This window comes from Juglans regia, chromosome 9 (genome assembly GCF_001411555.2).
Source record: "Juglans regia cultivar Chandler chromosome 9, Walnut 2.0, whole genome shotgun sequence".
Taxonomy (NCBI): domain Eukaryota; kingdom Viridiplantae; phylum Streptophyta; class Magnoliopsida; order Fagales; family Juglandaceae; genus Juglans; species Juglans regia.
Window position 1 is genome coordinate 21,045,316 of NC_049909.1, and position 71,380 is coordinate 21,116,695.

Sequence of the window (71,380 nt, forward strand, 5' to 3'; positions counted from 1 at the left end):
AAAATACCCCTAGATCTGAATTCTTATTTTAGAGAAAAGGTTTAGGGGATGAACATTGATTTCCCAAATATAACAAATCACTATTCATCCCTAAACTATTTTTTATTAATATTTTATTCTAATACATAAAATAAATTATTCTTCCAATCATCTATACTTTCTTTCATACTCATATTTATTTTAGTTTTAAATAATAATTTAATTAATTACAAAAATATAAAAAGTTAATTTTAAAAATATTATCATATCCACAAAAATTTTAAAAATAAATATTAAGTGTATGTATTGAATAGAGAAATATTATTTTAATAGAATAAGAAAATGATATGGAATGATATGTATGAGATTATTGATATATGAGTAAAACGTAAGAAAAAATTTTAGAAAATGTAATTTTTAGCTAAATTATAAGAAATTTTATGAGAAATGGAATGAGAATGCTCTTGAATAAAAATTTAAATTATTTTTTTGCTGGTACGATAATATTTTTAAAATTATTTTTTTATATTTTTGTAATTATTTAAATTATTTTTAAAATTATTATTTAAAACTATAACAAATATGAGCATGAGAGAGTGTTGTAGATAATTGAAAAAAAAATTATTTTATTTAGGAAGCCATTCTTCACATCTCAAAAATCTTTTCCTAAAATAGGAAACTGGATGGATAGGAGTTTTTGTCAAAAAGTTAAATTTTTTTTATTAAAATTTAGAGAATTAGGGGCTTGCATCCGGATGAGGACGTGCTCCATGGTACCGGCATGGAGTCTTGGTCTGGTGATCATGGTACCGGCATTTGCCTTTACGGCATCCTTTTTAGATGTTGTTTGGTGTCTTGGTCGTTAATCCTCGTAATAAATTTTGGTCCAAGTTTATTTTTTCGCTGTGATAATTAAATCCAATGGTATCCGTATCTCCTTATATAACATGGTTGTTTACAATTTCCAAAGCAAAAAAGCTGCATTAGCCAAAAGAAGGGAAGAAAACACAAAACAGACCGCTAGAGGAAGGGCTTGAACCTTCGACCTTGTGGTTAACAGCCACACGCTCTAACCAACTGAGCTACTCCAGCTTTATGTTTGCCGTTGCAATCAAATAATAATATAAACTAAAACAATCGTAGATTGTTGAAGTGGGCCAACTAAGAGAGAGTAAACACACATCTAGAGCTGTAATCAAGCCGACCCGAGCCGGGTTTTGACTTTCCGAGCTTGGCTCAACTCAAAATACTTGAGCTTGAGTTTAAGATTTATTTTTTATTCTTTAATTCGAGCTCGAGTTGATAAGCTAAACTCTTAATTCGAATTCGAGTTCGAGCTCGTCCCACAAACAAGTTCGAGTTTAGCCGAGCTCGAGCTCGAATTGTTTATTTTTTGAATAAGATTTAATAATTAATAAATTAAATAAATAACAAATAATAAATCTAATATTGAATTTATACAACTAACAAGTAGAACCTCTATTGAATTATAAAATTTTAAAATTTTTTTATAAATAATTAATATTTAACTAGTTGATATTTATTCAAAATAACAATATATTATATGCCTACATATATTATCAATACATACACTTAATATAATAGCATATATCTATTTCATATATGGTTTCCACATACTAGTATATGAAATTGTTAAATTTTATCAACTAATTATTATACAAATTATAAAATATACCTATGAAGTATATTCACTATATAGACATAAGTATATATATACACATAGGTGTATGTATATATTTATCAATATATGAATGAGTTTTAATTGAGTCGAGCGAACGAGTTGACTCGAGTATAAACGAGCAGGCCTTAACGAGTCTTAGTCGAGTCGAGTTGAGTTTTATCGGATATGTGTAATTTACAAATCGAGTGGGTATCTGCTTTCACGAACGAGTTTTTTTTTCACAAGTCGAGTTCGATTTGAATTTAACCAAGCGAGTACCGAGCAGACTATCGAACAGATTTATTCATTTACAGCCTTACACACAATACATTTCACAACAATATTGTAAGATAATGATATTTTTGTAAAATAATGTTACTTTTATATATAGAGTATTTTATAAAATTACTCATCATTTAACATATTATTGTAAAATGTGTTATGAAAAATATTGTGTATAATTTATTTTTCAAAAATAAAAGCGTTGACAGAGCACAGTAGAAAAATAGGAATATGCAATTTTTGTTAGAAGCTGTGGGCCTTTGACCGTGACAATCATGAAGCCCTTGAACATGAGAATCAATTTAGATCAAATTCATGTTCATTCCTTCATTTCATAACAACGCCCTTCCACTTGAATTCATGCCATGGAGGCACATAGGTAGATAAGACTCTTGATCTAGCTATATATAGTTTTGAGGATTTGGACATCTATCTGATCCGTTGGTTACGGCAGATGGTCATCGCTTTTAATAATTTGTTCCTAGGAATTATATATAATATGTACGTAGTTATATATACTAAATTAAGAAAAATATTTATTTGTTGTCAGTTTTTTCTTGTAAAAATGATTATTTTTTTATTAAAATAAATATATTCTCGTAAAAAATAATCATTTTTATAATAAATAATTCGTTTTACTTTGATATTCTGTGCAGAAATTAATTATGGAAAATCTGTTGGATAGGCGACTCATACACATGTGAATGGGGGGCCATGAGATGGTGGGAATAAGAACATTTCCAAATAATAATAAATAGCTAGCTAGGGGACGTTTTTGTAGGAGTTGTACGCTCACTATATCTAGGTTAACCCCAGCAGCTTAAATTACTGGGGAACCAATAATGGATCTACGATTAGCTATATTACATTATATATGCATCAGCATTAATATTGATAGAGATAGCTAGCTGGTACCCCACGGCCAGTTGTTGCATGTGCGATCAGCTGATGATCACCATGCTGCTAATGCTAGCTAATTTGTTTCATATATTTTCATTGATCATGTCGAACAAGGCGAAGAAAGAAGAAGACAAGACAGTACTACTAGAGCATGCATGCAACACTCGGAGACAAATAAACATCCTCTTCAGCTAGCTGGCTTTGTCAACGACTTACTTTCGCAAATTATCTAGCACCACCGTTATTAATTTGTGGTCACTACTAATTGTGCCGCCCTTGTGTAGCTTGTTCATGTGCTGATCTGAGGTGGTCATTGTTAATAATTTGTTACTTGCACTGATCATGAGGTACGTACTAATTTAATGTTCACGGTGTATTATTCTCATGTCAGCTGCTTCATGTTCTGCATGCATGCATATGCCCCTCATGTCTATATATATAAACAATATTATACTATTTTCTTTTCTCTTTAGTAAGATAAACAAGATACAAATAATGTATTAATCCATGGGATTTAATTCAGGACAATCACATTACATCGGATTAATGAACAAATTAATGCATATACATATATATCAGTCAAGTATCAGTTCTAATTCTTTTACATGAGTCACGTACATATATCGCTTTTGCATCTGATCTCGTACTTAATTGCATTGGTTCGTTTGACAGACATCTATATATACATCCAAGCATATAAATATATATATATATATATATATAGAGAGAGAGAGAGAGAGAGAGAGAAGCTGGTTTTTGTCTTGAGGTATGTTAGTACTGCACACGTGCGCACACGAGTATAATGCTATTACATTTTTATTTGGTTTGAAAAAGTAGGTTAAACTTTTGTTGGATTCATTGGCAATAACCCAAAAAACAAAAAAGCACCAACATAATCATATATAGATGTGCAACTTATTGGATACATCTTGAAAGTAATTGTCAATATCTTTCTTCGATTTGGTTCAATTAATAACGTCGATCGACAAGGACAAAATTAAAATAAATAATAATGAAAGCTTCTCCCATTTTAATTTGTTATAATGGCGCGCGTTGGTCCATACACTTAATTAACAAACTTCGAAACCATATTACTTCATTATTAGCTACATATATTATAAACTTGAGGTTGACTTATTTATTTTTCTCGTCAACGTGAGGTTGACGACATATGTTAATCCAATTTCCATATATGCGATCATGGTGGGGACAAGCTGACACTTGTATCACGTGTTAGACTTTTGCTTCACTTCTTTTCTTTTTTCCATTAAAAAAAAAAAAAAAAAACACCAACTATATATATATATATATATATATATTAACTTTTGACATATATTTACTCTTCGAATGCCTTAACCCTAGGCGAAGAACCGGCCCGATACGACGGAAACTTAACTTGCCGGCACACACAAGCACCAAACACATTTCTACACGTGGCAATCCAGCAAGGCATGAGCTTCTATGGCAAAAAAGCTGCGAGAAGAGGGGCCCTCTGAACGGGGGGTGGGGCCCACTCAAAAGAAACAGCATGCACCCAAATCGTGAGCCTAATGATCGTGGGCTAGCCCACGCCGGACCATGAGCCGCCACGTACTGATTCCCGAACATCATTCCGTTCGGTGGGGCCCGGTCTCCACCACCAGAGGTATAGAAACACACTCTACAGACACCGTTGGATAGACAGCAGCTCGGCCAAAGCTTTTTTTTTTTTTAATAATATTATGCATTTTAAATTTTCTTATTTTAGTTATGATAAATATGACTGCGACTTGATAAAATATAAGGTATAAAAAAATTATTATTTTTATAAAGAAGTATTTGGAGAGGTGTCTCAATCGTATTGTCTAAGGTCGGTTCTTTGGGGTCCAGCTCGTGAAAGCTGCCTTGAGGACAGAATAAAAAATAAGCGAACTAATTATATATAAATTATTAATATAAAATTGGGAACCAACCAATTACCAGCGAGGACTGCTGGTGCGCGTCTTTGATAAATAATAATACTTGGTAAATATTTTACTGCTCAAGAAGCTAAAAAAAGGCTGAGTTCAAGAACTGCACTGTTAATTAATAAAGTTCAAACTTTTTGTGGGGCTCGAAGGTGGGCAATTTTTTGGCCAACTCTTCTACAAAGATATTCAGAGATCAAGTTGTTGTTGGGAAATAACGATAACAATTAAAAAGTGAAAAAAAATACAAGTAATTAAATTATACGAAACGAAATTGTAATGTATTTTCTGTTGATGATTTTATTATCATGTTGATGAATCACAAAATATATTTTAGAGTGAAATTTTACTGTTTGAAATACTCAAGATATACTAAACTGTTCATTAAGCACAATTATAGTGTCACACGACGGAAATTTTAATTCTCATTTTTCTACATTATTCACTCGAGTGGAGTGTCGAACAAGACTCGAATAAACTCTTTGTCTGAGCTTCACTTGAGTCACTTGTCACATGAATATTGAGCAAACTTTTGTCTAGCTCTTTTTCTAACCGCAAACATTGCTAAAAAACTTTTTGGCCAAAACCTCTTTGAAAATACACAAAAAAAATCAAAACACATCCTTATCGGATCAAGTCATCAAATCAGGCTGACATACCAATAAAATCAGAATCCACAAACCCAACAGAAGTCTCTGCTTTTAAAGCAATTCTTGATTTGTGTATTAATAGATAAGTTCAATATAAATCAAGAGTATTTAGAAGATGAGAGTGGTTACTTATCATTCTTTTATTCGTATATAAAACATATTATTTATATCACTTACATGATAAAATTTGATTTGTAATATTAAAATTTATTTATTTTTCAAATCAAATTATGTCACGTAAGCATTTTATTAAATTTATTATCAACACTATTTTGTAAATAGAATTTTTCATAATTAGTTAATTAGTGATAACACCTAATTATATGACAACAGACAATTATATTTTGATAATAAATCCTTCATATTTAACAGTGTGGGAATTGAAATTTTATTATTTTGAATAAATTATTTATACAATTATAGAGTATGCAAATCTCACATTCTTCGTTTGAAAATAGTAAGAAAAGTCTAAGCTCATGCCAAAAAACTAACTTTTTTATGGTAGATTCATATTTTTCAAAAGAAATGTATGAGATTCACATGCACACTCTAAAACGATACGCAGCATTACCCTATTGTTCCTCTACGTTCTCTCTATTTAAAAAAGAAATCAAACCAAAACTTAGTAGGGAAAAATAAATAATATATAATAATTAATTGAGGCTCATCTAGAAGAAGGGATGTAACCTCATAATTATTGATCTGATCGTGTACAACACGCGGTTTACATTGTAGGAGGAGTAACTTTTGAATCTTGACGGGGATGAGGATGGATGTAGAGGTAGCTCAAGGTCACCACCAAAATATCACCCGTTGATGATTACATGTCATCATCACCATAATACACTAATGTCGATTAATTCTATAAGTCGCTTTTTGGTCGTGTCAAGTCCATTTTAAGTAGCCCAACTTATCCTCACCGTCGGATCTTCTTGCATTCATCGTCCTCTCTCTCTCGGCAGCGTCAAAGAACAGAACATTCTTTTCTGGTCTTTTTCAGTTGCTGGTGGGAGGTGCTGGAGGTTGTCACCTCTCTCTCTCTAAATTTCTGTCTTTCTCTGTCTACATTTCTCTCATTATCTTTCTTCCTTTCTTGAGCCACCTTAGCGCCTCCATTTTTTCGCGCAAAGCTTTTGCAGCAATCAAGCTCCCCTTGAAAGGTGAGGAGGGAGAAACTTTGAGAAGGATGGATCATTAGGGCATGTGTTTGTTTTGTTTGTGTTTGCTTCCTATTTAACCCTACCTCTTCTCTGTACTTGCATTCCACATACATCGATCTCCCCTTTTCCCTCACTTTCCTTAACTTTGGTTTTTTTTATTTCATGATATCCTCGGGATCTGCTCTCTCTCTCTCTCCCTCCGTGGATAGTTTTCATGTGGGTACAACAGTTGCGGTTCAGTTCAAATCCCGAGGGTCACTTCAATCCTATGAATCTTTCTTGTTTGCTATTTTCTTGTCCCCTTCCTGTCTGTGTTTCTTTGTCTGGTACTTCAGTTGGTTTGTAAAAGTTAAAAAAGGGTGACGAAAGAAATCTTAAAGTCTTTTGGCTTTAAGCTGATTGGTCGATACGAGGTTGGACACAACCAGATCGGAGGAGTTGTTACATTGGACAGAAAGTGCTGTAAAAGATTTTCAAGGTCGTGTGCGGTCCTTAGCTCTGCTTCTTCTTCTTGATCTTCTTCTTATTGCTAATTTTGGGTTTTCTTTTTGTTATTCATTCTGATCATTTATGTATCCCAACTTAACCGAAGGAGCATAATATTAAATGCTATAATTCATTCCAGAATTAATTGTATCTTTTTTACCATTCAGCTTTCTGTAGAATTCAGTTTTGAGATTACGCCTTGATCATATATGCATGATGCTAGTTGACACAAAAGCGTGCAGTACGTCTTTCTTATTTCTAGGTCTGAGTTGTTTTGCATTTAGATCTCGAGTTATGTATTCATGATTTTCGAACTCTAGAATTCTCTGATAGAGGTGACAACAATGTGGATTTACATGCTTCAAATTGTCCAAAACCCGATCGTACGTACGTAGCTAGAAGAATATATATTTTGGAGTCATGATCATATTGTTCGATCGGTTTTCTGCATTATTAATGTATAATTCATCTCATGATCTACTATGATACGTCCCTTGTTTCATAGGGTAAAGCTAAAGAAATTCTCAATGAAAATTCCTATGTCTGCATGAAACTGATCATGAACGTTTATTTATGAGTGGAATAAAGCTAAGGCCTGATCTATTCAATTAGCTATAGATCCACATGATGGGTAATTAGCAGTGGGGATGCATTAATTTTTTTCGGTGCTTGATGCATGCACTTCATCAATTTTTCTGTATCGATTCCTTTGCCAGCTTTTCCTCTCAGTGCAATTTTAGCTTCTCCTCTCCGCGGGTTTAGTACATTAAACAGTATTTATTATTATTAATTGTGTTTCTACGTACTAAGGCTGCTTCTAATTACTTAAATTTTGGAAGCGAACCCAATATCTTTTATAATATTAGAGCAGCTTCTTAATCTTCCTCCTTTTATATTCTTTTACAGTAGATCCGGTCGCGCGTATGCTAATAGCATTTGGCATAGAATTATTTGCAGGTCTGATCAAGTTCTTGGGAGAAATATGAATGCGTTTTCACATGTTCCTCCAGGCTTTAGATTCCACCCGACAGATGAAGAACTTGTTGATTATTATCTGAGGAAAAAGATGGCGTCTAAAAGGATTGATCTAGACGTCATCAGAGATGTTGATCTTTACAAAATTGAACCGTGGGATCTTCAAGGTATGTACTGCAATTATAGTTTAATATTTATTGACGGAGTTAAGATTTTGGAAAAAGACAGATCATAGCTAGGTTGTATATATTCTCATATCAGCCATGCATTCATATATATTGACCGTTTTTGCTAATTAATTTGGTACAGAACTATGCAAACTTGGAACTGACGATCAGAATGAATGGTATTTCTTTAGCCATAAAGATAAAAAGTATCCAACTGGGACTCGCACAAATAGAGCTACAAAAGCAGGATTCTGGAAAGCTACTGGAAGAGACAAGGCTATTTACTCTAGGCAAAGCTTGATTGGCATGAGAAAAACTTTAGTATTTTATCAAGGACGAGCCCCTAATGGCCAAAAGTCAGATTGGATCATGCATGAGTATCGACTTGAAACAAATGAAAATGGAACCTCTCAGGCAAGTCTTTCTATTTTTTTTTTTCTCTTACCTCAAGCTGAAACTGTTCTAACTATTTACGGTTTATAGGACCAATAGGGCTATTAATTCCTATCACATCCAAAGGGAACCTGAGTATGCATCTGGAGTCCTCAATATGCATAAAAAGAGAGAGGAAAAGGAAAACAAGTTGAAACATACTTTTATAAAAACAAATTCATGTTTTTTATATGTAAGATAGAGAAATATTTTAGTTACCAAGGATTACACAGCAGTAATTCTATAAATTGGCAAGGTTTAATGTGATTCGTCATTCTATAAAGTTTCCAATACGAGAATGATATGAAATGAACATATACCTAGTTGTGTGCATTATATAGATGTATGCATATATGAGGTAATTGAAAGATAATTATTAGTTCTTGATCTCTTCCCTTAATAAGGGAATATAAATAAGTTCTTACGCGATCAATGGTATTTTTCTTTTCCAACCAATAATATCCTTAATTTACATTATATCATATGATCTCAATGCCATATATCTAAGACCCACTATAACAGTATCCTTTCAGTTGCCTAGCTAGTAAAGGAAAAAGGTGCATATATACATCAATGTGTGGGTTTCAAAACCTCATGTACATGAGTTAAAAAACAATGAAATAAGCTAGGTTGCAACGGAAATATAGGCCTTGGAAATGATTGCAGAAAAATGCCATATATATCTGCATGATCGATCGTTACGGCATATATAAGAGGTTAAGAATCTTGGAGCTAGATTGCTTTGCTTCCACCATAATAGTAATACAACAACATGTCATAAATATAAATGCCTAGTTATACCTAACCATGGAGAAACTTTGATCAGTTCTGAAAAGTTAGAATATCAACAGTTGAATGTGATCAGGTGACTCCTGCACTCTACTTAATTGCTATATATTCATTCAATACCAATATCCACAATATCAGAAAATGAACTGCAGGTGATCAAATAACACTGTAACTTCCTCTCTAGTTTTAGTACTGCTTTCATAAACTTAAAAACCGGCTCATTTCACACGCATTTGTTTGCCAAACACTAACGCTCATTAATTTCCCCGAACCTGATTGTTTGTCTTCTAAATTGATGTAATTATGGTGATTGCACCAGGAAGAAGGATGGGTTGTATGCAGAGTGTTCAAGAAGCGAATGACAGCTATGAGGAAAGTGGGCGAGTATGAGTCCCTTTATAACTGGTACAATGAACAGGTCTCATTTGTGCCCGAACTTGATTCCCCAAGGCGAGTTTCTCACCCCTTTAATGCATCCTACGCCCATCACCACCACTATCATCACTGCAAGCAAGAGCCTGATCATCATGATCAGTTGCAATATAATATGCCTCATCATCATCATGATCATGCTTTCCTCCAGCTCCCTCACCTAGAAAGCCCTAAACTTCCACAGTACTCAGCCACCAGCGTAAGTTGTAACTCAAATATAGTTCCCTATGTTGGCTTTGATAGGAACAGTACTGGAAGTGCTTTGCAGTCCTCGAACCTCACGCAAGATCAAGAACAACAACACATGATGCAGATCAAAGCTGGAAATCAGCAGAACATGATCAATTCATTTTACTGTAATAACGAGCAAGCGGTGGAACAGGTGAGCACTGCAGATTGGCGTGTCCTTGACAAATTTGTTGCATCTCAGCTCAGCCATGATCATCTGGATTCTTCCAAGGACACGAATTATTCTAGTGCAGCTCATGTCTTTCATGTGGCTGAACATATGAACATGTTATCCGACAATTATCATGATCACTCCAAAAGACCAGAAATTACCGAGGAGTTTGCCTCCACATCTGCCTCCAGTTGCCAAATTGACCTGTGGAAGTGAAAACGTACGTACAAGATCACGTAGATGATGATGCATGCATACTAATCTCAATAGGGAGTACAGTTTGAAAAACGATCCTGCAGATATGTACATAATAAAACAAAACCGGTATTGCTTTAATTAGCTATTGGACTTTGGATCGGTGGCGCCCTAGCTTTGTGTTGAGTATTGATACAGGGCAACTAGCTAGGTACGTAGACCAGAGTACATATACCTACGACAAATAAAATATTAGTGCTTAATCTACGTGAACTTATGCTCGAGATCAGCTGCTGGATCGAACTATCTCCAATATCAGAGAATATTGAATATTGTAATTAATTTCCCTTAATACTACAAATATGAGCTTAATCTGCATGATCTGCATGGGAAGGTTTATTAATTTATATGTAACTCTTGCCTTGTTATGTAACCGGGCAAGCATCTTATAAATTTATGCAAGAAGTATTTATAATTTGCGATAGTTAATAATTAATTGATGGGGGAAAAAAAAAAAGTTCCGTCTTAATTTTATTCTTGGTCCATGCAGACAATTACGTACGTACATGACCTAGCTAAAATTAATCAGAAACCACAGAAAATTAATGTGAAAGGCGCTATGCATGAATTCAATTAATTTCCAGTCCTATTCAAGAATTAGTCCTCGATCTCAACTGTACGTCTTTTTTTTCGTAGATATTGTCTATTTTATAAAAAAAAAAAAAATCTTTTATTGTTGTATATTGCATCATTAGACTTTACATTATTGCAAATTAATATACCCCCGTCAATTATTGACGCAGTACTACAAGAAATATATTAAGGCAGCATTTTCCGATGATTTTATTTTTAACGTAACAAAATCACCGCTGATAATGCCATGAATTGCGACGATTACTACTCTCTCTCTCTCTCTCTCTCTCTCTCTCTATATATATAGATATATATATGTACGTCACTGCTATTTTACATCGCAAAATAAGCAGATGTGACTTATATATCAATATATATTATGTGCTATTTTAAAAGCTAGCTAGCTAGCAGTGAAATTCAAAACATGCAACTTAGAATTTAATGGTGCAAGTGACAAAATAAATTCAATTCTTGATATAAGTCACACACACACACACACACACACACACACACACACATATATATATATATGTGACTTATATCAATGTGTACGAGGGAATTTCAACTTTCATTAACATGACGACCTTTCCAAATTTTTTTAAATATCTAAAAACAATATTAATCAAACCAGCTCTCATAAAAATTTTAATTTATCTGAACAAACCTTTCAAAAAAAAATTTAATATCTAAACAAAATTTATTTATCCTAACAATTAAATTATCATTCTACCAACCCGCTTTCATTAAAAAGGTACCCAATACAATAACATTTTCAAGAAATCTAATATTGTATTTCCCGACAAATTAAGCAATATTATAGGATAATTTTTCTCTTTATTTTGTTTTTCTCAACCACTATATATAGGATATTGATCATTCACGCCCAGAAGAAAGACTTTCATGTTGTTCCAAAAGTACATCATTTACATGCATGTACAGAATGGAATATTGAAAAGTGTACATGTAGAGATCAATTTTCTCCGAATACACGCCTAACTAGTGACTATTTGGAGACCTTCAATCCATCGCTCGCGTGTATACACACACACACACACACACACACACACATGGCGCTAAAGATCATATTTGGTTAGGGAGTATTTATTTTGTGTGAAAATATCATCACTTGTCCAAAAATTTAAACTACTGATAAGAGATAATTAAATTTTATTAATTATATTTATGTCTTAATATTTTGGATTGGAATTATTGCCGTATATGTACCTGCTAATTAATGCTTCTGCTGGGAATGATGCATGCACTCGTGAAATTAATTATAAGGATGATCAGTTGCCTATGAAGAGTAGCGAACACAGAATTAAAATCCAGACACACGTACTAGAACAAAAAATAGTATAGTGGTTACTATGGTTTCACAGTTCCAATCAACTAATTAATTTCATGTTCATTCGCATGCATGTTGAAATTATATATAAATACGTAAACATTAATTAAATAACCCCCTAGAGATCAACATTGAAATTTTGAATTCAATCATACAGTACATCATGAGTAATTAATTACGATGTAGATTTCCGAAAGACTTTCTATCTTTTGCCCGGCCCAATGCATACCTGTGCCGGAGGTTAGCTGTAAAATTAAACCAAAAGCCATTGGCACGAAAATAGTACTGTTTCTCCCATAGGTTTGATACTTGAACTAAGTCAAAGCTAGCTACTCAGAGCTTATATACGGAGATATATAGATCTCAAACTTCAACCATGCATCCAGGATTTTACCGTACAGGAAAATATTTTGACGTAAATAGCATAACGAGAACAAAAAATGATCAGGTACGTACCCACCTCAGCTTTCAAGGATGAGCTACAGTTAGAGGGTGGAGGATATTGCCCGCATTTCACCGCACCTTAAGTATCGAGATAGATATGCATATATAGACATGTATATGTGAATAGATAGTACATATAATATATATATATATATATATGTGTGTGTGTGTGTGTTTGTCTCAGAACTTACCTGGGATTAAATAGCAACAGGAGGGCGATGAAAGTTCAAACCTGTTATAAATGTTGGAACTAATTATGAATAAGAAAAGGATATTGGTTGTATGAATGCTGAATACGGAGAATCTTCTTAATTACTTGGGTTGAAGTCAAGCATGAAAGTTCCTTTTTGCGCAATGAGAACTTCGCATGAGATCACATAACAATTGGACGCGCATGCTTTCCAGGACTCATAATGCATCAGCTGATCTTGCTTAGAGAGAGAGAGAATGCTTGAGAGGACTCCTCATGGAAAAAGGTGTTGAGGGTCATGAATGCTAGCTTCTTTCTCATCCAGTTTGACCCAATTATACTCTTTTCTCATTAGGGTTTTGTAAACTTTGTTCACAATGTTTCTTAGCTGTATCCTCGCACCACTTATGATATAAGGAATAATGTCAGATGGGTTCAATCAACGTCGTGTTTTGCACGTCTTTGAATTGGATTCACCTGCATATTTAAGCAAACACTAAAAATGAGGGGTCTTGGTGGTGGTCAGGGAGTCTCTGATCCTATCTCTTTAGTAGTTCATGCGTAAGCTTAGATGAATCAGAGAGTTCTTCGTATTTGGAGATCGACTTTTATACTAGACTTTGGTAGGGACAGCTCATCCCTGACTTTGTGGAACCTAGGTCATTTTCACTGTTCATTTGTCAGAATTCTTTAATATGGCGTGAATTCTAGGGCGGCTTCATTAATGCAGTGTGGAGTCCGGATAGTGGTGCCATTAATGAGGTGTGGCTCCCCGACTTCTCTTCCTCTCCTTTGCCTTTCTTAACTTCAATCTCTATGGCTCCCAAGAAGACTGTTCAACCCAAGATTCTCAGGGAACTAGACTAGCTCGAGGTTCACACCACGAGACAATTTTACATTGGACACAATTGGCATTCAAATGTGACCCCTAAGTTCTTATCGTCACTGGCTTCCACCTTTCATGTCCCGGAGAAGGTGATTTTTTAGGCTCCTAGACCTCGTGAGGGGGCTATCGACGATGAGGGTTATGCTTCGAAGGTTGCCTTCCCTAGCATGTTCTCTTGCAGGCTGAGGTTGCCCTTCCCTCATCCTTTTCGCGACCTACTAGATCGCCTCGCATTGACCCCTTCTCAACTCCACCTAAATGCTTAAAGGATCTTGATGTGTTGTTGCATTCTCTAGCGGCAAGCTTTGTCGGAATCAGACTCGAAGCACGTTGACCTTATTGGTCGCGAGTTTCTCCTGACCTATAACCTCATAAAGCATGAGGGAAATATTTACAGTTTCAGGGCGATGCACGCCCTCATTTCTTTGAAATCGCGTTATTGCAAAGTTAATTATTGGACTCCCAAGTTTTTCTTCATGTTTGACCGTGGGTGGGAATTTTCGGTTAGGCAGGTGAATCGCCGCGAGTTACTCGTTCGGACCATATGGAGGGTGGTTCCTGACGACAAAGTGGTACGGCCGAAGGCCTCTCCTGAGGAGCTATGTCGTATTGTGCTGGTCAAAGAATGGGTACAGAAACACCCATTCGATGTCCTCTCGAAGGCTCTCCTTAGAGAGGAAAACATAATGGTCTTTTTACCTCCTCTCAATCATACTGTTTTCGACGACCGCACCATTCCCATGCAACCCAAAGCCACATTTGCTTGGAAGCGTTCGGCAAGCCCTCCTCCCGCAGGCAAGGGGAAGAAAATTTGCATACGGGTTGCTAGGACCGACAACAGTCTAGTGTCCCCTCAATTTCCTTTGGGGCAATCATCAGTGCCGATTGAGGTACGATGTCCTCCACCATTTTCTTTGGGGCAATCATCGGTCCCTCGTGGGCTTGCTTTATATGCTGATGGGGGGAAAAACTCCTTACAAGTTCCATTTTGTGCCAGGAAAATGGGAGGAGAGAGTACATGTGGGTTCCCACTGCCATAGCCAAGCCCAAAACAAGCACTTTACCATGCGCATTGTTGCAGTATGTATTATGAATAATTAAGGGGTTCATTAGAATATGTTTACGGACTTATAAGATCATGTGCACTCCCATCTTTTGTTGTGAAGATCGAGTCGTAACTACTGCAGTATTAATTAGATAGAGGACACATTGAGCAGTGTTTGAAACGAGAGAGTGGAGATCATCTAATTTTACGGTCTTGCTGATCTTTATGCTCCCAATATTGGAATTATTTTCGAGAATTTGCGAACAGATCGAACAAGAAGAACCTTAACGCAAACTTTTAAGCACATGAAGATGAGACGTACTATATATGGTGTGCTTGAAGGCCTAGGGGCCTAGAAAATCCTTTTGCTTAGTTATTTTGCAATTTAATATATATCTTGGAACTTATCCCCACCCCAAAAAAAAAAAAATAATAAATAAATAAATTACTAGCTAGTCAGCATGCATGTGAGGCTTCCTAATTAGCTCTCCATATCCCAAAGGACCCAAACGAACGTCCACTGTTTCCGGAGTCTGGACTTCATGATGATCATAATTTTCTGATTATATTGTCTTCTTTGAAATTAATTTCTCAATTGGGCTTACGATGATGCCCAAGTAGATACTATATATCAACATGATATACCATCTACCCTATAATAATGGCTTAATTTGACACACAATCATTTTATTATTTTATTGTTTCCCTTGCTTGAACTAGATGACAGCTCAATTAGTTGAGGGGCTTGGAGGATACATATTCGATCCCCCTATATATTGAGAATTGTTGGGGGGGCAACCATGCATGCATATATAAAGGAGACAACAGAATATTTGCTTGTTGATTGATGTCTCACTTTTTGTGTTTAATTTGCGTGGTTGTGCTCGCTTGTCCACTTTGAAAAAGGAGAAGAAGTAAAGGATAAGCAACTTTTGATTCTTTTGTTTCTGCGATAGATCATGGCTCCATGTGAAACAAATATAAATTTTTGCGACAAGTCAAAGCCGCCGCAAAAAAACAATGATTTCGCACAAAATTTCATTGCAGATTCTCTCTCCGATGGTGATCATAGAGAGCAGGTTTTATATCCTATATTACTAACAATGCCAAATTAATGTAATCTATTCACAGGTACAGCTTGAAGGATTAGATGCCCTAAAGTATCAGAACCAGATAATGCCTACAATCTGGGGTGGGTCAATGTCTATACTGCACGACTTTAAAATTTGAAGATGGCTATATCTTTGGCCAGATTCTCAAGCGCTCCAACTTACATGGCCAGCCCTCCAAATTCGGCCAAGATATACAAGGAACCATTTGAGAATGGCGTGCAGGTCTAATGATGAGATGTTCAGTACATACTACACTTGCATGCCTTATCTGCCTTATTATTAGCTTTGATTACTGTAGTGGTAGGTACCAAAAAGTCTTTATTCAACTATCTATGCCAGAAAAACTGGCCACTTTATGTGCATATTCCCACTATTCCGCACAAACCAGGAGTCCCATTTAATTTGTGTAGTGTAATGAAGAAGTCAAAACATTTCTGAGGCTGGGAATTTGATCTTGAAAGTTGCTATTCGTAGAGTCTGGAAACAGGGCATCGAATACAAAGGAAATATGTTGGTATATGCAATGGTGCCTGGGGGAGAAGAATTTAAGGCTTGAATGTTGAACTGAATTGAATTAAGTTGAGTTGAATTAAGTTGAGATAATAAAATATTATTAGAATATTATTTTTTTAATATTGTTATTATTTTAAAATTTGAAAAAGTTAAATTGTTTATTATATTTTGTATTGGAATTTGAAAAAATTATAATGATGAATTGAGATGAATTTAATAACCAAACAAAGCCCGGTCATTTTTCCTAACGAATAATGGGGAATCAATTTAGTCATACAATCTAAAGGAGTTCAGATACTTGTGTTTCTTTACTTGTTATGGCCGATCCATCACTGCACTTTTCCACTTGACACCTTTAGGGACTGCACATGCTCAACCACAATGAAGCAATGAAAGAACGTCTAAAACATGCCAGCAATGTCCGCTTGCACATTGTTTCTCACCACTTCTCACTTCTCAAAACAGAGATGGTATTGGCAGATACAATCTACGGCAATCATAGAGCAGTTAAACAAAACTGTTCTGATTGTTTATACAACTAAATACATTCATCCCCCTGTTCCATATGACTTTTGTAGGTGTTGCATCCAGAGGTTACATTTTGCACTGAATTTTCAATATCCCATATGGATCTGTCTGCAACTAAGCTATTTAATTCCCTATCAAGATTGAGTCTTGATATTATTTTGCATCACAAAGACCACTTGCTTCATCACAGAAACCATCCCGGTCAAGCAGTTTCTGTGGTGGAGCACTTAACAGCGGAGAAGATGGGGTACCATAAGCATTGCGTCGACTGTTCCCACAACCTAAGCTTACTCTGGTGCTAACCCCTGTAATAGGATTTGTGCCAGTTGCATATTTGCAAAGAGCCTACACCATAAAATCCAAATATTTCTAAGTTAATTATGAAATACTAACCAAAAGGGTAAATTGATAGTTTGGATACTAATAAATTCCATCAAATATTTTGCAAGAAAACCAACAAATGACATTCACAAAAGAAAAATTCTACTTATCATTCCCTACACCACACACCAACATGTGATTTTTCATTTTTGTCCTTATATTTAAGCGCACACATATTGATGTGTAAACATGTGTGTTTAAATAAAATGACAAAAATCACAAATCATATATTGGTGTGTAGTGTGAGGATGATGAGTAGCATTTCTCTTCACAAAAGCTGCATAGCAACATCATCGACCAAAATGAATGAGACTGGCTGTTTTAGTCACTTTTACCTTTGTAAAAATTATTCAAAACAGTAAGCTGATATATATGCCACGTATTTGATATTCTGTGTTAATACTTTTCTTGGCCTTCTTGCTTAGATGATCAAGAGCAATCACAACAATATCAAGGTTCTCATATTACCAGCTTCAAGAACTAATAATTATGCCCATTATTTTGGAATTTGCAATATGTTTGAACTGTTTGATGCCTACTGTTTATTAATTAAAAGACTTCTACACATCCTCTAAAACATGAACTGAGAGATACTTTATTATATGCACTCTTTCAGCCTTCATCTTACTTTAGAAGCCCAATCAATTTCAAACTAATGTACAGATTCTTTCCAGCCACTCTGGCTACTTAATTAGAGGACTGAATGGTTTCATATACAGCATTCTCTTTGGGTAGAGATGTATAATTCAACAAGGTTAATCCACAACTATTCCTACTATCTTGACACGATCAGGGGAACCACATTATTTGATGGTTTTAATCTTCCCATCTACTTAATAGCAAGAAGAAAAATCCTAAACAGTATAGTGACATAGAACAACATAAGTTAGTGGGAAGAAAGCTAGAAATAGAACAAGATAACCTAATGCATAAGACATATATTACAAAACCTGCTTCTGTGGAAGGTCCAAGACAGCATCGCTGAAATCAGCACCTTCTACAAGTGCTCCCCCTAGGTCACTGCGGGTAAGCACCGATCTAACGAGCACGGCATTTGTGAGATTCGCTTCATTCAACACCTAAAGATGGAATCAAAATCCACAGATTTGCATGATTCATCAATATTTTCTGAATCAATCTACCGAATGTTGAAAACTAGTTTATCATGCTTTATTACCATGCGGTCCATCAATGTGTCACTCAAATCCGCACCTGTGAGTCATGACCAATGTAGAAAAAAAAAGTCAGCAAATGATCAGTAAAGCAAAAATAGAAAAAAAGCCCATAATATGGGCCTGGCCAGGCCCATGGACAGCCCAAGATTAAATAAAATCTTCTTCTACAAGTCATTTTTCCTGTATGTTTGAAGCTCTAAATTTGCATTTGCATGGTTCTGTTACTTCATGGTTCTATTTATCAATTCAAGAGTTTCTGTTTCCATATGTTTCATACCATTACTTGTTAAATGACAATGAGCTAGATTACCCGTAAAATTGGCTTTGTATGCCACAGCCTTCTCAAGATATGCACCATTGAATGTCGAACCACTAAAATCAGATTCCCTCATATCGGCAGATGTGAAATTGGCTCTTCTGTATGAGTCAATGAGAATCATTATAAACACGTGTTTACACTAAGAAATATTACTCATAAAATTACTGTCAGTTGGCCACCGAACAGACCACTTAGAACAAATTTAGGATGCCCTCTTCTTGTGTGAGACTGTTTATTTTCTCTATAATGATAACATTAATACAAGAGAAATATTTTAGGCACAAATAGATCATACAAAAGTAAACTCAAAAAGTGACGTGCCTTGATATGGTATGTTAAATTGTAAAATTACTTTTATCGTAAAGTAAATCTAGCAAATCATATAAAGTTATGTCAGTTTGTAAATTTACTTTTGTATATAATTCGTATCTCTTCTCTACATACTAAGGAAAAGATGGAATATGGGTATAGATTTCGTAAAGATGGAATATGGGTATGGATTTGGTAAAACTTGAACTTTTATTTCCTACATTTCTTTTCAAATTATAGGTGGGAAAAAAAAGATTGCAACTTTAATTACTCGACGCCTAAACCGTGACACTTTCTTCTGTTTTGAAAATGGGATATTGTTTCATAAAGAACCAAGAGTACGAAGAATTAAATAGATATAACTCCAGTTCATTTCGCAACAACTGGTTCTAGATTCTGCGCTACCTATTGCATTGCATTCGTAACGAAACGGAGATGGAAATTACCTGAAATTCTCATTCACATGTACTGCTTTCCTGCATGACAGCAAACAGTGAGTCTCAACTACAATCAGAACCCAAAAGTTTTGGCCAAATATACGTTCATCATCAAGGAAATGTACCTGAGATCAGCAGAACCAAACTGGGCCGCTGATCCTATCCCGAATTCGCCACGAGTATTTGCTTCAAACTTGTTGAGAACAGCAAGAGCAGACATGTTGGAGCTGAAGGTAATAATCGCAGCAGCCAGTGCGGTTGAAACCAGTTTGCTCCATTTCTTTGACTCTGATTTCGCAACCGAGTGCCTTGTTTCAGAGTAATCTTCCTTTTCAAGCAAAATTCAGTAAGCTATGAATTACATGTTGATAATGGTAACTCAATATCCTAGAGCCGATGGAGAATAAATATATTATATATTAATTGTACTCACCGTGAAAAGATTTTCTCTTCGAGTCTATCTGACTGACAATTACAAAAGGCTTTGCGAGAGATTGCAGAGTGGAAGGAACCTTTGAATTCGATGAAGAAATATTGCCGAGGGATTTTATGGATAGTGGGGAGATAGGGGAGAGTGCCATTTTCTTTTGTTCTGCGGAGACGCAAGAAACACAGATGAGGGAATACTGTGACGAAAAGGAGGGGATTCAGGTGAGATGTTCCTTTCCCCTTATCCACTTATTTTGCAAGCAGAGGATTGGTCGAGATGGGCACACGTACGTGTTTCTTTTGGCTTCGGTCTTTTAGGCCAGTTTGGCGGTTCTGTAGATGTTTAGATAAAGTTAAAATTAAATTGTGAATTGTAATATTTTGAGAATTTTATTAAAATGAATTTAATTTTTTTAAGTTAAAATGAGTTTAATTTTTTAAGTTAAAATGTATGAAATAAATTAAAATAAGTTTAATTTTTTATGAAAACTTGAAAAATAATAAATCTTATCAATAATTAGTTTGAGATGAGTTGAGCTTTGTCCAATAACTAAACATAATCTTACAAAATTATTAAATAGTTTTAAAAGTTGTTTAATGAAAAAACTAGGTTGTTAGTATTTCATATTAAACTACTTTTTATCTTAAATAAGTTAAAAAATATATATTTGAGAAAAAATATTGTTAAAAGTGTTTTTCCAGATAATGTAGAATGTAGTACTAATTTTAAAAAAATTGTCAATAGATGAAAATACCTATACAATTTTCAAACTTTAAAAAATATGGTCATAATTAAAAAAAAAATTAAATTATCGTCATTTCTATCTTAGAAAATATTTTTTTAATTTATTTATAAACACATGTAACATATTTGAAAGTGTTCATATGCATGGTTTTCAAACAATAAATAACTTTTCAATAATAAAACTTATGACTTGAACTATAAGTCTTAAAACCAAAATTTATATTTCTTTTATTAGAATCCTATACATGCACTTAATTTTTCGAGTTTTACAACATTGCATTGCCTATACCTCTTCATATTTTTCTGTAAGGGGATTTTCTCATCACTCATAAATTTACTAGGTGCTCGATCGAGAGTAATTGACTTCGTTTCGATACCTGGCCTCAGGATCCAAATTTGCCCATGAAAAAACTTACCTATAAGGGAAAGTAAGCAATAATGGCTGATGGGATGAACAACCTAATGCCTCTGGGCCGCATCCCACTCATGGAGACTCATACATGGCAGAACGGGAAAGACTGAGAACTTTTGATCTTTTGAATAAAGCGATGCAGAGGCACTGTAACGCCCCGGTCCCGCACGGGTCGGAGAGTTACTTCCTAGCACTTAAACTCACATTCCAACAATATAAAAAAAAAAAAAAAAACTCCAAATTCCCAATATCATTTATAAAATTTGATTCAATCTAATTTCCTCAATATAACCAATTTTCCAAATTGCCAAGTCATCACAACACAATAAAATTTCTTAATAAAATTCGACAATACTCATAAAAACTTCCTATGCTTGAACCACTAAACTTAAATCATCTCACCCAATGCCTCATAATCTTGATCTTCAGCTGAACCATCATAATATCTGAAAAATGTTGTGGAGATAAGAGGGTGAGTTATCAACAACTCAGTAAGCAGAGAGCATATACTAGCATGTAAACATGAGTATTTATAACATTTGATAAGCAGAACAAAACATTTACTTTCAGAATGCAGAAACAAAACTTTGTACAAAAGCATTAGAGTGAAATTCCCAGAAAAATAAACTTATTCCAAAAAAAAAATCCGTTGGCATTTCCAAACTGAAACATTATAATTAAATCATCTCTTAACATCACATCGGGACAATACTATGTTTAACCCCTGTGGTAGGGTTATAAACCACCATTATACCCGTGGCTGGGTCATATTCCATGTTTAACCCCCGTGGTAGGGTTATAAACCACCATTATACCCGTGGCTGGGCCGTATTCCATGTTTCACCCCGTGGTAGGGTTATAAACCACCATTATACCCGTGGCTAAGTCTTAATAGAAACAAAACAGAACATTATCAGAACAGATCACATTCAGAAACAGAATCAGAACTTCATGCCAAGGTTTTTCAGATGACACATCATATCAAAACAAAGTACTAAAAAGCTTCAGATCATTTCACGTGTTCGAAATAAACAGATACCAAAACATCTTCGTTTATTCAAAGCAAAAACTTTTAGACTTTCATATTCGCTCTTTTTGTATAGTTCAGAAACAGAATGCACAAAATTAGCTCATGTCTACACAAGTCATGACAGAAAATACTTTCTCTTATAGAATTCATGCATATGCAGAACAAACATCTGAGGTCGTTTTTATATTTCTTTTCAAACAAACATGCATATTTTCAAAGTCAACCTTATTTCATTTCTTTTATGCAAAACTAGTATATGAACACCGCTTACCTGGGCAACTTAGCTTTTCAGAAATTTCCTCAAAAATGTTGAGTCGACTATAAATCGTCACCTATAAAAATAATCACACAATTTTCGTAAGTTTTCAACCAATCACGAATTTTCATATTTAAACCTAAGCTTCTAAAATAATCTATCTTAATTTCTCAAAACTTAAAACCCTCATAATCCCAAAATATATCACTACTTTCAAAAAAAAAAATCACCAATATCCACCATGGCCAACGTTAAACTCAAAACACCAATATTTAAACCCGAAACCGCCAACAAATTTCAAAGCATAAATCAATCTCACACAAACAATTCCATCATCCAATCCAACCGACCCCCTTACTCCTTGGACTCAGTCCGGCACAACCAATAAATTCACAGTAAATATGAATTAGCGCAAAAATACATTTAAATCTCAAAAGTTCTTTGGAAAAAATACTTACAATGCTATAATATAATTTTTGAAAGATCACGGAGGTGCTAGAAGCGGCAACGCAGCAACAAAACAGTGCGAAATGCACTGTGACCGTGGGTCTCAAAAACTCACTTTTGAACGGGTGTAAGTGAAGACTCGAATTGATATGGTAGGGCTTAGGGATGTCGGTGAAGCTAGTGGTAGTGGTGGTTGGCCGTGGGTGGCGGCGTGGGCGGCGGTTTAAGGCCAAAATGCTCAAATCGGAGATGGAGATAGATGGGCTTCACCGGTGACAGATCGGAGCCAAGGATGGGTGCATTAGGTTGCTAGAAGGTCGATGATGATGTGGTGAGAAGATGGTGGCCGGAGGTGGTGCGACGGCGGCGCAGCGGCGCAAAGAGTGTGGCTTGGTGTGGTGCGTGGGGGCTAACGGCGGCGCGAGGAGGGCTGAAATTACAGGGAGGTGGTCGCCGGTCGAAGGGGAGGTGAGAGGGAGGGGCGGTGTCGGTCACTCCGGCGCACGGCGGCAGCTGGGAGAGACCAGGATGGAGAGAAGAGAGGGAGAGACGTGCGGCGCGCGGGAGAGGAGAGGAAAAAAGAAAAGAAAAAAAAAAGAAAAGAAAAAAAAAGGGAAAAGGGAAAAAGAAAAAAAAAAGAGGGAAAGAAATGAGATCCAATTCTCATATCTTGAGTCACAAAAAAGATCCAACGGAAACGATTTTAAAACAGCAAGTGAAATAAAATAATTCAAATGTAGTGATTAAAAATAAAATAAATAATTAAATCCAACAAGAAGTTAATTTAATATGAAAAGAAAATTAAATGCATAATAATAATTAATATTAAGGAAACATGTCAAATTTAATTTTCACAAATTAATAAAAATTATAAAAATAAACCCACTAAAATCTAAAAATTTAAAATAAGAGAATCAATTTTTAAATTAATAACAAATAATCCTTCAAATAAAAAAATACACTAAAAAAATACGGAGTATTACAGGCATAGAGCCTGAATATTGGCAGATGGTCAATAGAGCCTGCAAAATAAAGAGATCAGGAAGTCACACCGCATTAATGACGCCGTTGTAGAGTCACTTCGCATTTAAAGGACTACGACAAAAGGAACAATAAAAATGACATAGACTTCATTGGACAATCACGATTTGTCCTCCAGATTCCTTATATGAATAACAATTTCGAGATATAAAAAAATTCTTTAGACTCTCTTATTATTTACAAACTATCAAAATACTCTATTGATTTTAGTACTCTTACAGCTTTTCCTTTCTTCATTTTTAGAAACTTAACTTTAAAAATCTGAGTTGTTGAAACCTAATTCAATAGCATACAAAACATGACGCTTCCATTGATTTGATGGAAAACGTATATGCGGCCATATAATAACGCCATGTATCTAGCCACGCATGATATACGTAATCTCAGGAACATTAAAATAGATCCAAAATTACATTAAAGACCCCATTATAAAATTAAAATCAAGATATATGATGAAAATTTCAAAATAAAATAACTAAACCAAAAAATTTAATAAATATTAAATAAAAAATTTAAAATATTTAAAAACCTATTTTAGATTAATTTCTAGGCGTACAAAATTTTTAATTGTTAATATACTTTTAGCTTTTTCTGAGCTTTTATATTCATGATATTAAGATTTTATTATGATAAATGCTTATAAAGGAATTTCATTAAAATTAACTCGTAAATTGATATAGTTTGACATGATATATTAAATTATAAAATTATTTTTATTATAAAATAAAGATCAATTTGTAATTAAGTATATTTTAATTAAATTTCTTTTAGTTGTAGTACTGAAAGATAAGTGCTGCACTTTGTTTTCGATGATCTAGCTCTTCTCGCAGTACTTTGTTTTCGACAGCATGCATCTTCTTGTTGACTGCTTCAACTAGTCCATGCATATATGTTATAGAACTGGAGAGGAACCTTGCGGTCAGAGGAGAGGATTAGGCACCAGCATTTCATAATTAACTCATGGAAAATGCAAACGATGCTCCCCATAATTAAGGTCATATATATATATATATATATATATATATATATTGAAGTCTCCGAATCCTGATCTCTAGCATTTTGGTGAAGAGTAATATTTGTAAATTCTTCTGATCATCTCTCGTGATTTGATCAAATTGAGTTTGAAGTGATCATCAATAGTTTATAAATTAGTTGTGGGATATAAAAAATTAGCAGTACACGTACGTTAATATGTGCATGCATGGGATCAATATACAAACACACACACATATATATATATATATATATATATTATTAATAACTCAAAATATTAATTATAAGGTCGTAGGTTTATATGATGTTCTATGCGAACGATCTTGTCCATTTTCCGGAACATGGGACAAACCTTGACGATGGCAGCTTGCTGGTACGTAATTGATTGAATTATCATATTCAACCTTATATATATAATTAAGCTGCAATGTAAGCTCGCATCGAAATTCTGGGCATCAAATTCCACTTAATTTATACATGTAATAGAATATGTATTAAGCTTAATTCGAAGTTTAATACACTCGACAAATATCATGTTTTAATCATTCAGTACGTTTTAGATTTTGGCCTAGTGGACGGAATTAAAATATCAACATGAAACCTGCATGCATGCACATTAGAAAATCAAAACAAATAATTAATTAACATGCACACAAAGATAGTCGTTTTGATTCATGCGATGGAATTAAAGATATAATTTGTGATCAACAACTTTGACCTCAACATGGAATTGTTAATTGCCAAATAAGGCACATGCAGTAATTAATCTTACGCCAAAACGTTAATTACATGGCAATGCATGCAGCATGCAGTACTATTATCATGAATCAATCAACAATCAAAATAAACAGTACTGGTAAGATATTACGCCACGAGAGAAGAGTTTAAAATATCAATAATTAGTCAAACTATAGTTGATTAGCAGCTAAAACGACAATATTCATAAGGGATTAGATCTTCCACCATTAGGTTTTCCAAGACATCGAGTACTAGATCTCATGATGAACGTACGCGTGCAGAAGCTTTATTTCTTTAATAAGGAGAAACACCCACATTAGCTGAAGCTAAAAGCCCATGATCTTTAATAAGTACATCCTGATCTGCTTCCTACTCGAAACCAAAACACAGATCAGAACTGATCAACGATATATATATATATATATATATATATATTTAAGATTGGAATAATGTTTGGTACAAATTCTATGTAAATAGACAAATTTCGTAAAAATATTGGATAGATCCCATTAAAAAAGAAAAGTTTTTTTTTTTTTTTTTACACAGTGAATCGATCTATTGTTTTAGTAAACGACTGCACAGAACTTGTAATTGTAGCACTCACTGTATAAATCATTACTGCACATGCAATGGCAACAGATGAAGGTGCACTATAAGGCTAAGTACGTACCTGCTGGCGCATGTTTGTCTTCCTCATAGTCTGCTCAGGCATGAGACCAAAGTGAATGTGTGGAAAGTGGGCCCACTGATACAGAGAATTCAAAACTGGTTTGTGAAAGGACCCCACAAAGTTGATAACAATGAAAAAAATAATTGAGACCATAGCAAATATGGTAAAATAGAAAATGAATAAATGTTGCTGGGTGAGATTACATTCTTGGCAGCGGCACTGAAGGCTTCTCTATGGGATATTTCGGGATTTACTGACTTGATGCGTTGGATCTCGTCCCTGCAGAGTCACCGATGAACCATTGATCACATATTTCATCCAATTTAGCAAGTTTCAAACGGAATAAATATGTGCATAAAAATGGCGAGAGAGAAAGAAAGAGTCTTTGCGAAAGCTTGACATCATTACATACTTGATGAAGCGGTTGTAGGCGGAGGGAACTCTCTGTCTCTTTTCTGGAGCTGGACACATCAGAGATAAACACAGATACGTATACGTTGAGATGATCGCTTGAGAGACAACTTTGAATGAATTCCTTTTATTCTCTCTCTCTCTAGACTCTATATATATATATAGATATAGACACACATATATGATCCATATATAGTTCCACATATAGGAAAGACGTTCTAGCTAGCTAATTTTCTATGACTCGGGAGGAGAAAGCGGTCCATTTTATATTACAATGCATCTATATTTCCAGGAGCGAACACCCTCAATCTTATTCAACAAACAAAGACTTGGAAAAACCATCCTGCAGTTCATGTTTTATTCTTGTCAGCTAGAATAGCCAAGCAGCTTGAATATAATCCCGCAAAGGAGAATAAAAAGTTCATCACTTTTCCTACAATAATGTTTGAGTTTCTCGACAATATTGCGGCATTTAGGGTTTATATTAGAGAACTAGCCACCAACAAATTAACAGAAGTTTATTTTACTAAAAAAAGCATCCAATATGGAGGTTTAAAGCTGGAATGGCAGGCACAAGGGGGTTTTGGTAGAGAAGAGTTCCTACCGATCCACCTAAATACCAGTCCAGAAGGCCATTGAGACTGTAAAAGTGGGCAGAAAAGGCAAATGACTTGATAGGTAATCAATCATAACAAATCAATATCCTAGTACCCTTTTCATTCTGCATAAAAAATCAAATGTTGATGTTGCCAAAGATATAAAAAAAAAAAAAGAAAAAAAAAAAGAAAAAGATATATATATATATATACATATATGTATGATATATGTATATATATATAGGTATATATATGTACAAGGGAGGGAAAAAATAGATTTGGCCCAATCAGTTTTGAAGACTGAAAGAGGGTCTCGAAGGACTTGAAAAGGAAATATGTAATGAAGCTTACGTTTATTTATGGTTGGGGGCCGTGGAAGCTCGTCAACTACTCCTCCCCTAGCGGGCATAGTGAAGTCACTCGCATTGGTTTGGTTGATCAAGAAGTTTGGGGTTGGATTTAGTATCTGATCTTCCTGCAAAAATCATAAATCAAAGTCACCAACGCAACTATAGCAAGCAAGTTTTTTTCCCCCAGTAAAAACCATTGCATTGTCATATACCAGAGCACTAGGGGGATGAGAGAAAAGAGATGGGCCCAAATGAAACTGATTAGCCGAAGGCAGAAGCAACCCTCGCATATTCACTGGCAGGAGGTTAGTGCAGTGACCGCATCTTACTGTTACAGTCTTGAACAAACTGGTGCAAGGAACACTCACCTAAACCAAACCAAATTAAGATCCACATAATATATATATTAAAAATCCATCCTGAGAGAAAAGAAAACAAACCCTATAATGGATGTTTGGTAAACACAAATCTAATTGAGAAAAAGAACAAAGGGTCAAATTAAACGTATATATATGATACCGCAAGGACAGTGTCGCAAATATTGCAATGGACATAACAGAGCTGCTCCGAGGGAGGAAAGTGGTCCAAGGTCAGGGTAGAAGAGGAGGACATTTTTTTATATCTTATTTTCCTTCGAAGTTTGAATGATGATTGGTCAGGTTGATTGACTGATTGATGGATTGACGGCTTAACTAACAGCACCACCCTGGATCTGCTTTTTCTTGATTATGAGTTGCGAAAGAAAGGTGCAAGCTGAGGAGAGAGACGTGCTCTGTTCCGTCTAGACTTCTAGTAAATAAAAGAAGGCAAAGAAGCAGAGAGCACGATCTCTCACCACTGTTCAGTTGTTGTTTATAGGTCATTAAAATGTATGCTCATGTTGGAGTTTGTCATACATTTATGGATGCATGCATGTTCATATGCACCATCATAGTCTGAGGACTCCTAACATGCGCGCTGGTGCTAACCAAAAGATAATAACGTGTGGTTGGAGTTACCAATGTGTGCGTGTGTGTGTGTGTGAGAGAGAGAGAGAGAGAGAGAGAGAGAAGAGAAGAGAAGAGAAGAGAAGCAAGGCGAAGCGGCAAATATGGGTGAGAGGAGCCAGAAAGGGACATGTGCATGGGAGTGATATAGCTTTTACAAACTCACCTGTTGTTTTCAGAACTTAAGAGCTAGGGCGTTGTTTTGTGGTGTTTCTTTAATCTACCTCAATTTCCGAACCCAATATCTCACGACCCTTCCAAGTAACTCCTGGACAATAAGCCCCTCCACCCCCTAGCTCCCTAGGGCTCTTCACCTTCAAGGCTAGCTTCAACTGCATGTTCGTGAAACCCCCAATGCCATGATAGCATAATCATACCAATATAATTCCATACTTGCTCATTTTTGTTTATATTTTATATTACGTGTACTTTTTCTGATTTGACCTCTCTATGCCATTTGTCTTAACTACACACAGACATAGCAGTAAAAACCTCCTATTTAAGTCCTTTCCTGGATAATTACTATTTCTTTTTGGCTTATGTGAGCTAATTTGGTTAGAATCTTTTCTATCCCGTGCCTTTTTATCTCCACCAAATATAAGTTTCACAAACACCCTAACCCGTGAAAAAGATGGTTTCCATTATTTATTTTATTACTGACTTTGTTCCAGAAATCAAAACAATCGCAATCCATGCTCATCTGTGGATGGACTCTTCCCAGAAAGTGCCCAAAAGGTACTGTTCACTTATTCACTCTCAAAACTGAATGGATCGTCATATGCAAAAACTAAATGTGTTGGAAATTGAGGAAAGAAGAAAGTTATAGAAGTTGCATATTTATCACAGCCAGGGAACTACAAAGGCATCTATCCCTTTAGTTCTTCAATAATATTATGTCGTACGCACCCTGCTCTCTAATTTATATATATCCTTCACAGCTATACAATACCATACATTCCTTATTTTAATCTCAAGTTAGCTAGGCACTCCTCCAAATATACACCGCTCCTTAACTATTTCTGTCTAAACAGAGAAGGTAGATCAGCACCCTTGCTTTAGCTATGTAAATGAGATTATTTGACCATCCGTTTTTCAAAGGGGCCGGATAAGTACGCGTACGTACAACTTAAATGGAAGGAAAACTTTGTCCGGTGTAAATATTGAGTTCTATGTTTCAATACTTAATTATTCATGAGTACCGATGATTCCTCCAAAATTACTTTCATTCATGGTGTGGGCAATGTGGATGCATCATGCATGCAATGCATATATATACATGGACTGATCATGTTTGAATGTGAGAATGAGGAAAAGCAATCACTGCAAAAAGCCTGGTAGGAGCTATTTGCTGCTGTTTGTGGGGGATATGAGGATCTTTCATGCTCTCTCTCTCTCTCTCTCTCATAGCGGTGAGGTGCGTAGAAACCGATAAAGTTGATATTGAACATTGTTGCTCTCTTGTCTGATATTTCCTTGGCCTCTCGACCTGACCGCGGTGGCTTGACTTTGCCTCTAGATCTGCCTTTGTGAGACAAGTATCGTACCAGCTTTGAGGAAAGCCGGTGGTGGTCTTCATGACCTTTAGCTTAGCCTTAATTTGCTCAGATGCAATCCAGCATGCCTCATGTTGCATGGACATATGGGATTCAATTCTTGTTCTTTTCGAAACACAAAAGAACTTTGTGCATGCCCCACAAAGGGACATGGGATTACAGGGAACAGATCAGGGTTGCTCTACTTTTTTGAATCAGTTTCGTCCTATTACTTCGCGACTGGGATAGAACAGAGGACACGACTTGAATGGACCTGTAGACGGACTGTTTCTTCTTCTTCTTCTTCTTTTTTCAGACTCTTTCATGCATGCTTCACTGCACTATTTACCTTTGGCCTTGTAGGAAACAACGACAAAATTATTAGAGAGACAATTATCAGAAAACAGAGCAGCAAGAAACGGAAAGAAAGAGACGTGTAGAAATGAATTCTTGATATTATGTTGTAGTAGTTTACACAGTATGAGTATGGGTTTATATACACGTTGAGGTACTATCTGATTGGTTGAAATTATAAGTGAAAATTTGACTGCAGTAATTCTAACAATCCCCCTCAAGATGATTGTGTATATTCAACACACCCATCTTGAAAACAAGTGCTTTTAATTGTGTACAAGGAAGAGCTTTAGTTAACAAATCTGCTAGCTGATTTACAGAAGAAACATGTAGTATTTTAGTTAACAAATTTGCTTTTTCATGAAACACAGAATTCGCTGCAATGTGTAATGCAACTTGACTTTCACGGAACAAAAGGGTTGGCTGAGTGTGTTGGATGCCAAAATCTTTAAGGAGAGAAATGAGCCATGTAATCTCACATGAGGTGGAAGCTAAAGCCCTGTATTTTGCTCCAGCTGATGAGCGAGATACAGTAATTTGTTCCTTTGACTTCCAAGAGATGATGGAATTCACGTATAAAGAATATTTAAAATTAGACTGAACGATTTCAATAAATTGCATGAGGAGTGAACAATCAAACATTCTGCGTCTAGGCCCCACTTCGGCGTCTCCCTGAGGGCTGAGCCCTTACGGACGGGTCCCACGTGTAATAGAAAGTTTGAAAAGCTTACTGTAATGCGGGTAGTGATAAGTGTGCCACCACATTTGCCATGCTGGCCCGTTTTGTCTGCCCCAGTCAAAGCCATGCCCGTCAATGCTTTAAATGGTCCCTCTCGAAGCAATGCGACAAGGCGCATTACAATTTGTATTAAAACAAAGGTAATGATATTCCTCATCTTAATTATTATTATTCTTATTATCTTATAATATAATATTAAATAATAAATTTATAAATAAAATATAATAAATAGTCTCTAATTATTTAATGTGATATCTCATGATGATGATAAGATAATAAAAAAATAAATGATGAATAGATTTTTTAAAAAAATAAATTAAGAAAATTAAAATTTTAATCTTAATAACAAAGGTCCACGCAGCACCCATGGCATTACCACCACTTACCGACCCTGATTTCAATTATCACTTTATTTCTTTAATTATGTCATAAGCAGCCAAAATTGAGAAACAAGCCAAATTGATTATTACAATCTTTATCCTTACAAATTTTTTTTTATTTAATTTTGTCAATCTTCTTCCAACATTTTCCCTTAGGATTTAAATTTTTTTGCCAATGGCACCCACTTCTTCCTACCACAAATCGTTGCTTGTCTTTGCATGATCCTATCTGAATTATGCAAAATCTAATTTCACAGAAATGTGTGATCCGTGAGTTAATCCTATCTTTATTTTACATCCTTTCATTTATATATATGATTTTAAGAAAGAAGGTGGCGTTAAAGCTTTCCTGAAGATGAATGAGAACTAGACTTTCAAGGATATAAAATCTATGGTCATGATATATATGTTTAGGGCTGTGCAAACTTTCGAAAATTTCGATTTCATCTTACTTCTGCTTCGATTCCGACTACAACAAAAGTTAGAGTGGTAGAAAATCGGAGTAAGAGAGGTTAAAAATTGGAGTAGCTCCAAATTATCTATCAGAGCCGAATTTTTATTTTGACTCAGATTTTTTTAAACAAATCCAGATGTAAAATGACTTCGTTTTACATCTGGATTTAAAAAAATTATTAAACTACGTCGTTCCACTTAATGTGGAATTGCGTCATTTCATCACATGAAGGGTCCAAAAAGCAGGACCCCCCTCCCATTTCCTTCTTCCTTCTCTGAACCTCTCTAATCTCTGTGTCTCGCCACCTCACTCCCTCTCTGTTGTCGCTGGCCCGCCGTTGCTCTTTGCGCCTCCGTAGTGTGCAATAGGATACTGAGCTTCAGCCTCCATTCAGCTTCAGCCTCTAGTAAGAGTACCCAATTCCGATCCCTAAAATTAAATCAATGAATTTAATTTTATGTATTTTTTTTCCATGATGTTGGCCCATTGGGTTGCCTGGAATTAGTTTGTTTTGGGATTAATTGTTGTGTTGTAGTAAGGAAATGTGCTTGATAAATTATGTAATGTGTTTGTAAGTTATGGTGTATGCATGCAATGTATTTGATAAAATGTATAAGAGATGCAATGTGCCATCATTCATTACTAATTAACTATCATGGAACTAATCCATGCTGCAACTGGAAGTATAGCTTAAAGTGAGAGGATTGGCCTACGCATATGTGGTCATTAATTTGATAAATGGCACGCTGATGAGTGCCTGGCTACTTTGTGACCTTATCTATAGTCTATATCATTGAATCTCTCTGTTTCATAATTCATTCCATGCTGCTTGACACAATCTCATTCACCAGTCTCAACATTAGTTTCCTTTTGTAGAATCCGTGTTAGGGAGTGCTGGTTTTGGTCATTTAAAGCCGAACACTTTCATTAGTCATGGTCTTTGATTTTTAAAATCCCTTTCTATTTCATCATCCTTTTAATTATTTTTAATATTTCTAACTTCTACTTTTTATGATTTTATAGACCTAATTGTGAACCCTAACATAATAACCGAGGACTGAGAGTCTGAGACGGACACACCCCTTGAGAGTTGGGATGGAGTTGAGAGAGTATGGATTATGGAAAACCCTCTTTCTTCATAAGAATTAAATTCTACTTTTACCTTATTCAATTTTTTATTATCAATTTTTTTCATTTATTGATTGCAACTTTCTATCTTCATTTTTAGGCATGACCAATGGACCATTGAGATTTGAGTGAAATCCATGTTTAATATTTATGTAGTTATCTTTCAAGGCTATGCCAATGTTGTTATTATATTATAAATGAGACTGTTACTTATGACTACATCATACATATTATTTAGTTTTTAAACTATTGTATTTAAGTTTTTTTATTTTATTTATCTCTTCAGAATTTGTTTTACAAGTACGGACTTGGGCTTTGGTGAGCCCAAAAGTCGAAAAAGGGCATTCATGTAGCCCAATAGATAGTCGAAGCTCCGATCTCCGATCGGAGTCGGACTCTGATTCCGTTCGGAGTTGGAGTTCGAAAATGACCACTCTGACTTCGTCGGAGTCGGAGCTCAGCCCTAACCCTATAATAAATAAGTTGTTTGTTTCTTCTTTCTTACAAGAAAGTTCGTTTGCATACATCTCAGAACATCAGAGTTATCAGAATAACAAATTGTAGTGCACTTTCATATTTTCTTTTTTGGGCTGTGATTGTTGTAATGAGATATTTGTTGGAGAACCCCAGCCAGCCTTACTCATGTATCTCGTTTCGATTTTCAATGAAATATTTGCTTGCGTAGGGTAAAAAAAAAAAAAAAAAAAATTCGTTTGCCTAAGTGCATTGTATAGGAGATATGATGTCCAGCAGATTAGATCTGTTAGACCGTAGGTTGGATTTCAAAAATGTATGGATCGCATATCTATACAGTGCTATCGAAAGAGAGAGTGATCCTTCAGATTCACCTCAAACTCGTGCATTTAATCATAGGCAATCCCAAAAAATAAAAACATACAAAAGACACGTTTTTACACCTTGTCTTCTGCGGTACAAATTCTGCAATTTCTCAAAACTATGACGCATGACAGACCAGAACTACATGGGAAGTTAAAAGTGTATTGCAACTCGATGAATCGTCATGAACACAATAAATGGTAGATATCAAAAGAATGACAGGTCTCTAAACAAGCAAGGAAACTGGGCAACATGATCTAGCACATGGCAAAAAGAGAAAAATGAAAGTAAAAATCACCCAAGTATCATATCAACAATACTAAATTTACAGAACTAAGCACTCGACCACAAACCTCAACTAAGAGAAACCATCGTAGAGGGAATGACTCGAACAAAAATACTTAGTGGGAAATGGGAATTACAGCACAGACGATCATCAGCAGGGTTAAGAACAGCTTTGACCTCGCCATGATTGAAATTGCTGAGGAGATGATATCTTCTGGCCTGCAAAAGAAAAGAAACTAATAGTCAAATTTTTTTCTCAGATGAAAATGGAGAATTTAGCACAAATGAGTCAAAGGTGCATACTTCTGCAATTTGCTAAGGGCGCCACAATATAGGGCATTGTCCGGTAAGGGTAACTCGGTTTTGTTAGTAGCCTCTGGATTGACAACCCTGACATATGTTTCTTGGCCAAGATACCACGAGTCAAGGTTTTCTGTTCTAATGTTCCAGACTCCAACATTGTCGAGGGATATCAAGATTGCCGTCCAAGCTCCAGGATAAACCTAGACAATGAGAGAGGTCAAGATCCAAAGCCTATCAGTAACTATAGACTATAATAGGACCATTTTGAGCATGCACAAAGTAATACATATTTTTAAAAAATTTTAAAGGAGATTTTTTCAATTGTTTACTCGAATATAATAACTTGTGTTCATCTAGTAGTACCAAATTCATATTTTCCTATCAAATGTCAAATCGATCAATATGGAGGGCTTTTGGAGTTGACAGAGTATAATCCACTCCTTTAAAGCCATACTCCAAAACAATAATCTACCAGAATTTGAAAAACTCTGCCAAAACACAAGACATTAGAAACCTACACTGATCCCACCATGGTCATGTATGGATTGACCGGCGGCCAATATTAAACCCTGAAGGGTGATTTTGATAGAAAGGCATGAAAAAACACAAATATTAAATCAAATATGTTTTCCAATAACCTGACAATTTATAGTTGTTGAAGATCAGAAGTCGAAAGGAAAACAGTAACTGAAATATCAGCTCATAAAGGTTTTAATTTTAAGATAAACCAAATAAGAACAAGAGCATGATAGTGCGGAGAATATACCTGTGTTGTGGAGCGGGCAATTCCATCCCACTTGTTATATGTGCCCCTGCTATTCTCTGTCCACTCACCATAATCCATCCTGCAATATATAAATAAAACTGAAGGTTCAAAAGCATGTTGAAAGATAAAATACCCATCAATAGGTGTGTTAACATAATGAATCAGAACAAAAGTGACAGATCCATACCCGACAACAAAAAATGCATATCCATTCATGTGATAGCTCTGCACCTTGGTATCATTGTTCTGTAATATGACTTCCATAAATCCTCTATACGTTCCATTAATAACTGATGTTTCCATCCGTGATGTTCCTGTAAGTGGCCTAGAGGGAAAATCCAGCTTGTATGCTCCCTTTACTTTGAACCAGTCAGCAAGCCTGATTGGGGTGGAAGGATTGACAAATGAGATTCCACTTAATGTTGTCCGTCTTTTCCCATTAATCGTCACCGGTGGCTTGTTTTTCAACACATAAATTTCAGTCACATTGATTGAGCCATATCTAAAAGAACCCTGTGGATTAGGGCGAGCACCACTAGCAGATACATTCCACCTGGAGAATTTTTGAACAGAATCCTTAAAAAATCAGTTTTGAATGATTTTTAGTCCTACATTTGAATGATAGTTTTTCCTGATTTGTCATCACTGTACTCAATTTTTCACAGATTCCCAAAATATTTTCATAAATATCAGTAATTTCCTCAATTATCTTGTATTTTTTTTTTTTTCTCTTCAAAATTACTTCAGAGTGATAGTTGAAGTTCTTTTTTTTTTTTTTTACAGTTTTTCTTTTTGAAACATAAACCTCAAAAAACTAATTCATGTCAATAAAGAATCCCAGACCAGCTACCAATAAAAAAAATCCCAGACCAGCTAACTTGTTAAAATGCTTTAAAAAGTGTCACTGTGAGTCTGTGATTAAGACATAGGTAACAAGCAAAATTTGCTTAGGTATTAAATCATGATGTTAACAAACCTGATGGATCTTGCTTGGTTCATTGAGAAAGTCTTGTCAAATTCATCACTTGGTGGGTCTGGGAGGGGACCCTTTGCCTTTCCTTTGGAATTTGTGTAATGCAAGATGGCGACACCAGTAACTCTTTTCCAGAGCGATTCATTCACAAACCTAGCACTGGCTGCAATGTAGTAATCAGTACTTGCATTCTGATCCATGGTCACCAAAAACGAATAAGATTGTCCGACATGAATATCCAAGCTAGTATAATTTTGTTGCACTGTATATGATCCCTCCGTCTCAGCCAGAAGCAGATTATGGTTCTGGATCCTGAAGTTAAGACTAGTTGACACTCCAACATTGTGTACACGAATGCGATAAGTTCTTCCTGTCCAAAATAATGAAGCTGTCATTTTCGTAGTCCAGAAAATTTGACCTCACTGAACCACAAAAAAGAGGTTGGGGGGGGTAGGTAATAACCAAAAAGAACTTTCAAGTTTCAAGCTAATCTCAGATTAAGGACCACCCACTACACTAATATATTTAAGCATCAATATGCATCTTCAAGCACAATTCTGTTACAATGTTCTCGTTGATGCCAAAGGACAACATTTGGAATAACATAAATAGAGAAGATCCATAAATGCTAAAGAACAACTCTAGATATTTGATAGTAATCTTCAATTAAGCCAAAAACCAGTTATTACATAGCATATAACTAACATGGTCCAAGCACTTCACCGGTAAGGCATAATCCTATATTCCTAATTAAAAGGTTGAAAAACAAGTCCAATGTTGTGGATCAGTCATTTGGGCAACAATCAGATCCCACGTTCTATTTTCAAACGTTGTATTAAAACACTATTCATTGTAACAAACTAAAACATCTTTTTTTGCTAATCACCTGGGTGGACCTCAATTGTTTCATAATCAATGCCATCTGGTACAAGCGTATCATTATATCTGTAAGGACCTTTCCCGTTAATAAGAACCCCATCTGGCATTCCAAGATCTTTCCCTGCATCAAGAGTCTTCCTCAAAGCCTACATTCCAAAAAAAAAGGTACCAGCTTGAAAACACAATTTTATTTCAAACGGCACCAATAAGGAAACACGGATTATCCAATAAACACTAACCGTATGGTTCCGGGTGTACCAATCACCGATAAAAATAACTATATCCCCATCTGGGGTTGCAAAAGGAATTGGAATTATGGCCCGGTTATTGATAATAATTCCGCCATACCCTCCGGACGCTCTCTGGAAATTGAGAGATGGAAAATAGAAGAAGCTTCCAATCTGATCCTTAACCTGAAATTGGTAAGTCCAATTCCACTTTGGAGGAATAGGGCAAGTCGTGCCCAGAACTCCATCTTGCCACGAACTACGCCGCTGTTGAATCCCGGACCTGTAAACCAACCAAATTCCAAACACTCGATCACTAAAATCTGCAATTTTTCGTATCAAACTCTATTAGAAGTTACAGCACCAAATCCTACCAAGTAATGAGGAGATTCTCGTCCAATTTGTTCCGGACATTGACAGCGACATTGTTGTTAGTAGTCACATTGACAGTAGGACCAGGAAACTTGCCATTAATAGCAATAACCTACGAGATAATTCGAATATATGAACACAAAGCTCAAAGCTTACTAGCTGAAAGCAGTAAACAGCATAACATTAAGCTCGGAAAATGAATATACAAGCACATTTCGTAGATCTGGAGCTAAAAAGTTGAACTTTGCAAAATCTAAAGCCACCCCATTTGTCACCAACGAATGTTAGGCAGACCCACATGAAAAAGATTTAGCTGATAGCAGTGAGAGAATGTAGATAATCGAGAGTGGAAGATATTTGAAGAACAGACCTGCTGGGGCACACCAAGAGGAGAGGCAGTGATGTAAGAGACTTCAAACTCAAAGTTCACAAATGGATCGGCAGCAAAACACGAGCTCGCAAATAAAGTAATGTAGATGAGGAACACTGAGAAAAAGCTACACAAAGCCATTGTTGCGACTTTTGAATTCGGGCTTAGAGATTAGAGGCAATATTCGTCTAGCTTTTCTGTGATTTTTACATTATCAGAAAGAAAAAGAACCGGAGCTTCTAGAGGGAGGATGCGTATGTGTGTGAGGGTACTGAGAGAGGGAGAGGGAGAGAGAGAGAGAAACGGCTCTATTTGACTCTTGTCCTGTATGCAGATTGCTTGCCCTTACTAATTGAAAGAGAAATGATACTTGCAGTCGTGAGCGTGTAGTCACCGTGCAGTCGTTTTGAAAAAAGTAAATAAATAAGAGACCTACCTATAAAGAAATTAATTTTTTAATAATGAACCCCACTCTTTTTCAAAGCGACTGTATGGCGTTTGCACATTCCACGACTGTATGTAGCATTGCTCCTAATTGAAAACGTATTCTGTCTGTAATTAGGAGAAGAAAAGCACTAAATTACAGGAGATAAGCACCAAGGTGTATGCTAACTCTCGTTATTATAATTTTTTTAAATTTAATAAATTAAAATAAATAATTTAATTTTTTTTAATTTTAAAATAATAATAATATTAAAAATATATTTTATTAAAATTTCAATTTTTATCCCTTATCGGCGAAAACAGACGAAAAGTTTGGTTTTGTAAGATTTGATTCCAAGCTTTTGTTGGTCCCCAGTTGTAATTCATACAGTACGAGACCACAAGAGAGAGACAGCAAGTTTTAGAGAGAGGAGAGAGAGTGACAGCCAGTATCCAGTTCGCAATTAGAGTACAGGCACATATGCCTTTCGCCAACATACCTACGCTTTAATTTGACCGTTGTCTGTCTCAACATCTAAAGATTTTTCAAAAAGAATGATATCTTCTGATGATGAAAAAAAAAACAGAGACGGAGGAAGAGACCAAAAATTAAAAAAATAAAAATAAAAAGAATACAACGTTCAGATCTCTGTGAAAGCACCAACAGAGCCGCGAGCCCCATTGTCCACGCGTGGACCCCCTACGCTTTTAAATGGATGCAGGGCTGATTAAAATTACAGAGCCCGCACCAAACCCCCTTCCAGATTCTGACTTTTTGGTGGTGTAAATGGATTTGCTCAAAGATAATGGTATCTTGTTCAGGTAATTAACCTCGAGATGCCGAAATGGAAATAATAGTAGTAGTAGCTTGTAGAGGTACAGGAAGTTTGGTGGTTGGTGGGGTTGGGGATTGCTTAATGCCATATAATTTTTCCACTTTTACAGGCACTTTTTGGGCGTGGCATAAAAGCAGCACCATACGGATAAGGTAATGAGGTGTTCTGAGGTGGACGATACCTTTGATTACCCACCTGGATTGCCACCTCGGATTCTGTTTATACCACTTTCCCTCTCAGCGGAGTGAGTGTATGATAAAAAGAACATGATAACAGAGCCGTGTGGGATAATGGTATACAAATGACAACATTTAGAAGTATCTCTCATTTTCCCCAATACATTAATGAAAAAGACAAGAGAAAACGCGAGAAAGAAGACTGAGGAAACTCATGCTTCATCGAACATGAAAAATGATCAAGAATGAGTAAAAAAAAGCCTAAAAATCCTGGATGCCAGTCATCAAGCTGACTTCTCTCAAAGAAATGGTTTCTTTCTTGGTATACAGGCCACAGGGGAAGCAAACTGAAAAGTTAGCCAATTGAATAATAATAATAATAATATAATGTTATGGCCTCAAGCAAATTTAGCAAAAGATATGAGCAGCTCATATTCAAACTTCTGAAATTCAATAAACTACCATAAATATATTGATGAAGTTGGCATATCACCCAACTGCTATAATTGATTTTTCCTTTGAAATAAATCATTTCTCTTTCTTCAAAATTTTACAAGCCACTTCTCAAAACGAGGAAGTGAGGCACTGTATTCACCTTCTTTTTTTTTTTTTAGCAGTCCCGTCTCAAATTTTATTAATAAGCTCTCACTTGTGACGGAAGAATACCGTGATTACAACCCGAGGCCTGGTGGCACTGTATTCACCTTTCTTCTCTTTTTCTTTCTTTTAATGCCCTTGCATCTTACTATTACTAATCCTAATCCTCTTCAATGCCGTCAACGTGTTTGTTGGGATGTAAATTCTATGATAATTTTGCCCAACTCCATTCAATTAACCATAAATTCTATGTTAGAAGTAAGCGACAATTATGCAGGGCAATTAATTCCAGCCCTGTCTAAAGCGGATGACATAACTCGCCTCTTTATTTATGATCGGTATGATCTCATTTTCCTAAAATAAATAAAGGTATCAAGTGTCCACAATAGTCAAAGGACCTGAAGCAAGACGTGTAAAGTAACAACATTCATTTCCCTTGTGCAAATCGATGCCCTTTTTTAGAGTAGGTTTTCTCCACCTTTACAAAATATGAACTTTTTACAAATTTTTATATAATTATATTTTAAATAAAAAAATTATAATAAAATTTTAATTTATATAATTAAATAAAAAATATATATAATTATACGTATATCAGTACTCTTTATTTAGTAAGGATAAAATCTAACCGCGTCCAATTGATTGGGTTGCACTTTTTCCTTGCATGATTTGATTGGATTGCAACTTGCAATGGGTTGTCACGAGAAAAAGATAAATAAAGATTCGATTGCTTATAAAATATTAAAAATGGGTTATAATTACTTTGAGTGACATTAAATTAAAGAAAAACACTTTGTAACGGTCCATCCGATATCAAGGCATTAACAGTCCTCCAATAACACCCTGCCACATCAACAATTTTACAAAAATTACAATAGACTCATTACACTACATGATAAAATATATCTTCTCCTCTGATCCTCGCCTCCTTCGAGCTTTAGGGTTGCAGCAGCCCCTTGTTTACTTTCAGCAAGCTGCAACTTCCATGGAATCTCACGCAGCGGAGCCACTGTAATCCATTCTTGCCACACGTACTCGCTACAACAAGGCACCACAGCAAGCTATCTTCTAGGCCCTCACTACCAGAACGCCCCAGACCCTTTCTCTTCCCTAACGACCAGAATGCAAAATACAATTCTCATTTCCCATGGTTTTCAAATCTCATAGTTTCTCCAAAATCTTTGATTATTTGCTCGGTTATAAACACACAAAAATAAAAAAAAGCAAGAAACTTGTACAAAATTTTCACTTTTCCTATACTTGTTGTGTAGGCCAGACATTGATGAGAATAAGAATAAGGACTGAAATTCAAAGGCCGGATCTGTAATTTTTTGGGTCATGTCCAACACAACACACAAACAAATAGCTACACACAATCAATTAAAAATAAAATTTTACATTTTTTTTTTTTGAAATCTTCCCCACCATTCCAATCCTCGATCTCCTCAGACTTCTTCCCATAGTGATCAAGCACTCCACCTCATCTCCCTCCCCACATCCCATGCCAACCAATTAGAAGCATGACCAAAATAAAATCAAAACGAAAATCATTGTCTCAACACTTTAAAGAGAGAAGGAGAGAAAAAACCTGAGATTAAAAAAAAAAAAAAAGAAGGATGAACTAGGGTATGCGAAGTGGAGGTACGTTGGTCTGGAGAAGATGAGGAGATTTTCTTTCCATTGAGAGGGAGGCAATCGATTTGGAAATTTCAAATATGATGTGCGGCTACATGGGGTTTCTTCATTTCATTGTTCATATAAGAAATTGGCCCTTTTCACTTATATGGGGAAAAAATATGGCATCAAACTAATGCTACAAAACAGGGCATCAAACTCAATCTTCAATGCACCGATTGCAGATGCTCGTTGTGATTAACCTTGTGCTATGCCGCAACAGGTTCCTAAATCTATGTTCTTTTTTATTCCCTTCCCACCAGACCAAACAAAAAATGATTGGAGTTGGTACTTTTGATGCATTATGCAGATTGCCAAAGAAGCACTTCATGTTTTTATCACCGTCTTCTGTCTCTGAACCAATTTAAGCATCTTGGCCAGGCTGGAAGGGGCGTATGAATGCAGAATTCATCTGCCATATCTTGAGTGAGGAAGTCACACTGGCACCAGTAGCATTGTTGAATAGAAATAGCCGAGCAGCCCCATAGATTGCCTTTGTTGGATAAACACGCGATGTAATGCATGTTCTCCCACCTTGAGCAAAGATTTCTACTATTGAATGATCCACCTGGATTAGCATAATTTCCATGCAGTATTAAGTTGATGGATACAGATAATTAGGGAGGGCAGGTATTCTTCATTCATGTGTAACTAAAACCAAGGTTCAACTTACCAGTATCCTCACAGATAATTTTTCATCTTTTAGTACTGGAACAGAGCTCCCATAAATTTGTTTATTAACATCAGTTGCCTCGGAAGATCTGAAAGGAAACAATTAAGGTATGTGGTTCAAAGAGGGCCTATCAGAACAGCCAAAATAATGGTTTTTGTGATTGGAACACAACCAAGTCATGTTTCATAAAACTAGCAAACATTTCACTTATTGAGTAAACAATTTGAACGGATGTAGAATACCTTGTTTGATCCGCACAGAAGAAAGTTTTGAGATTGCCATCAGTTCCTTTGACAATAAAAAAATACACAGGAGTTTGCTCGGAAAGGCTATCATCTGCTAGCACAAGAAGTCCAAAGGGTCCCAGTGCACCCCGTTCAGCAGCTCCACCACTGGTGCTGCAGCTGAATTCCACATTGGTTTGTGCTGTCATCTCCAAAGCCTCCCTATCTAACTCAAACTCGGCGAAAATATCAAGCTGTGTGGCTGCATCAATATCTAGTGGAACAACAGATCCTGCCTTGACCTCCACCCTTTCAAACTCTCTGCTGGTCAATCTCAAACTGTCTACCTCCTCCACCGGCCATTGAAGCAAATTAGTACCAGTTTTTGTATCGAGCAACACTGTCCTTGGAATACTCTGGATGATCAATACAAAAACATAAAAATCTTTTCAAGGAAATTGAATTTTGCGAGATATGCGCAAGCTGATGATTTTTCTTTTGGCTCTGTTAACAAATAAAGAAAGGACATAATAATCTATGACTCATGAGGCAAGAAGTAGGAAGAAATCAACATACCTGAACCGATGCCCAGCCCTTCTTCACATCCGCTATTTCACTATCGGACTCTTTAATCCAACCCCACAACACCCTCCTTCCCTTATGCAGATCATAAAACGACTTGGAAGCGTAAAATATCCCATAGTCATACCTCAATTCAATACCAATTTTTGGGTTATCTGGAACCCATCTACCAGCCTTCTCATCATAAGTCCCAATTGCATAATAATCGTTCTTATCATTGTCAAGACTTGTCTTCAATACATGCTTCACTTCAGGTCCATTAGCCGACGTGTCCAAACCTTTTCCAGATATCTTCGACACAGGATAGAAGTCCACACATTCCCACATTCCAGTGCCAGGGACAGCATGCAGTACCCCATCTAAAAGCTCGTAGCTCTTGAAGTCCTCAGTATGGTATATCAAAGTAATGCCTGTTTTGTTAACCTTGGACCCTATGGCAATGTTCCATTTCCCATCTGATGTATACCAAGCCGTTGTCGGGTCACGGAAGTCCTTCAAATCAACACCCGGTGGAGGGCGAAGAACGGGGTTGCCAGAGTACTTCTCCCAGTTTACGAGGAGGGGATCAGATAGGTTGGCGGGATATGCAAGATTTTGAACCTGCACGGATTCATTGGTGGATCCAGTGTAAAGCATGATAACTCGGCCATCAGGAAGGAGTGTAGCAGAACCAGTCCAAACACCGTTCAAATCATACCACTGATCAGCAACCATTGCTAAAGGGAGATGAAGCCAATGGATCAGGTCCTTGGACGCGGCATGGCCCCAGACTATGTCACCCCACACTGGTCCATTAGGATTGTACTGGTAAAAAAAGTGGTACCATCCCTTGTAGTACATAGGGCCTGAACAGGTGTTTAATATTAGTCAAGAATCAGGCAAAGAAAAGAAAGAAAAAGAAGACATCTGGCAGCCTATTATCCGACGACCTTCGTAAAGGCAAATAGTTATTAAGAAGTCATAGACATGTAATATTTGCATGTCATGCTAGTATTAAAAATTAATATTTTAATGTCGACATGTTGTGATAGATTAAAAGTATCACGTAATCCGTATTACAACTTAAAAAATTTTCAAAAAAAGAAAAGAAAAAGGTCTTACCGTTAGGATCTGAAGCAGATTAAACCAGATTCCCCCATCAAAGCATGATCATAATTGAAGCGCGCAACCAGGAGAAAAAAAAGGGAACAAGATAAGCATTTTATAAGAACAAGATCAAACAAAATAATTCAACTGATACGGTGAGATATACTTGCTTAAAATACATATTTGGCATTCTAACTGCCATATGTGGCTGTAACATCACCGTCGGAAAACGTGGAAAAGCATGTAACTCTGCAAACCAGTTGCCCACACTTTTCCCCAGTATGAATGCCTTCATCACTATTCTATATGAATTTTGTATGTTAATGCCTATCGTCTTTTAGATGCCTGAAGACAATTTTAATTCATTCCGTTTATTCTCAGTTGAATCATTATTCCTTTGTTCTAGCCCGGTAATGCAGATATCTTTGAAGTTTCGATCTTGAGACTAACAGAATTCAAATAGAATTTATGTGGAGATGTTCAGAACATGGAAAAAAGGTTTATCTTTTTTAACGAGAAATAGAAAAAACTAACAAGCAAGCAAGGATAGAACAAAAACAATTGTAAAGAATAAAAAAAAGGTACCATTCATCCAATTCTTCTCCGGCTGGAAATGGTAAGCAGTCCTCTGCCATGACAACATGGTATTGTTCCATGGAAACGAAACGACTTCGATGCCGGAAAATACGTGGTTCGCTTTCTCCGAGACGCCAGCGGATAACCCACGGGACACCGGCCGCAACGGCTTCGACGCCATCGATGATGTCGATGTAGCCAATAACGCATTCCCATTTGCGTGGACATCTGAGTTCCTACCACCGATGATAATGGCGAAGAATAAAGCGAGCATCAAAACCCCAGAAAAGACCTTGAATGTAGCCCTCTTGGGTGGCATGCGCCTCGCCGAAGCTAATTCCCGGGTGTGGGGTCCATCCGGAAGAGGAATGTACGAGGATGGGAGGGCGATGGAGGGGTCCTCATGCTTTGAGAAGTCACAGAATGGGTCGGACTCCAACATGGTACCTGATGTTTGTTTACTAACAGAAGAGATCAGGAAGTGTAGCCAGAAAATGATCTTAAAGAGAAGAAGGAGATGGAGGAAAGCCCGCAAGTTGCTCTTCGAGCGTCAGAGGATACTCAGGATAGAAACGCTTTTGTTCATATGGCGGATTTGTTGATGAGCTCTATGCTGTTAAGCAGTGAGAGAGCGAGCGAGAGAGAGGGGGATTTGCAAGAAAGCAGAAACTGCGTCTATAAAGCTGTGTTTGGTAGTCAGATGATTTATTAGTATTTAATATATTTTTTTATTATTTAATATTTTACCATTAATATTTTATTATTTTTTATTACTATTTAATATTTACAGATACTTGAAATCACCTCATTTTCCAAAATAGCTTAATTGATGCAACATTCCATAACAGTGTACAGCGTAGTTTCATTCATGTGAGACTCGTTTTTTGTGGCATGGATTCAGGGTTTAGCTGCTTTTATTGGCCATGGAATTAAAGCTTTGGATTTGGCATAAATTTAATTATAAGAAAAATGATTGAACTCTCAACATCCGTTTTGGTCGTTTGCTCGAAAAGTTTTGGGTCCAATTCCTGCTATGACTTCAAATCAAAACACTTGATTAAAAACTCAGAATATTATTTGCCACATGTTAAGCATGCAAGTTAATTGGAGCAGAGCTGGGTCATATGCCATAAACATCAGTTAATGACAACTTTGACGCGGATGTTTCTCGTGTCTTAGATTGCTGTTCTTCTCGTCTAATTGCCTCAATTGGAACTTGGAATTTTGTACGTGATAAGATTCAAAATATGTATTTTGTACGTCAAAAAGCAAGCTTGTTGATAAAAACTTTTCATATTTTTGGGAAAACCAATGCCGGGGACACGAGCCAAAACGGGAGCAGACCAACTGAAAAACGGCATGTGAATAAATTAACATTGTTCGCATTAATAATTAAATGAAATCATGTACTGTTGCATGCTGGCAGTTTATTGAAGATAAAGCTCATCCTGGAACCTCGGCAACAACCTCAACAACAATTCAAGATTCAAGATTAAGTTTATCTAATGAATTAGAGAGATAGCACTTATCACTTATCACTTGTATAATTCAAATATTCAAACAATAGTTATTGTATTCATGTAAACTCTCTATATAGCCGTGTATACTCACGATAACGCTTCGTTTAGTTCTTAAATCTATCTCAATTCATCATTATAATTTTTTTAAATTTTAATATAAAATATAATAAATAATTTAATTTTTTTAAATTTTAAAATAATAATAATAATAAATAATATTTATTATTTAAATTTAATTTAATTTAATTTGACATCTAAATTTTATTGATGGAGACCTCACGATTGGAGAATTTTCAGATCTCGGAAATTTTGCGCCCACCATGCTCATTATTAACCAAAGACAAAGCTAATAAAAACAAACCACCTAAACCAGACCAAAACGTATCTTTCATTTGTGTAGTCTCCATTTGCTTGCTCATGTGATGCCCTGCCTGCCTCTCCATTTTTCACATGCTGGCCGGCCCACGGTCTCGCATCATGTTCCACACGCATTTCCTCCAAGCAACTAGAGGGATGAGAATGATATCAAATTACATCTACATCTACACTATTCCAATTTTTAGATTATTATTATCATTATTATTACAATATTCGACATCACATTTTGTAGAATATTATTTATACAAACACGCAACGTAACCGTGATTTTGAGATATAAAATATACTATTTATGGACTTTTTTTTAATGTGTCATCAAATCAACCGATAGTAGCTAAACTAAAAATAAAATGGGAATAATATGACTCTTTAAAGAAGGTCATATCGAGGAACGATCTTCCGTTGTCATATTTGTCTTACCAAATCCATATAAATTATTGGAATGATGGCTTGATTCCTATTAAAAAAAATATCATTTCAAGTTGTTCACTCCATAGTTAGTTCGAGCAAACTTTAAACAAATTGTCTGCTCAATATTTGCTCAATATTCTACTCGAACGAATGTTTAGAAAATTAAATTCTCACGTCATTTGATGTATACACATATTTTTTTTTTAAGTGAGACATGTTGAGAGTTGTGGCCAATACGGAGAAAAGTGAAAGAACTCCTTTTGTGATATTCTTAAAAGCCCATTGAGTATATTGACACTTTGAGATTGAGAGATTTTGTAATTAATCTCTTGTATTTTACTTTTATTTGAAAGTAAATTCATTAAAACCAATCTCACCTCAAACAACTTAAATCTTGATGTTTTATGTGTGAGATTGTCGATTTTATTATTTACTTCCACTAATCTATTTCAAATTCATTTCTAGATATCCAATTAATCCTAACATAAATACTACATATATTGTAGTACAAAAAAATTCATGAACACATTTAGTAATTGTTTGTCATACTTTAATTTTACATGATGGTCTTTTAAACTATAAGAGAGAGATATATATATATATATATATATATATATATTAGGGGTGAAAAACCAATCCCTCGGTTCAGTTTTGTGCAAAAATTGAAACAATCAAAACTGATATTTTGGAAAAGAAAACCAGCCGAAAATAGACTGTGTAAGGGGGTAAAACCGGCCGGTGCGATTGTCGGCCAATTCATAGTCGGTTTGGCGGTTTGTTGGAAATCAGTTACCTGGGTGTCTTGCAATTCAATTGCCCAAAGTATCCATTCAATGAATAATCTCTAATCATCTAAGAATTTCAATCCAACCACAAAATTCAAAAATATATAGCATTATAGCAATTTGGAAATTAAATAAACCCTAATCATTTAAGAATCCAAGAAAATAGTAAACAACAAAATCAAGAAAATAGAAATAAACAAAAAAAATTTGTTGGTTTGGCAGTGTGCAAATGTTGTTTGCCAGAGGGATGCCTACGTCGTGGAGGCTGAGCCGCTGCCGCTGCCAATGCTGATGACGCTAGAGAGTGGGGAGTAGAGTGGAGGGCGACGGCTACGGAAGCTGGAGATGAAATGAGGGAGACGACTGATTCTTGAGGGCTCAAGTGAGAAGAGAAGAAGAGGGAGAAGATTTGAATAAGCCCTAGATAGAAACAACAATAAGCTGCCAAACGATGCCGTTTCTTTTATTTTTATTTTTAAACTAAATAAGCAAAACAATGTCGTTTCACTTATTTAAGTGAAACGACATCATTTAATAATGGTATATATATATATATATATATATATATATTAAAAAACAAAGGTTGTTGATGTCAGCTAGTTTATCGATTTTTTGCTGGTTCAAACCAAGACCGAACCTTTTGTTAATTTACCACCGATGGCAAGTCTGAGTCGGTCCCAATGATTGGCCGGTTTTATGTATGTGTATATATATATATATATAAATCGGGCTGTTATATCAAATCATGTGAACAAGTCATGCAAGAAGATGCACATGATTTGCCTGGTGACGTGGGTTTGTTGTGGAACGATTCATGTGTCCAGAAGCCTTCAAATCAAGGACCCATCCTTCACATTTTAAAGTGAATAATACAGATCTTGCTTTAAACTTTTCCTTCCTTTCACCTCCAATTTTGAATTAGCTTTATTATTATATTCCCAAGCATGACATGGCTGAAGACAGGCCACGGGAGAAAAGCACAAGTCCAGCCAATCAAACAATCTTTCCTTGTAATTTTTCTGCCTGTTTGGCAAAGTTGTTGCAAGGATGGCCCCATTGCAAGAATTACGAAGAATAATTTCCCTAAAAAAACTGATCAAGCCAAGTCTAAAAGAGATTACCCTCTTCTATAAATAACAACATGAGGACAAACTCCAAAAAGAGGTTAATCTTCTTATTTCCTCATGAAAGAAACCATTTATATAGATAAAAATAAATAAATTTGGAATTTTTTTTAATCCCAAATCATATAGTAAATTGGAGAGGTCTTACATCCCATTTAGATATAGAAATAGTTTCATCTCATCTCATCTCATCTCATCATTATAATTTTTTTAAATTTTTATATAAAATATAATAAATAATTTAACTTTTTCTAATCTCAAAATGATAATAATATTAAAAAATAATATTCTAATAATTTTTTATTCTATTTTTATCTAAAATTATCTTATCTCATCTCATTATACAAACGCATAACTTTAAATTATTTATTCTTAATTTAAACAAGTTTTAACAATTCACGAAGATATAAGGAAAATTGTTCAGAAATTTTGGAGTTTGGACCAGCTTTAATATTAATTTCTGCCTTCGTACCATCCGTTGATCACAAGCAAATAGGTTTCTTTGATCTCGAATGTTCCTTTTATCTCGAGTGGAACACGATAAACTTATAATTCTATTTTAATTTGAGAGTAATTATGTAAAATTAAAATTAATTTTAATAAAATATAATAATTATATTAATTAATTATAAAATAAATTATAAAGAGTAATATTACCTACCGTCGTAGAATATATAAATATTGTACAATTATTTTAAAAAAAAGTAAGTTTATTATTAAAAAAAATAAAAAATATATATATATAAATTCCGTATTTATTTATTTATTTAAAATAATTTTACAACATTTACACCACTACCATTTCTCAATTATAAAAACCTCCTAAATATATCTAAACGATTCCCAAAGATTGGATATTCTCCCAGAGCAGAAAAAAGTGGAGTTCGGGTCCAACTCCCACATAGCAGAGCAAACGATTCCCAGCCCATTAGATAATATTCTCCATAGCATTGGGTTTGAGTCCATAACTGATGATGCATTGGGCCCGCCAACGACTCAGCAACTACCTTACTTTTTACATGAAAGTCAAATCTCCTTGTGTTTGGCAAAATTATACCAACCGTTAAGAGCTTGAATTAAGAGTAATTTCCATCTTTTGGAGGGGAAAAAAAAATATTTATCTCCCTTGGGTTTTTTGTGAGAGGAACAAAAGTGTCTAGGATTGTCTCTCAACTGTTGTTTTGGGTTTCTATATCAAGGATTAATTGGTTCTTAAATAATGCATAAATAAAGTAATTTAGGATATGCCTTATTGAGCATAAGGCCTCAATAATGTAAGCATTTAGAGCTTAACCAATAAGCATTATAATTTTGCAGAGTACAATAATTTTTTCTAGGCTACACAAACAATCTCGAACTCATAAAATGTAATAAATTCTACAATGAATTCCATCGGTATCATGGTGGTAAACAACATGAAATAATCACTCAATTAAACAATCTTTAGGATTGGCTTAAGTGGTAAAGGTCTTGCATTTGGAGATTGCTCCCTCTAGGTGTAAGGTTCAAATCTCTCTAGATATAAGGTTCTCTCTAGTTTTTCTTTTATTTTTTTGGTTTTGTTTGTTTTTTTCATTCACAATAGGGCAAAATGAAGATATGTTGTTTTCTGGAGCTAGGCAACCACCACATGCCCCACCGCAAGATTCTCAAGATGCCGATCGTTCAAACGGATAAAAAATCTCATTGAACGGAGCGGCACGTAAGCCACACACAAGGCCCAAAGTGCGCGCGTGACATTCACGTGCTACCGCAATGGGAGCTCTATCGCCACTACGCGTGGCTTTTCTGGGACTAAGGCTATCGATTTTTTCAAACCTGATGTTATGCCGTACTTCCAAGGTGGTGCTTGTCCCTCACACGTTACCATAGTCTCGATGTTTGTTTGTTTGTTTGTTTTTTTTTTTCCTATAAGGTTCAAAATGCGGGTCTAATTTGCTATTTTCTCATATATTTTTTACATTTTCTTTTATTTTCTTTGTTTTAGGTTAAAAAAAATACATAGTCTCTTAGATTTTTGTCTATAGAGTGTGAAATTGTTTAATTCTATCTTAGTACAGAATATGGAGTTTGTTAAATCTATCTTTAGACAGAATGCTGTCTATGTAGAGAGTTACATGAATTGACTAGACCATGTCAATCACAAAGAAATTTATGTATCGAGAAGCCTTAAAAGCTGTAGTTAGCTTGTATTATGTATGTCTCAGGTCAAAATTAAAATGTCTCATTATGAATGAATGGAGTTTGTTCTACCTTAAAAAAAAAAAAAATCCATTGAGAGAAATAATCTCTAAGGGCTATCAAATTTGAGAATTTTTCATTAAATTATTCGAAATGTGCTTGTAAAAAAAACTCAATGTTCAAAGACTGAACACTTTCGGAATTAGTCAGGATATTGTTTTAAAAAAATCGACTCAATTAAAGGGCACAACTGTGAACAAGAGTAGACCACTTTTGGCCAAAAAGTAGTTAATAAATACAAAAATGTCAATTCAGATCTGAAATAATTCAGCTGGCTCGAATAGCCTTGTTTAATTATAACCAAGTAAAACAATCAGAAATACCAACTATGGCTATAAATAGATCACTCTATGCTCCTCCGATGAATAACGGACTTAGTTTGGTCGTGCTTCCATGTCACCAGGGAATTGAGGAATTTCATGACCTGCATATATATATATATATATATATTTTTTACAGGTTTCTTGTATGTTAATCAGGCGCTGAAAGCATAAGAAATGAACATGCAGAAATCCAAGATATGCAGATCAAAGTTGCAAACCTCATCAGGGTTCTTGAGAGAGTAGAATGCATTGGTTTCCTTTGGGACAGCAGAAACCAGTATTCCATAACCTCGATTACCCTCCCGCAATACCTGGTGAAATATTAGAAAAAAAAATTAATTTTATAGAATCCCCATTATATTTATAAAATAAAATACGTTCTTTTACGCTAACTGATTTGACAGGATTTTTTTTATTATATATATATATTATTAGCATATTTAATGGATTAATAAACGACATTGCAAATACATTTTCATAATTAATCACACAAAAAAACTAGGGAGTCCGTTTTGGGATCTCCTTATTTTTTGTCCGATTGAGTTTTTTATTTTTTTATTTAATTTTTTTTTTACTTAATGATTAAAATAATATGTTTTAATAATATTGTAAATTTTTTTCTTTTTTAAAAATATTTAAAAATGTTAAAAAATGATGTGAAAAAAAATCAAAATTTTTTTTAACGTTTTTAAATATTTTTAAAAAAGGAAAAAAAATTATAATATTATTAAATAATATTTTCTTAATTATTAAGTAAAATAAAAAAATCCAATCGGACAAAAAAAAAAAGAGAGCCCAAAAAGGTTCCCTAGCATCTAGCGGTGCTACGTACCTTGAATGCATCTTCATCGGTCCTGTCATCTCCAATATAGATTGGAAGCACATCATTCCTATTACTGAGCCCTGCAGGCAGCATCCATTGACAGACAAAAGTTAGAAAAAACTGTATCCTAGATCCTTATCATCGTAAAAAATGAGACAGAAGAAGTCAATACCAAGAGATTCAAGCAGAAATTCAACTGCTTTTCCTTTGTTCCAGTCAATCACAGGACGGATTTCTAAAACCTGACAAGTGGGAAAACCCAAGTTAATTCTGTCAACATGGAAAGCTTAAATCTTTACACAAGATTAATGGTGTTCATGAAAGATTGAGTAAAACTACCTTCCGCCCATGGGTTAATCGCAATCGGGGATAGTCCTTCAGAATATCATGGACACATTGTGCAATCGTAGGCCAATTCTGAAGTCAGAAAACGATGAAAAACTGAATTAAAATCGTGCATTATGAAGGTATACGAAAAATTGGTAAAATTAAGCACCGAAAATATTCATCACCATCTCATCTACGTTACGGTAATGTACAGAGGCACAAAACTTGTGATTCTCAACTTTTGCGCCTTTGATCCCTTTAGTATTCTCAACGAGGGTTCTAAAAACCTGCATAAAACAAGATCATAATGAATTCAGTAAATTAATATGAAGATAAATCAAGCCTAAATTGATATAAGAAATGAAAAGGGATCGTGCACCTCGTCAATCAAAGGTAAAAACTCTCTAGCGGGCTGGAAGAGACTTACGTCCTTACCCTACCAAATAAAAGTAGTAACATATAAGTTTAGAGCAGTGAAAAAACTTAAACAGGAAAATCCAGTTCTGGAATATCTTTTGTGGACAAGAGCGCATTGTCATGACAGGATGTGTCATCTGATCTTTACCTGTTTTTCATTAGGTTTAATACAATTTGAATGGTCATTAGAAACATGACTGTGACTGAGAGTGCCCATAATATCCATCCCATGACTACCAGCATAACAGAGTTCTTTGAGTCCAACCAACTCATAAACCTGAAAGATGAAATGGATCAGAGTACTCTCTAATGGCATCCAGAAAATACACATGAACTTTCAGGTTCTTCAATAAGAAGATCTTTAGCTACCTTATCACGGCTTCTTCCGCTGATGATTGCTGTTGGAAAGTACTTTGAAACATTTCTCACAGCAGAACGCATCTGACAACAGTTCGTTTGATATCATAAAAGTCAGAACGGAAAGGGAAAATGGGGGAAAGGTTACATTTATTCAAACCAAATATAAGCATGAAAATATTACTTCATTAGACATTAGGGCACGATCTGGGTCATCTACTATTGGAGAAAGAGTACCATCATAGTCTAAAAAGATTGCTATTTTCTTGTTCTTCGCACGATCTATAATTTTCTCAAAAGAACTGAGTGCGGATGGATACTTCAGCTGCAGAATCAGAAAGCAGCAGGGGAAAACATCAAGTACTAGAACCAATAGCAGAATAAGCGTGTCAGGCAACTTAATCTACGACAGCAAAAGCAGGCATACCACCCAGGAGCAAGAAGCAATATCAGCATCGTCTAAAGCAGCCTCAACATTGAAATCCTTTATTAGCTTTTTCCGAGGGGGTGAAGAGGATTTCATGGCATCCAGCCAACCATTAGATCGAACATCATTAATCATTCCGGTCTTTTTCCTTGGAATAGTTACATACTTGCTCGAGGAGAACAAAGCTCCTGGCTGTGAGTGAGGCAACAATGCCAACAAACCAGAAGGGATGCCTAGTCTTAACTTGTTTATGGGTGCAGGATCGGTTAAAACAGGAGAAGCGTGATTCGATTTCAGGTCCATTGGATCCAGATTAATTAGGACTCGGGGGAGATAAAAAAAAGGGTTAATCTAAGTGTACAATGTCAATTGCCAGTGAATCAAAATGCAGAATCAAGTGGTACTTATTCCAGATTTCTCTACCCAACTCTCTTGTCTATGAAAAACCACCTCTTCAGCGTCTTCTTGTCACTGCTGCTGGGCTTGCAGTCCATCAAGCATAAGCTTCCCGGAAACTGTTGATGACATCAAAAGCATTATATAAAAACAAGAATAGTTACCAGAGAGGAAGAAACCTACTGATCAAATACATAACATGTTCAAACTATGTGTACCTTCTCATTTTCAATGCTGCACTGCATTTATAGGAGGAGATTGAACATCATTTGCACCCTGATCTTTTGAGATAGGACTGATATATACCTGCAGAATGATAAATGAGGAAATTAATTAAAGGTAATTAGCAGAATTATTAACTAATAAGTAACCAGACAATAAATAAATTCATTCTACACCCTTTATTAACAATTACAAGTGCATCAATATTTAAATAAGCCACTTTCTAATGACTGAAACTGGAAAGTATTAATTAATTAAGAAACCAATGCTCTTGGAAAAATGAGAAGTTTCGACATTTTGTCAGGTGTGACGCGAAAGAATCCAAGAGAAAAATAATAATAATAATGACATTTGAGCAGATCTTAATTTATCTTTGACAGGAATAGCGATCCTGTAAGAATTTTTGAAGGAAAACGACTATCGCCTTTACAACATTTTTCCACGGAAAATCACTTCGACCAAAACTTTTTTAAGTACAATAATAAACGTCTGCAGATCAAAGGAGCTCTCCCCGACCGGATCGGAGGCGGAGGCTAACAGTTAATTAGACATGATGATGACTAAACCAATTTCATGGAAGAAAATTTAAAATATATATACACACAGAAAATATATGCTTTAATCACGCTATTTAGAGCTCCCTAAAACATGATCAGCGTTGAAACATTAATTGGAACTAATACTCTTTATGATCTGTATTAACAATTAAGTTATATTAAATCAAATGCATTTCATGGCTATATATATCTATTCAACACAACTTTTGATCAAGAACCGATGCAATGCAACTATATATAATAAATATTTGGAATATTGTCGATCTCCAAATATCAGATAAACCAAATCTCCAGTCAGTGCTGAATTTAATTTATAATGTTCCATTTCGTGGATGCATCGACTTTACCTGGAACAGATTTAAATGATAATCGCTGGACTCACATGTTTGTCTAGTAGCAAGATTTCCACGGGTGCACGTGGGCTTACTTTTGAGCATACAAGAACAATTCTCTCGTAGATCTATAACAGTCTACAGTACTACTGCTGATCTCAGATAGAAAAATATCTCCTTGCATAAACACGTCATTAAATATTTGATCGTATTGAAAAAAAAAAAAAAACATGGAAATAATAAATTTTGCATAACCAAATTGACATCGGAATCTCGATCCATAATATTTAATGAACAAAGGAAAAAAAATAAATGAAAATCCCCAACATGGAGAAGACAGTACTACATTCATCGAGACGAACGTTACCTTAAACCCCAACTAAGAAGAGAGATATAAAAAAAAAAAAAAAAATTCTGGACACAAAAAAAAACAGTATTAAAAACTGCCAATAGAACAACAAAAGTCATATTCTAGATCAAACAAAGGGTTGTATGAACTTCTTTCTTCCATATTTCCTGATCTTCCTGCGAGTTACATCCAAACGGAAGGTGACGACTGACGAGGACACATTGCCATTTAAAAACATTCAAGATGTTCTTCCCTAGTTTTCAGCAACCGACAGAACACGATTAATCCAAAATAAAATAAAACAAAATGGGCTGTCACATCACTTTCTTTAATTTATACAGCTCCACGCCTACGTTTTATTTTATTATGGAAAATAAAAATTGAAAATAATTACTGCACCAAAAATTATAGCCATTGATGGGTAATTAAGATCATGAATTATCGAACAAAACAAAGTATGTAAAATCTTGACCTAACTGAATTGCCTAACTTGAAAGCTCCGTATGCAGTAAATTAATAGCAATTAAAACTTAAGCGGCCAATTGCCTAACACCTTTCATGCACATTCAAGAAATTTAAAATCTTTTTTATTTTTATTTTTCTCGTTCTCTTGCAAAAGCAAGACAGGCCTGGCTTTTAAATGACCTTTAAAAGCTCATCGATCGACCTCGCATTTTTTAAATGACCAAGCCAAATTAAGATCCAGCAAAAATATATGAAAACGTCAAAAAAGCATCGAATATTATGGCATAAATCCCAACAGCATTTCATTTACGTTGCAATCACATTAGAAAACTGAATTCTTTTGCACGAATACGAAACGAAAATGGCGGAAGAAGTAGTACCTGATTCAAGAGCTATATAAAAAAAACGTAGCGGAATCTTTTTAACTCCTGCTGACCAAACAAGACCAGATCGAAAACCTGAAAGGTAAAAACATTCAGAATCTGGAACCAACAAAACAAGGATTCTCTCTCTATCTCTCTCTCACACACACACATATATATATACATACACCAAAACTATGGGATCAAAAGAATTCCAAGAGATTCACTCGTGCATAAAAGCGCTGATAGAATTACCTCAAAGATATGAAAAGCTCTTGGAAGCCCTAGAATATTTCAGACAGAGAGAAGGGAGACGAAAACTGTGATATGAAAACGGCAAAAGCGAAGGAAGAAAATTGAAGGCGAGAAGTATGCGTATTTATAGAGTTTGATGGCCAATATAAGACGCGCTTAATAAGGTAACTTGGATGTTTTTTGTTTTTTTTTTTATAAGAAAAATAACTTGGACGTTGTTTTTTTGTACGCAAGTTGGACGTTGTTGAATTGGGAAACACGACCGCTACTTACCATATTATATATTATGGAAGGAAATCCTTAATTTCCATAATTTATTCAAATCAATCAGTTGTATAACATGGAAGAAAAATGGTAGGTATTTACGATTCTCACAATTATAAAAACTTACAAAATTGACAAGATTAGGCTTAATATATTAAATATTTTTTTATAAAAAAAATTTATAAATCCAATATATTACAACAACTTACATGTGAATTTATTTTTGAAAAATTATATTTGTAAGTTGTTTGGTAAAGCAGTGTAAAGCATATCTTTCATGTTGCTGACATGGCAAAATTTAATTTATGAGAAAATTTTAAAATGTAAATTTCTTATAAATTAAATCTTATCACATCAATGGTGCAGAGAGTGTGAATTAAATATTTTTTTAAGATAATAAATTAAAGCTTTTTTTCTTAATTTAATTTTTTAAGTAATAATTTTATTAAAAAAATGATATTTAGTACTGTCCTATGCAATTCTCGTATATTCTTTTTTTTTTAAATTAATAAATTTAATATTTAAATAAAAAATTATTATTTTTATTGATAACTTCATTTATTTTTAAAAAAAATATATAGATATTACACACTTTAAAAATATATATCGCATCACCCATTTTATTATATATATATAGATCCCATGGTCCCCAGTCAAAGAGGTGCCTTGGACGACACCTACATTGGGGTGAGTACTTCAATGGTGACATCTGGGATCGTATCAGGGTAATGTAGCCACGTGTCTTCATGGGCCACCCAAGGACGGACGGACGGATCTCGCGGTCGCGTCACTTTCGTTCGCATCTGGAGTGGAAGTCGTTGGTCAAGCAAGAATTACGTGTGTGTCTGCATATATTTCCCCCTTTTCTCTTTTCGTTTTCTTTTCTACTAGTTCTTTTTCTTTCGACCAAACATAACTCAAGGAAGACAGGAGCTCACCGAGGCGGCGGACGGTGCCGTCCGAGGAGGTCGTCACGTGCGTAAAAGCGGTTGTGCTTTTTAAAGGCTGGAGACGCGCGAATCTTGTGATGAGATAGGTCACGGAGCCCACGATCAGAGCTGGCAAAACGGCTTTTTTTTTTTCTCTCTTTAATCCTTCGAAAGGGACAATCTATTATTATTTAATTTTATATGAACAGTTTATTTGAGCTGAAAAAAGTTTAACCAAAAAGAGAAGCCGGCTTGAGTTGATTATTAATTTGTCCGAGGAGATTGGCTTTCGATTTGAAAGGGAAAATGATGGAGACCACTTAAAATTGGTTGGTTGGTTAGTTGATTATTTCTCGGATGGAACCTTCCAATAATTCGATGAAATTAATATAGGTCATGTGTTTTGTACTGTGCTCAAAGACTTCATGTGTTGCTTTCTAATATTTCTCTGGTGCATGTTTTGCAGAAAAAGAAAGAAGAAAAAATTACGCAAAAGTCATGTCGATGTTTCTAGATTTCCAATTTCCCCGGCCTCCACTTGTGCATCTTTTTCTATATGTAGAAATCTCTCGGGGTCTAGAAGTTTTTCAATAATCAAAATTAAATTCATGACAATAATTATAGGGATGTTTTCTGATAGAATTTATAGTACTTGAATAAGAATTTTTATTATAAAAATTTTATGTGTAATCACTTTTACATATTCTTTTGCGTATTTTACTAATGTGATTGACTGCGTTATTTTTTTTAATATAAAATAAATATTTTAATCAATTACATCAGTAGAATGTATAAAGAATATGTAAAAGTGACTGTACATAATATATATATATATTTTTTCATAAATATATATATATCCAATTTGTGAAAGATTTCATATGTTGAGAAGGCAATATATATGGCCATGAGAAATGAGTGAAGGCAATATACAACTGTCTTTCTTTGCATATAAGTACGTTCAAACACTACAACGATATGGGATGTGAGACTGAGGTGTTTCCTACATTGCAATGATGAAGACCAGTTTAGGCATATCTATATGGAACAAAATGCATGCTCAACATGAAGATCTTATAATATTAGAAAAATTCTACTCATCGTCTCATAGACTACACATCATACTATTTTTAATTTATTTTCTTTTTTCTCATAACAAGTATATGGTATATAAGTGATTTTTAAAATAATTTAATTAGTTTAGCAAGAATAAAATAAATAATTTTTTTAAATATGTAAAATATATGGTGTGGAATGATGAGTAGTATCCCTCTTTCTCTTTTTTTTTTTTTTTTAGTAAATGCATTTGAATTACTACTGAAGGAATTAATTGGCACACTCCAAATTCAGGTTAAAGAAAATCAATGTCAATATCATTATGTTTAAATTTGTAATATTATGACATTTTAATTATCTATTAGAGAAATAATATTTACAATTATAGGGTGCACAAATGTCACGCACTCATTTTAGAAAAATGAATAAATATGAAATCCAAGTGAAAACTTACTTTTTTTAATTGTAGGCTTCAAAACTTTTCAAAAGAAGCACACGACGTTTGTACAATTCATGTATGTATCTAATATTAATCATGCTTATGAATGGTAAAAGCAACATTAAGTGATTGCAAAACATATTATATATATATATAATGCCATATATGTTTACGATTGACTAGATTAATATTAGAATGATCATGATACGAAGAATAGGTACGGAACAAAACAAAATTGTTATTGGAGATTTCTTTTGTTGGCTGCGATTCCTTTACTAATTGATACCTTCAAATTTGACTTTCAAGATCACAAGCTAGCTACGGAGATGCATTTGCCCTTAATTTCCTTGTCGTTTTACCGTTAAGTATTTAAGATTATTTGGACATCGTATATATAAAGTCAAAGTATTTTGATAATTTCAAAATTAGGATGCCTAATTCTTACCCCCCGAGTATTCTTAACTTGTACGTATGTGTATAATATCTGTGTGTGTGGAAATATATACTAGAATCTATAAATGATCTCTTGCTAATGAAAACTACAGTTTTTTTTTTTTTTTTAAATTTCTTCCAAAATTAGACAAAAATTAAACATAACCCTGTGATCTCAAGAAAAGGCTGCTCAAAATTTATTCATGTTGGAAATGGCATTTTTTTGGAGACATTTTCACTTGTCTAAGGCAAGGATATATGCCACCTGATCTACATGATAAATAACAAATTATATATATATATGAGTTTTGCTAGATACAAGTGAGTTCGCGCACCAAACCGTGTACCAACGCTTACATGATTTTCTTTTTTAGAAAAAAAATAAAAGAAGAAAAATTTTGACAGAAAAAGAAGATCATCTATCTCACAAAAATCATTTTCATTTTCAATTCGTACCGTTTCGTTAAATGGATGTCTTACATATCAATATTAGTGCGTAATTTGATACGCGAACTCGCTAGCAAGAAGATTTTTCCTATATATATATATTGACGTTCCTATCATGTCACATAAATTAGCATATGAAGAGATATTGTTTTTCCATGTAAAAAAGGATGATGGGCATGATTCTATATATTTCTCTTTCAAGGCTTTAATACAAAATCCGAGCTATACATAGAAGATTTTGCTTCTACTCCGTTCCATGATAAATGTCGCAGTTCTGAATGATCAATTGGAGTTCTTTTTTAGAGGAAGGTGTTAGTTTCGAAAAATATTTATCGATTTGTCAATACTTAGTAAAAAATGAAAACAAATATTTCCCTGATATCAAAGATTAAAACATGATGAGATTGTGGGTCCACAAATTTAATAAAAAAAAAGGTTAGAAAATATCCAAGATTGAAAATAACCCAACATCCAGGGGATACCAATGCAATGCTTGCTAGCTACCTTTTTATAATGAAAACATGCGAGTAGTACCCCATGTACTGCATTAATATATAATATGAATATTAATGTACTTGAATATTTAATCAGCCTTTCTTTCTTTTGGCAACTATAGATAGTCAAAGTTAGGTTTTTCTGTTTAACTTAAGCTGCTCTCTTCCCTTGAAAAACCAATTATTTGATCCAGTACTCTTAAACAATGGCAGGTCTAAGCCTCAAGGAGTGGCACAGTCGTTATCTTTATCACGAGGGAGTCATCATATAAATCGGGCATCTTGAATTTGAAATATTTCAGCGTTCATACTTTTGACGCTTTTGAGAGAGGTTTTTTCTTTTAATTATTTAATATACATGTGAGAAATTACTATTTAGAGTCTATACACCTCTAAAATTAATCTAGACTTTATTTCGAATATTAAATATTAATATAAAGAAGAAACGGCAAGTCTTAGACTATGCAGATCATCTCCCTTATTAAAATTTGTAATGATTAGGTAATAATCATCTGAGATCATCTCAAAACTTTTCATTTAATTATTATCTAATCATTACAAAATTTTCAAACTTACAAATAAAATACAAAAATAATATTAAAAAATTTATATTCAAATAATATTTTAATTTAATTTTTTCTCTTTATTTTCTCAAAATTTAATAAAATATTTTAACTCAAATTATTTCAATACTATTTATAAAATTCTAATTTTATATCATTACAACGTTTTCCAAACATGCCCTTGGAATGACCAGTTTTAGTGGGTAAGCGGCCACGCTCACAAAACAAATAAACAAACAAACAAATATATATAAAGCGACATGAATTGTTATCCCAGTAGTTATAATAATGTGAAACTGAAGCCATTATTTCACCAACTTAAATAAAACTTGTCTAAAAGTAGACGCCACTGCAAGATAACATATGTTAAAGTTTTATGGAAATTAAGTTTGAAGATGAAGGTAAAAAGCGACTTTAAGTACAGACTTTGTGTAGCCACCTCCGATACACGAGGCAAAGCCTTGTTCACTGTAAATACGATCAATGACGTTTGACCCCATCACCTTGCCCAGTACAAGTCAAATCGTTTCATGTTACACGCTGACGTGGCCACATTCTCTGTGAAAAAAACCAACAACAACGTTACAAATCAGACTCTTTGGTACAGACTCCGAGCAAAGTCGCTATTTGACGTGGCCCTGACATATGCAATATGGTAAAGCCCCTTTATTGTGACTAAATAGTCGGAGCTGACGAGGACCTGCCTAATTGAAAGTTGAAAAAGGTGCTGTGCTAATGTGCTGTTTCAGGAAAGTCCACCAAACAGAAAGCGTTCTTGTTTTTAGTCTTAAATTTTATTATTTTAATTATGAAAAATAATATTTATAATTTTAAAATATATAAATTTTATACACTTTATTTAAAAAAAATAAATAAATATAAGACTTATATAAAAATAATAATCTTTTAATAATAGACCCTATCTTTTTTCAAAAAAAATACATAAAACTTACATACCCTAAAATTATATCTAACGTTACCTTTAATTATATACATTTCAATTGCTTTTTAATTAATTAATTAATAACTGTGATAAAAATAATAATAGCATTACTTCAACTTAAAAACAAAAATGAGTTATTCTTACGACTCTTTATTTGGTAACGTAAGAAAGGGGCACCCATTAGGGGTGGGCAGCAGAGCCCCGCCCTCGCTACTCCACCTCGCTTCCGCTCCATCCACGCATGGCGGGGTGGGCAATCTCGCTCCGCCCATGCGGGGGTAGGGTCGGGGCCAGGGCACCCCCGCCCCTCATCTAGAGCCCTTAGCTGGGGCGGGTGGCGGGGAGGACCCAATCTCGCCCCGTATTTCCCCTGCTTACATATATATATATATTATATACATATATATAAATATAAATATATATTTATATTTTATAAATTATGTATATATAAATATATATATATATATATTACAATTTGTTAGACTTGTTCACAAAATATGAATTGACAAATTTAAAAACTACATAGTTTAAAAATTAATACACTACAATTTACACAAAATATGCATTAGTAAATTTAAAAATTATATAAATTTTAAATTATAATCATATTTACAAAATTTAAATTTATAATTTAGGTCTAAAAATGTATTTTTAATTACTTTTGTAATTGAAAATAATTTTTAAATCAAATAAAATATAGTGTTTTTTTTAAGTAAAATGAGGCGCCAATCCGCCCCGCACCCTGCCCACCGAGGCGAGGTACCCCGCCTCTGCATCCCGAGGGCGGGGGACGAGGGTGAAAACCCCACCTCCGGCCCCATGCGAGGCTGGGTGCGGGGAAGGGGTGCCCCCGCCTCGTAGGGGGCTGGTACACCCCTAGCACCCATAGTGGGCACCCATTCACTTTCTCTTGGAGGTTATGAAGTGGCTAAAGAGCCACTTCATGAGGATTGATGGCTGACCCTTAATGGCCAACCAGGAGTTATACTAGAAAGTCTATTTATATAGTCTCTCTCCCTCTTTGGATGATATACTTAGATAAACAAGCTCTCTCTCTCAAAATGGTTATTTCTAGTCATGGCATCTAGGCTAGCTGTGAAACGTGTGAGTGTTGCTTTGGTATTATTACGTAGCACACTCTACCATCGATGTGAAGATCGTGAACGAACAATAGTGCTAGAGAATCCGTAGAACAACCGTACTAAATCTGAGATATTTTTTATGAAATAATATCGCATCTGCTGTAATTTTGATCTAATATTTTTATCAGGAAGTCCATTTAATTGCTACTCGTTGGTCTTATATATGCTGGTACGTACGTGCAACTAATTAGCACGCGCGGAGCATCGATTACAAATCTAGAAGTCACGAGGTGGACCGAATCCTAGATTCGTCGGTGCCCAACATTTTGGTCTGTGGAATTTCGTATAATTGTCTGCACTTGTAGTTCATCAATAGTTCATCAATGTCCGATATTCATCGTTCAAGTCATAAGACACGAGGGTTAGAAAAAAAAAATGAAAGTCTGAATTGAAATTGAAAACTTCTTTTCGTGGGTTCCATGGATCACCACTTGGTCATTCAAGACAAACTAGAATGGGGTCCCCTTCATGCTGTTATCAATAGGTAATGGTGACGTAAAACATTTCCAGAGAAACATGTAGCTTTCTTTTTTTGCAGTCTTATTGTCTCATGTGTATTTTATAAAGACTTTAATCCTCAATGCACCATTAAATTAAAATTAACTTCTCTGTTTAAGGTGACAAAGGTGATCTACTAGAGGTCTCACCGTCAGGTGTGACTCATATTTCTCCAAACAACTCGTTCCGATGACCTGTCACCTTAAACAAAGATAATCCCGAGTGGCGAGTGGTGCCCAAAGGAGTTTCCTGTCTCCTTACTGACAAGAAGAGCCACCCTGTCTGCTTTTCTCTTGGGGTTGCAATTATTCGTTGTTTGTGATCTAGCTCTGTACGTACCTAGCAAGTCTGTCACATTGCCATAAAGAGAGTAGTTAGTAGTAAGTACTGCTTAAGAGGTCCTACCATACTATCAGGTTTAATGTCGTTTGACGTCGAAATTCACCAGGCCCTAGTTCTTTGAAAGAGTTGAATAACTTGAATTTCCCTGGCCCCAGCCGTGAATGTGCTTACAAAATATAGTAAGAAATTGAATCTAGTGGCGATTATAACTACATAGAAAAAAAAAAAAAAACTATGGGAACGGACGGTTTGTTCCTGGCTCACCATTGACAAATTTCAGTTCATTTATAATGTGTCGGTCATTCCTTCCTATTTTGCCATGAAAAATGAGAAGTGCAGTACTGGAAGGAGCACGTGAAAGCATAAACGACTTCTCAGCTTGTTTGTTACTGTTCAAAAAAGTTGAGAGGTCCATTTTTCCTCGATTCCCGTGCATGTAGCTAGCTGCATAACTCGCTTGTCATATGCTGCTGTGGCTAAGCTGGCAAACACTTGCTGCATTAAAGGTATCCTCGAAAAATGATCAACGTAAGTTCTCGTCTATTACGGCCTGTTCCTTCGAGTACTTATTAATGGGATGGAGAAGGCGTATGTGCAATTTGGTTAGAGGATAACATATTCAAAAGAAGAACAAACAAGTTGAACTTTCTTCATAATTAAAAGCAGTATGTCTCTCTCTGAATACAACAAGTCAAAGCTGACAGAGAGATGGAGCCAAGAGTGACAGGAAGATTATAAATTTTGGTTGATATAAAAAAAGAAAAAGACAACTTCTGAACTCTGATGGCCATAAAAATTAAAGTTGTTTCAATTAAGAATAAGATAGTTGCTGATCATATTGCATTGTCCATGTTTCTGCAGCTAGCAATTTTTACGCTTTGCTAGCTAGCTTGTGTCTCATTTCAAAACAGAATTAAAAGACGTGGAAACACTACCATCTGGTGGAGGTCGTCGAGGCCAACCTGATCACCTGCAGCTGCTCCGTGCCTTGGGATCCATGACTTGAAGCATGTATTTTAATCCCTTTTTTTTACCATTTTTTGTCTAGATAACCGGTGGTGGATTCGAGCCCTCGATATTATTCGGGCCAAAAGTTGACTGGTATTTTGTATAATCCTGTTTTTCTTCGAAAATTTTGTCATTTTAATCACGTCTATTACTATTGACACATTTTAAATGTCTATCTTACACTTATTAAGCATCAATTGTTAACTGTTAATGTACATGGCACTGACTCATCAACTCATGCAAGGTCACATCAGATCCTGCTGTACGTGTGCACGACGACACATTTTTTCAAACAGATGCTGTTACCTACCGCACATTTTAGAAAGTATTCTACCCAGAAATTTACGTCATATAATTAATCAACATGTAATTTATTATTTTTATTATTTTATTTAAATATATATATTTAAATATATATCAAGATAAAAAAAAATATAAATCATATGTTAATTAAGTAAAAATTTGTACATAATATAAGACTCTTCCATATAAAAATTTCCGTACATTTATCTCAAATATTACGTCAATTGTACATCTATACATAATCGCAGGTTGTATTTTGCTAAACAATTTCCTTGCATTTTGTTTCAATAGCCTTATTAATTTGGTGTCCCACTTGGGACTAAGTTTCCTTTTTTCTTAGTGGACTGAAAGCACAGGTTGGTTTGCATGCATGCAGGCCTGAAAACCCTATTTTCGTATCTCCCAACTTTTATTAAAGAGTATATAGTGATATATATATATATATTTACATTTTTAATTACAACACTTATTTTGTTAATTTTTATTTGAAATTTAAATTTTAAATTTTAAATTTAATCATTTTCAACATATTAATAACTCATATGAAAAAATAAATTTTTTTTAAGTATAGTTAATATTCTCCTTTTTTAAAAAATGACACCTAAAATAGGAAAAACTGACCAACAAATATATGTATTCACATGACTTCAAGTACAGAGTATAATACTAAAAAAACATTCCTCTTTTTTTACAGCTAGATCTACGCACATGTAGACTCAGAAATACCGATCATTGCTGGACAGCAATTCTTCCTTTTGTGGCTATTAATTTGTCTTTTCTTTCTGTGTGGGGAATCCGAAGATCAAGAGAAGTTGTACATCTTTGGATCGATAAGGGATCTGGAAACCTTCTTAAAGTTAATTATCTTGATCAACTTGCATGCACTGAAATTTATACAAAATGATTGTTAAGGATAAAGAGAACTTATTACATGCATGAGGCTAATGATCAAGTGGGATTAATTTATTTATATTTCCAATGACAATACGTTGTTAGTGTCTATATATGTGAGCTATAAAGTAGACTGGCCTGTTAATTACAAGGATAATGATCCGGTCAGGGCAAGTGGCATAATGATATGAGTTTATGTTGCATGGATTATCTTTAATTATTTATCCAATAAGTTCAGGTGAAAGTATCGACTTGTGTTGAAGTATAGAAATGAAGGACACGCACAAAGTGTTTGTGGAAAGGCCATAGACAGAACAGAGAGAACAATAGTATTATAAAATGATTTCCTTTCTTATTCATTTGATACAGATTGCCTTTCCTTATAAAGGCATCATCGTATAACAAACTATGGCCATTAGCCATTTACAATGGGACACGTATTGAGCATTCTGTTACAAGAATATTCTGAAAGGAGTACGCACTGCACTACGCATTGCACTATGCTGGAATATATTCTGTTGTGGTGGATTTCTTGTTATGCTCAGACTGTGATGTTGCTGAGTTGGATGGTGAGGCAGCTTTAGTCTTAATATTCCCCCGCGATGTAAGCGACACTGGCCCCACAGTGAGGCTTTATCGAAGCTGATGAAAACGTGCTGTGGATAGAGGTTTGGTGAGAATATCTGCTAGCTGGTCTTTGCTAGTAAGGAATGAGACCTGAAGTGCTTTAGCTGCAACTTTATCTCTCACAAAAAAATAGTCAAGATCAACATGTTTCATTCTAGAATGCATGACAGGATTAACAGCCAAATAGGTAGCCCCTAAGTTATCACACCAAAGTGTAGGGGGTTTCGGGAGAAAGATACCGAGCTCTTGAAGGAGAGATTGAATCCATAAGAGCTCACACGTGGTATTGGCAACAGTTTTATACTCTGCCTCAGTGGATGAGCGAGCTATGGTTGGTTGTTTCTTAGAACCCCACGAAATGAGATGAGACCCAAATAGATACAAAATCCACCTGTAGATCTGCGATCATCAGGGCATCCAGCTCAATCCGCATCAGAGAAGGCAGCCAAGCTAATGGAAGAGGAGGAAGAAAACTGAAGACCAAATGATCAAGTATTATTAAGATAACGGAGGATTCTTTTAACGGCTTGCCAGTGGGGCAGCCGAGGATGATGCATGTATTGACAGACCCTATTAACAGCAAAGGAAATATCTAGACGAGTAAAGGACAAGTACTGAAGACTCCCGACCACACTACGATATAATTGAGGATCTTCGAAAGAGGACCTTTCTAAAGCAGTGAGCCGAGTGGATGAAGCCATGGGAGTGGTAACTGGTTTAGACTGATGCATATTTATGCGATGTAGCAGGTCAGTTATATATTTAGACTGAGAGAGACATAGTCCAGAAGGAGTGCGAGTGACCTCTATTCCTAAAAAATAATGAAGAATGCCTAAGTCTTTCACCGGAAAATACTGAATCAAGGAGGTAATAAATTGGGAAATCAAGGAAGAATTTGAACCAGTTACTATAATATCATCTACATAAATTAAAATGTAAATACAGTCAGTGGTAGTGCGATGAATGAACAAGGAAGTGTCAGCACGTGAACCATGAAAACCCAAAGAATGTAAACAATCAGACAGTTTGGCGAACCAGGCCCGAGGGGCCTGTTTCAACCCATAGATGGACTTACGTAACTTGCAGACATAGGAAGGATGATCTGGATTCACGAACCCAGGTGGCTGCCTCATGTAGACTGCTTCTTCGAGGTCACCTTGTAAGAAGGCATTTTGAATGTCCAGTTGATGGAGAGGCCATTTGGAGGTGACTGCAAGTGAAAGGAGAAGACGAATCATAACTGGTTTCACGACAGGACTGAAGGTGTCAAAGTAGTCCAAGCCAGGTTGCTGATGAAATCCCTTGGCCACAAGGCGGGCCATGCAACGCTCAAGAGACCCATCAGCTCGTCTCTTGGTTTTGAGAACCCATTTCGAGCCAAGGATGTTAAACTGTGGTGACGGTGGAACTAAATCCCAAGTGTGGTTAGTAAGGAGGGCTTGAAACTCATGTTGCATGGCAAGACGCCAGGCGGGGTATTTAGAGGCCTCAGAAATAGAGTTGGGTTCTTCGGGAATGGTGGATTCATCTCGGGTTAGAGGAGAATAGGAGGTATGAGAGAAAGATGCCGAGGGTTTCGGACATGGCCAGGACACAGTACCATCGGTACGAATCAGAGGACAGTGGATGTGAGACTTAGATCGAGTGAGCATTTGATGAGTAGTGGTGAGAGGAGGCTGTTCAGAGAGAGATACAGTGGGATGCTCATCAGATTCCAAAGAGGGCGACGAAGAAGAAGACAAGGGGGGAGACTGGGAATGCGATGAAAACCTAGAGGAAGTAGGAGTTGTGGAGTCGAGCTGGGTATTTGGGCTGAGTGAAGATTGTGTAGTGGGCTCAGAAGGTGCGGACATAGAATGGGGAAGGAGGATCGACCCATGAGATTGGGATGTAGACGAAGGAAGGGGAGCAGAACCCGACCCAGATGCAAACGGGAAATTGGACTCATGAAATGTGACATCTCGGGAGGTGTATGTTCGGCCAATGGGAATGTGAAGACAGAAGTATCCTTTATGGTCTGGGCTGTAGCCCATGAAGACACAAGGAAGAGATCTGAGGGCCAATTTATTTTTGTTATAAGGCCTAAGATTGGGCCAGCAAGTGTATCCAAAGACTTTAAGAAATCCATAATCAGGAACATGACCCATGAGAATTTCATAAGGAGATTTATTTTTGAGCAAAGGTGTGGGCATGCGATTGATAAGGTATACAGCCGTTTGAAAAGCCTCAGCCCAATAATGATGAGGCATGGATGCATGAGTTAGAAGGGCAAGGCCCGTCTCGACAATATGTCTATGACGGCGCTTAACACTTCCATTTTGGGGATGAGAATATGGACAAGTGATATGATGTTGTATGCCATAAGTTTGGAAAATTGAGCCTAAGGGGCGAAATTCTCCACCCCAATCAGATTGGATTGATTTTATTGTGGTGGAAAAAAAATTTTGAACAAAGCGTAAGAACACAAGAACTAAGGCCGAAACATTAGATTTAGTTTGCATCGGAAAAAGCCAAATATACTTGGAAAAATCATCTATAATAGAAAGATAGTAACGACACCCATTTGTGGAAAGTAAAGGGGTCGGGCCCCATACATCAAGAAAAATTAAACTAAAAGTCTTATTGGACCGGGTCGACGAAGTGGGATGAGGAAGCACATGGGCCTTAGCCTGAGGGCATGCTGAACATGCAGAGAGACTAGTACCCAATGTAGGAAGGCGATGATGATGCAAAGTGAATGCAGTGGTGCGAGAGGAGGGGTGACCCAATCGGAGATACCAAAGAGAAGGTGTAGTCCGAGTACCAACACATGCTTGAGGAGGCGAGGAAGATGATGACGGATTGTTGGTGGAGTGAAGGACGTAGAGGCCATTCTCAACGGTTCCCCGAAGTAGCACCACCTTGGAACGAGAATCATTCACAAAGAAAAAACTAGAGTGAAATTCAAAGAAAACTGCATTATCTTCACAGAATTGGCGGATGGAAAGTAAATTGCGAGAAATTAAAGGGACATGAAGTAAGTTATGTAAGAGAAATTTGCGAGAATTAGAGTTAAGAATAGCAGAACCATGATGCTGAATTGGGAGCGAGCTTCCATCTCCGATACTTACTTGATCAGACCCCTGATAAGACGCAGAGTCGAGGTTGAGGTTTGTATAGTCAGGTGTAAAGTGATGAGAGGCTCCAGTATTAGGAAACCAAGCTGCGTTTGGAGGCATGGGTGGGGAATTAGAGGTAAAATTAGCTGCAAATGATGATGGTGGAGGGGTTTGACAAGAATGATCATAGCGATAGTAATAGGTGGCAGTTGTGTGTCCAAATTTATGGCAGACTTGACAGTGTGGTGCGAATCTGAGTTTTGGAAAAAATGACTTTGTTGAGGAGAAGAACCTCGACCACCTCCGCAACGACCATATCCTCGGCCTCGACGACCTCCTCGGAAGGAAGAGTTACGTCCTCGAGTAGCTGAACTCGAGGTATCAGGAGGTCGAATGTGAGTGTTATTGGCAGTAATGGTCGTTCCAAAGAGCAGAGAGTTGGTCTGATGAGAGAGACGAGACTCATGGTTGAGAAGGAAACTATAGATTTGGTGA

At 35.5% G+C, this 71,380-nt stretch overlaps 6 protein-coding genes and 1 non-coding gene across 10 annotated transcripts; 1 reads left to right on the plus strand and 6 right to left on the minus strand.

The window, feature by feature from the left end:
- Window positions 1-997: 997 nt before the first annotated feature.
- On the minus strand, window positions 998-1,071 carry TRNAN-GUU. The gene has a single exon. It is a non-coding gene; the product is annotated as a tRNA-Asn (tRNA).
- Window positions 1,072-6,653: 5,582 nt separating this feature from the next.
- On the plus strand, window positions 6,654-10,853 carry LOC109008693 (NAC domain-containing protein 7-like). The gene is made up of 4 exons (XM_018988883.2): window positions 6,654-7,076; window positions 8,042-8,226; window positions 8,369-8,640; window positions 9,767-10,853. The coding sequence occupies exons 2-4, from the start codon at window positions 8,067-8,069 to the stop codon at window positions 10,493-10,495; spliced, it is 1,161 nt and encodes a 386-aa protein (XP_018844428.1). The 5' UTR covers window positions 6,654-7,076; window positions 8,042-8,066; the 3' UTR covers window positions 10,496-10,853.
- A 6,171-nt stretch (window positions 10,854-17,024) lies between these two features.
- Window positions 17,025-20,505, minus strand: LOC109008692 (thylakoid lumenal protein TL20.3, chloroplastic). 2 transcript variants are annotated; one of them, XM_018988880.2, is made up of 7 exons: window positions 20,225-20,505; window positions 19,917-20,115; window positions 19,801-19,830; window positions 19,037-19,143; window positions 18,729-18,763; window positions 18,502-18,630; window positions 17,025-17,515 (listed from the first exon to the last, which is right to left on the minus strand). In XM_018988880.2, exons 1-7 carry the CDS (start codon window positions 20,370-20,372, stop codon window positions 17,324-17,326), a joined length of 840 nt encoding a protein of 279 aa, XP_018844425.1. In that variant the 5' UTR covers window positions 20,373-20,505; the 3' UTR covers window positions 17,025-17,323. The 2 variants fall into 2 exon arrangements, with proteins under 2 accessions (XP_018844425.1, XP_018844427.1); XM_018988882.2 differs by having other exon boundaries at window positions 19,917-20,119; window positions 20,225-20,435.
- Window positions 20,506-25,889: 5,384 nt separating this feature from the next.
- Window positions 25,890-28,677, minus strand: LOC109018539 (protein YABBY 4-like). Its single transcript, XM_035694188.1, has 7 exons — window positions 28,429-28,677; window positions 28,122-28,277; window positions 27,911-28,034; window positions 26,965-27,013; window positions 26,756-26,831; window positions 26,553-26,627; window positions 25,890-26,251 (listed from the first exon to the last, which is right to left on the minus strand). The coding sequence occupies exons 1-7, from the start codon at window positions 28,519-28,521 to the stop codon at window positions 26,177-26,179; spliced, it is 648 nt and encodes a 215-aa protein (XP_035550081.1). The 5' UTR covers window positions 28,522-28,677; the 3' UTR covers window positions 25,890-26,176.
- A 5,648-nt stretch (window positions 28,678-34,325) lies between these two features.
- Window positions 34,326-38,819, minus strand: LOC109008691 (monocopper oxidase-like protein SKU5). Its single transcript, XM_035694187.1, has 9 exons — window positions 38,495-38,819; window positions 38,127-38,236; window positions 37,765-38,035; window positions 37,533-37,671; window positions 36,650-37,016; window positions 35,861-36,226; window positions 35,674-35,752; window positions 34,908-35,107; window positions 34,326-34,823 (listed from the first exon to the last, which is right to left on the minus strand). The coding sequence occupies exons 1-9, from the start codon at window positions 38,633-38,635 to the stop codon at window positions 34,721-34,723; spliced, it is 1,776 nt and encodes a 591-aa protein (XP_035550080.1). The 5' UTR covers window positions 38,636-38,819; the 3' UTR covers window positions 34,326-34,720.
- Window positions 38,820-41,276: 2,457 nt separating this feature from the next.
- LOC109008690 (acid beta-fructofuranosidase-like) lies at window positions 41,277-46,014 on the minus strand. The gene is made up of 6 exons (XM_018988879.2): window positions 45,351-46,014; window positions 44,781-44,789; window positions 43,674-44,524; window positions 43,116-43,513; window positions 42,874-42,961; window positions 41,277-42,768 (listed from the first exon to the last, which is right to left on the minus strand). The coding sequence occupies exons 1-6, from the start codon at window positions 45,781-45,783 to the stop codon at window positions 42,565-42,567; spliced, it is 1,983 nt and encodes a 660-aa protein (XP_018844424.1). The 5' UTR covers window positions 45,784-46,014; the 3' UTR covers window positions 41,277-42,564.
- A 5,928-nt stretch (window positions 46,015-51,942) lies between these two features.
- LOC109008689 (probable trehalose-phosphate phosphatase F) lies at window positions 51,943-57,510 on the minus strand. 3 transcript variants are annotated; one of them, XM_018988875.2, is made up of 14 exons: window positions 57,413-57,510; window positions 57,176-57,253; window positions 55,089-55,176; window positions 54,475-54,989; window positions 54,232-54,372; window positions 54,060-54,131; window positions 53,839-53,967; window positions 53,653-53,709; window positions 53,459-53,560; window positions 53,286-53,363; window positions 53,119-53,188; window positions 52,956-53,026; window positions 52,342-52,434; window positions 51,943-52,224 (listed from the first exon to the last, which is right to left on the minus strand). In XM_018988875.2, exons 4-14 carry the CDS (start codon window positions 54,775-54,777, stop codon window positions 52,144-52,146), a joined length of 1,197 nt encoding a protein of 398 aa, XP_018844420.2. In that variant the 5' UTR covers window positions 54,778-54,989; window positions 55,089-55,176; window positions 57,176-57,253; window positions 57,413-57,510; the 3' UTR covers window positions 51,943-52,143. The 3 variants fall into 3 exon arrangements, with proteins under 3 accessions (XP_018844420.2, XP_018844423.2, XP_018844421.2); XM_018988878.2 differs by lacking the exons at window positions 57,176-57,253; window positions 57,413-57,510 and adding an exon at window positions 56,032-56,180 and having other exon boundaries at window positions 51,952-52,224; XM_018988876.2 differs by lacking the exons at window positions 57,176-57,253; window positions 57,413-57,510 and adding an exon at window positions 55,997-56,180 and having other exon boundaries at window positions 51,952-52,224.
- Between the last annotated feature and the right edge of the window lie 13,870 nt (window positions 57,511-71,380).

Bases quoted from the DNA above. Each gene is read 5' to 3' on its own strand.
- LOC109008693 (XM_018988883.2), top strand. From the start codon at position 8,067: ATGAATGCGTTTTCACATGTTCCTCCAGGCTTTAGATTCCACCCGACA. The intron at 8,227-8,368 runs GTATGTACTGCA...AATTTGGTACAG, and splicing joins TGAACCGTGGGATCTTCAAG to AACTATGCAAACTTGGAACT. The intron at 8,641-9,766 runs GCAAGTCTTTCT...TGATTGCACCAG, and splicing joins ATGAAAATGGAACCTCTCAG to GAAGAAGGATGGGTTGTATG.
- LOC109008692 (XM_018988880.2), bottom strand. From the start codon at position 20,372: ATGGCACTCTCCCCTATCTCCCCACTATCCATAAAATCCCTCGGCAAT. The intron at 19,831-19,916 runs GTACATTTCCTT...GCTGTCATGCAG, and splicing joins TTTGGTTCTGCTGATCTCAG to GAAAGCAGTACATGTGAATG. The intron at 18,764-19,036 runs GTAATCTAGCTC...CATGACTCACAG, and splicing joins ATACAAAGCCAATTTTACGG to GTGCGGATTTGAGTGACACA.
- LOC109018539 (XM_035694188.1), bottom strand. From the start codon at position 28,521: ATGTCCTCCTCTTCTACCCTGACCTTGGACCACTTTCCTCCCTCGGAG. The intron at 26,832-26,964 runs GTATGTAATGAT...GTGACTCTGCAG, and splicing joins GCCTACAACCGCTTCATCAA to GGACGAGATCCAACGCATCA. The intron at 26,252-26,552 runs GTACGTACTTAG...GGTTTCGAGTAG, and splicing joins AGACAAACATGCGCCAGCAG to GAAGCAGATCAGGATGTACT.
- LOC109008691 (XM_035694187.1), bottom strand. From the start codon at position 38,635: ATGGCTTTGTGTAGCTTTTTCTCAGTGTTCCTCATCTACATTACTTTA. The intron at 38,036-38,126 runs GTAGGATTTGGT...GTTGGTTTACAG, and splicing joins GAGAATCTCCTCATTACTTG to GTCCGGGATTCAACAGCGGC. The intron at 35,108-35,673 runs GTATATTCTCCG...CTCATTGTCTAG, and splicing joins TTGCCCGCTCCACAACACAG to GTTTATCCTGGAGCTTGGAC.
- LOC109008690 (XM_018988879.2), bottom strand. From the start codon at position 45,783: ATGTTGGAGTCCGACCCATTCTGTGACTTCTCAAAGCATGAGGACCCC. The intron at 43,514-43,673 runs GTATGTTGATTT...TTGATCATCCAG, and splicing joins AGGGCTGGGCATCGGTTCAG to AGTATTCCAAGGACAGTGTT. The intron at 42,962-43,115 runs GTATTCTACATC...GTTTCCTTTCAG, and splicing joins TTCTGTGCGGATCAAACAAG to ATCTTCCGAGGCAACTGATG.
- LOC109008689 (XM_018988875.2), bottom strand. From the start codon at position 54,777: ATGGACCTGAAATCGAATCACGCTTCTCCTGTTTTAACCGATCCTGCA. The intron at 53,968-54,059 runs GTAGCTAAAGAT...TTCATCTTTCAG, and splicing joins GCGGAAGAAGCCGTGATAAG to GTTTATGAGTTGGTTGGACT. The intron at 53,364-53,458 runs GTGATGAATATT...TTCTGACTTCAG, and splicing joins ACCGTAACGTAGATGAGATG to AATTGGCCTACGATTGCACA.